Genomic DNA, 71567 nt, shown 5'->3' with positions numbered 1-71567 from the left:
ACAACAATGGTCTCCTCCTGAAGCTACTGATCCTGTCTCTTTTGTTACCTCCCTGAGCTGTGATCTGCTGTGACGTTTATCAGAATCATTCATTTTCACAAAATCAGTCATACTGTTCAATTTATTGTCATTTTTAATCTTACTTTTCAAATAATATTGGTTTCTGGCAACATGGAAGTCATTAACTTCCAATATCAAAGAGGAATATGTTTGATAGTAAATTAAATGAACATAGAAACATGAACATAGAAAATAGGTGCAGGAGTAGGCCATTCAGCCCTTCGAGCCTGCACCGCCATTCAATAAGATCATGGCTGATCATTCCCTCAGTACCCCTTTCCTGCTTTCTCTCCATACCCCTTGATCCCTTTAGCCGTAAGGGCCATATCTAACTTCCTCTTGAATATATCCAATGAACTGGTCTCAATGAGTCTCTGCGGCAGGGAATCCCACAGGTTAACAACTCTCTGAGTGAAGAAGTTCCTCCTCATCTCAGTCCTAAATGGCCTACCCCTTATCCTAAGACGGTGTCCCCTGGTTCTGGACTTCCCCAACATCGGAAACATTCTTCCTGCATCTAACCTGTCCAGTCCTGTCAGAATTTTATATGTTTCTATGAGATCCCCTCTCATCCTTCTAAACTCCAATGTATAAAGGCCCAGTTGATCCAGTCTCTCCTCATTTGTCAGTCCTGCCATCCCAGGAATCAGTCTGGTGAACTTTCGCTGCACTGCCTCAATAGCAAGAACATCCTTCCTCAGATTAGGAGACCAAAACTGAACACAATATTCCAGGTGAGGCCTCACCAAGGCCCTGTACAACTGCAGTAAGACCTCCCTGCTCCTATACTCAAATCCCCTAGCTATGAAGGCCAACATACCATTTGCCTTCTTCACCGCCTGCTGTACCTGTATGCCAATTTTCAATGACTGATGAACCATGACACCCAGGTCTCATTGCACCTCCCCTTTTCCTAGTCTGTCACCATTCAGATAATATTCTGTCTTCGCGTTTTTGCCCCCAAAGTGGATAACCTCACATTTATCCACATTATACTGCATCTGCCATGCATTTGCCCACTCACCTGACCTGTCCAAGTCACCCTGCAGCCTCTTAGCGTCCTCCTCACAGCTCACACCGCCACCCAGCTTAGTGTCATGTGCAAACTTGGAGATATTACACTCAATTCCTTCATCCAAATCATTGATGTATATTGGAAAGAGCTGGGGTCCCAGCACTGAGCCCTGCGGCACTCCACTAGTCACTGTCTGCCATTCTGAAAAGGACCCGTTTATCCCGACTCTCTGCTTCCTACCTGCCAATCAGTTCTCTATCCACGTTAGTACATTACCCACAATACCATGTGCTTTAATTTTGCACACCAATCTCTTGTGTGGGACCTTGTCAAAAGCCTTTTGAAAGTCCAAATACACCACATCCACTGGTTCTCCCTTGTCCACTCTACTAGTTATATCCTCTAAAAATTCCAGAAGATTTGTCAAGCATGATTTCCCTTTCATAAATCCATGCTGACTTGGGCGGATCCGGTCACTGCTTTCCAAATGCGTTGCTATTTCATCCTTAATAATTGATTCCAACATTTTCCCCACTACTGATGTCAGGCTAACCGGTCTATAATTACCCGCTTTCTCTCTCCCTCCCTTTTTAAAAAGTGGTGTTACATTAGTTACCCTCCAGTCCATAGGAACTGATCCAGAGTCGATAGACTGTTGGAAAATGATCTCCAATGTATCCACTATTTCTAGGGCCACTTCCTTAAGTACTCTGGGATGCAGACTATCAGGCCCTGGGGATTTATCGGCCTTCAATCCCATCAATTTCCCTAACACAATTTCCCGCCTAATAAGGATTTCCTTCAGTTCCTCCTTCTCACTAGACCCTCGGTCCCCTAGTATTTCCGGAAGGTTATTTGTGTCTTCCTTAGTGAAGACAGAACCGATTTGTTGACTTGGTCTGCCATTTCTTTGTTCTCCATTATAAATTCACCTGATTATGACTGCAAGGGACCTACATTTGTCTTCACTAATCTTTTTCTCTTCACATATCTACAGAAGCTTTTGCAGTCAGTTTTTATGTTCTCGGCAAGCTTCTTCTCACATTCTATTTTCCCCCTCCTAATTAAATCCTTTGTTCTCCTCTGCTGAATTCTAAATTTCTCCCAGTCCTCAGGTTTGTTGCTTTTCCTGGCCAATTTATATACCTCTTCCTTGGATTTAACATTATCATTAATTTCTCTTGTTAGCCACAGTTGAGCAACCGTCCTCTTTTTATTTTTACTCCAGACAGGGATGTACAATTGCTGGAGTTCATCCATGTGATCTTTAAATGTTTGCCACTGACTATCCACCATATCATTTGCCAGTCTATTCTAGCCAATTCACGCCTCAAACCATCGAAGTTACCTTTCCTTAAGTTCAGGACCTTAGTTTCTGAATTAACTTTGTCACTCTCCATCTTAGTAAAGAATTCTACCATATTATGGTCACTTTTCCCCAAGGGGCCTCGCACAACAAGATTGCTAATTAGTCCTTTCTCATTACACATCACCCAGTCTGGGATGGCCATCTCCCTCGTTGGTTCCTCGAGATATTGGTCTAGAGAACCATCCCTAATACACTCCAGGAAATCCTCCTCCACCGCATTGCTACCAGTTTGGTTAGCTCAATCAATATGTAGATTAAAGTCGCCCATGATAACTGCTGTACCTTTATTGCATACATCCCTAATTTCTTGTTTGATGCTGTCCCCAACCTCACTACTACTGTTTGGTGGTCTGCACACAACTCCCACTAGCATTTTCTGACCTTTGGTATTCCGTAGCTCCACCCATACCGATTCCACATCATCCAGGCTAATGTCCTTCCTTACAATTGCATTAATTTCCTCTTTAACCAGCATTGCCACCCCGCCTCCTTTTCCTTTCTGTCTATCCTTCCTAAATGTTGCATACCCCTGGATGTTGAGTTCCCAGCCTTGGTCACCCTGGAGCCATGTCTCCGTGATGCCAATGACATCATTACCGTTAACTACTATCTGCGCAGTTAATTCGTCCACCTTATTCCGAATACTCCTCGCATTGAGGCACAGAGCCTTCAGGCTTGTCTTTTTAACACACTTTGCCCCTTTAGAATTTTGGTGTAATGTGGCCCTTTTTGCTTTTTGCCTTAGGTTTCCCTGCCCTCCACTTTTACAATTCTCCTTTCTATCTTTTGCTTCTGCCCCCATTCTAGTTCCCTCTGTCTCCCTACATAGGTTCCCATCCCCCTGCCATATTAGTTTAACTCCTCCCCAACAGCACTAGCAAACACTCCCCCTGGGACATTGGTTCCGGTCTTGCCCAGGTGCAGACAGTCCGGTTTGTACTGGTCCCACCTCCCCCAGAACTGGTTCCAATGTCCCAGGAATTTGAATCCCTCCCTTGTGCACCACTCCTCAAGCCACGTATTCATCTGAGCTATCCTGCGATTCCTACTCTGACAAGCACGTGATTAGTTATCCTGAGATTACTACTTTTGAGGTCCTACTTTCTAATTTAGCTCCGAGCTCCCTAAATTCGTCTCGTAGGATCTCATCCCGTTTTTTACCTATATTCTTGGTACCTATATGCACCATGACAATAATTTGAATTCTAGAATATTGGACTCAATGTGAGCAATCTCCTTTGATTTTCCGTTTTAATTTTATTCACTGATAATCAGGTACGGCTCTCAGAGATCTCTCTGACATTCCAGGCTGGAGCTCACACACACACACAGAGGTTGGGGTGAATAGTATAGATTAAATTTAGGGGAGGCTAGATAAGTACACGAGGGAGAAAGGAATAGAAGGAGGTGTCGATTGGGTGGGAGGTGGCTCGTGTGGAGCATAAACCCCGACATGGACCAGCTGGGCCGAATGGCCTGTTTCTCTCTGTGAATTCTATGTAAACATCCTGAACAATACAGGTTACCTCACATCCTTCATGTAAGTTCAAACCTTCCACTAGTTACCACATTGCTGTGCCTCTCACCCCAACAGTTCCCATTCTACAATTCCTCGCACACAGCCCTGAAACACTCCTTCCTCGAACACTACCCCAACTGAGCTCTCCCAAACAGAAACTTTCCTTTTGAATGGACTGAGATTTGACCGTGAGTAAATCAGGTGAACCAAACCTACCACAGAGGAAGTGTTTACAGAGCGACAAATTCATTTCTCTGCCCCAACACTCCTGCAGCTCTCTGGCGCCACCAGGCCACAGCAACAGGAATAACAGCAACGTTAAAATGATCAAACTCATTGCCAAACAAGCATTTGTATTTTGAGTTCATCTTAATTTTTACAGGTCGTGCTTTAACTGTTCAACTATTGGTTCCTGATAACTTTCAAGTTACTAATTTCCAAGAGGAATACTTGTGACAGTAAATGAAAAATAGTCAAAGATTGGGCCCCTAGTTTGAGCATTGTCCAATCATTGTCCAGCTATGGCCCTCCGAGATCTCCCTGATTCCTTCCTCAGAGCCTGGTGGAAAGTGGCAGCAGGGAAGTTAGTGCTGTTTGAATCAGGAAAAACATTCAAAGCTGTAAGAATTTAGCGAATTTGGAACAATTGCTTTCTTTAAATGTGCCAATCAATGATTCTTTAAATTCAGTACAATGTACAATATTTAAATAACATTTAAAAATACAGTTTGTGACATAATATCTGTTCAAAGAACATCAGTTTATCCGTGTCAAGTGACAGCTCGGCACTAATTCCTGATTTACTGGAAAGCTTAAAGAAATTCTTACTCTGTTCATCCTCTTCAAGCAGGAAATGAGTCCGACAGCAATGCCCAGTTTAACCAACAAGTAGCCCGAAACTGTGACCATCCAAATGGTCGGAAGTGGTCTCACTCTCACTGTGAAGGACAAAGTTAGAGTTTCAGTTTCACTCTCCATCTCGTTGAATATTTAAATACTCCTGTCAGTCATTCTATAAAAGATGTGGAAAGTGAAAACATTCAGCTTTAAACACTGGGAGCCAGAGGGCCAAATATTTCCACCAAGACCAAGTCCACGTCTTCTTTTTGTCCCATTTTATGTGTCTGGATTTGACTATTTTCATCAGATTATTGTGGGTGCAATAGCTTTAAATTAAAGTGAGCAGCTCTGAGGGAAAAGGGAGCGAATTAACGGGCATCAACTGGATGTAGACGTTAACCATCAAGGTGTCAGACAGACCCAGATCTGGAACTGGCATCACTAAAAAACACCCACGGTAACAAGGTGCAATTTTGTTGGAACTGTTCATATCTACCAGTCCGATCATGCGTGTTTTTAAAGTTCCGTGTGTTCTTGCAATGTTTATCTATGGAAGTAAAGTTCCCTCGACACTGTCCCATCAAACACTCCCAGGGCAAGTACAACACGGGTTAGATACAGAGTAAAGCTCCCTCTACACTGTCCCATCAAACACTCCAAGGGCAAGTACAACACGGGTTAGATACAGAGTAAAGCTCCCTCTACACTGTCCCAGCAAACACTCCCAGGGCAGGTACAGCACGGGTTAGATACAGAGTAAAGCTCCCTCTACACTGTCCCATCAAACACTCCAAGGGCAAGTACAACACGGGTTAGATACAGAGTAAAGCTCCTTCTACACTGTCATAAGAACATAAGAACATAAGAATTAGGAACAGGAGTAGGCCATCTAGCCCCTCGAGCCTGCTCCACCATTCAACAAGATCATGGCTGATCTGGCCGTGGACTCAGCTCCACTTACCCGCCCGCTCCCCGTAACCCTTAATTCCCTTATTGGTTAAAAATCTATCTATCTGTGACTTGAATACATTCAATGAGCTAGGCTCAACTGCTCCTTGGGCAGAGAATTCCACAGATTCACAACCCTCTGGGAGAAGAAATTCCTTCTCAACTCGGTTTTAAATTGGCTCCCCCGTATTTTGAGGCTGTGCCCCCTAGTTCTAGTCTCCCCGACCAGTGGAAACAACCTCTCTGCCTCAATCTTGTCGATCCCTTTCATTATTTTAAATGTTTCTGAAAGATCACCCCTCATCCTTCTGAACTCCAACAAGTAAAGACCCAGTCTACTCAATCTATCATCATAAGGTAACCCCCTCATCTCTGGAATCAGCCTCGTGAATCGTCTCTGTACCCCCTCCAAAGCTAGTATATCCTTCCTTAAGTAAGGTGACCAAAACTGCTCGCAGTACTCCAGGTGCGGCCTCACCAATACCCTGTACAGTTGCAGCAGAACCTCCCTGCTTTTGTACTCCATCCCTCTCGCAATGAAGGCCAACATTCCATTCGCCTTCCTGATTACCTGCTGCACCTGCAAACTAACTTTTTGGGATTCATGCACAAGGATCCCCAGGTCCCTCTGCATCGCAGCATGTTGTAATTTCTCCCCATTCAAATAATATTCCCTTTTCCTGTTTTTTTTGCCAAGGTGGATGACCTCACATTTTCCGACATTGTATTCCATCTGCCAAACCTTAGCCCATTCGCTTAACCTATCTAAATCTCTTTGCAGCCTCTCTGTGTCCTCTACACAACCCGCTTTCCCACTAATCTTTGTGTCATCTGCAAATTTTGTCACACTACACTCTGTCCCCTCTTCCAGGTCATCTATGTATATTGTAAACAGTTGTGGTCCCAGCACCGATCCCTGTGGCACACCACTAACCACCGATTTCCAACCTGAAAAGGACCCATTTATCCCGACTCTCTGCTTTCTGTCAGCCAGCCAATTCTCTATCCATGCTAATACATTTCCTCTGACTCTGCGTACTTTTATCTTCTGCAGTAACCTTTTGTGTGGCACCTTATCGAATGCCTTTTGGAAATCTAAATACACCACATCCATCAGTACACCTCTATCCACCATGCTCGTTATATCCTCAAAGAATTCCAGTAAATTAGTTGAACATGATTTCCCCTTTGCATGTTGTATCTGCTTGATTGCACTATTCCTATCTAGATGTCCCGCTATTTCTTCCTTAATGATAGCTTCAAGCATTTTCCCCACTACAGATGTTAAACTAACCGGCCTATAGTTACCTGCCTTTTGTCTGCCCCCTTTTTTAAACAGAGGCGTTACATTCGCTGCTTTCCATTTTCCAAGAGTAAAGCGATAAATACCAATGCATCGGCCCGCATCCAGAGATGGGCGCTCGCGTTGTCCGCATACAACTACGCCATCCGCCACAGGCCAGGCACAGAAAACTGCGCCGAGCAGCAGTCGGTGAGAGGCGGGAGCAGCGTGGTGAGGCCTATAAAGGCCCAGCGGGTGTTCCACAGGCAGTCGGTGAGAGGCGGGAGTCGAGGTGAGGCCTATAAAGGCCCAGCGGGTGTTCCACAGGCAGTCGGTGGGAGTCGAGGTGAGGCCTATAAAGGCCCAGCGGGTGTTCCACAGGCAGTCGGTGAGAGGCGGGAGTCGAGGTGAGGCCTATAAAGGCCCAGCGGGTGTTCCACAGGCAGTCGGTGAGAGGCGGGAGCTCGAGGTGAGGCCTATAAAGGCCCAGCGGGTGTTCCACAGGCAGTCGGTGAGAGGTGGGAGTCGAGGTGAGGCCTATAAAGGCCCAGCGGGTGTTCCACAGGCAGTCGGTGAGAGGCGGGAGTCGAGGTGAGGCCTATAAAGGCCCAGCGGGTGTTCCACAGGCAGTCGGTGAGAGGCGGGAGTCGAGGTGAGGCCTATAAAGGCCCAGCGGGTGTTCCACAGGCAGTCGGTGGGAGTCGAGGTGAGGCCTATAAAGGCGGGGTTTGTGCACCTCCAGCCGGGAGAAAAAGCAGAAAAGAAGTAGAAAGGAATCAAAAGGTGACGTCACAGCCAAAGGGGTAAGTGATTGGCTGGTGATTGGTGAGTAGTTTTTCTTTTTCTTTTTTATTTCAGGAAGTAACCTGTAACAGTGTTGTCACCAATTTAAGTGTATCTAAGGGTTAATTCATGGCAGGAGAGCTCGGTCACGTGATATGCTCCTCCTGTACCATGTGGGAACTCAGGGATATTTCCAGTGTCCCTGACGACTACATCTGCGGGAAGTGTATCCGCCTCCAGCTCCTGACAGACCGCGTTGCGGAATTGGAGCTGAGGGTGGATTCACTCTGGAGCATCCACGATGCTGAGAATGACGTGAGTAGCACGTGCAGCGAGTTGGTCTTACCGCAGGAGAAGGGTCCACAGCCAGATAGGGAATGGAAGACCAGCAGGAAGAGTAGTGCAAGGAAGGTAGTGCAGGGGTCCCCTGCGGTCGTCCCCCTGCAAAACAGATACACTGCTTTGAGTACTGTTGAGGGGGATGACTCATCAGGGGAGGGCAGCAGCAGCCAAGTTCATGGCACCGTGGCTGGCTCTGCTGCACAGGAGGGCAGGAAAAAGAGTGGGAGAGCAATAGTGATAGGGGATTCAATTGTAAGGGGAATAGATAGGTGTTTCTGCGGCCGCAACCGAGACTCCAGGATGGTATGTTGCCTTCCTGGTGCAAGGGTCAAGGATGTCTCGGAGCGGGTGCAGGACATTCTAAAAAGGGAGGGAGAACAGCCAGTTGTCGTGGTGCACATTGGTACCAACGACATAGGAAAAAAAAGGGATGAGGTCCTACGAAACGAATTTAAGGAGCTAGGAGCTAAATTAAAAAGTAGAACCTCAAAAGTAGTAATCTCAGGATTGCTACCAGTGCCACGTGCTAGCCAGAGTAGGAATCGCAGGATAGCACAGATGAATACGTGGCTTGAGCAGTGGTACAGCAGGGAGGGATTCAAATTCCTGGGGCATTGGAACCGGTTCTGGGGGAGGTGGGACCAGTACAAACCGGACGGTCTACACCTGGGCAGGACCGGAACCAATGTCCTAGGGGGAGTGTTTGCTAGTGCTGTTGGGGAGGAGTTAAACTAATATGGCAAGGGGATGGGAACCAATGCAGGGAGACAGAGGGAAACAAAAAGGAGACAAAAGCAAAAGACAGAAAGGAGATGAGGAAAAGTGGAGGGCAGAGAAACCCAAGGCAAAAAGGGCCACTGTACAGCAAAATTCTAAAAGGACAAAGGGTGTTAAAAAAACAAGCCTGAAGGCTTTGTGTCTTAATGCAAGGAGTATCCATAATAAGGTGGATGAATTAACTGTGCAAATAGATGTTAACAAATATGATGTGATTGGGATTACAGAGACGTGGCTCCAGGATGTTCAGGGCTGGGAACTCAACATCCAGGGGTATTCAACATTCAGGAAGATAGAATAAAAGGAAAAGGAGGTGGAGTAGCATTGCTGGTTAAAGAGGAGATTAATGCAATAGTTAGGAAGGACATTAGCTTGGATGATGTGGAATCTATATGGGTAGAGCTGCAGAACACCAAAGGGCAAAAGACGTTAGTGGGAGTTGTGTACAGACCTCCAAACAGTAGTAGTGATGTTGGGGAGGGCATCAAACAGGAAATTAGGGGTGCATGCAATAAAGGTGCAGCAGTTATAATGGGTGACTTTAATATGCACATAGATTGGGCTAACCAAACTGGAAGCAATACGGTGGAGGAGGATTTCCTGGAGTGCATAAGGGATGGTTTTCTAGACCAATATGTCGAGAAACCAACTAGGGGGGAGGCCATCTTAGACTGGGTGTTGTGTCATGAGAGAGGATTAATTAGCAATCGCATTGTGCGAGGCCCTTTGGGGAAGAGTGACCATAATATGGTGGAATTCTGCATTAGGATGGAGAATGAAACAGTTAATTCAGAGACTATGGTCCAGAACTTAAAGAAGGCTAACTTTGAAGGTATGAGGCATGAATTGGCTAGGATAGATTGGCGAATGATACTTAAGGGGTTGACTGTGGATGGGCAATGGCAGACATTTAGAGACTGCATGGATGAACTACAACAATTTTACATTCCTGTCTGGCGTAAAAATAAAAAAGGGAAGGTGGCTCAACCGTGGCTATCAAGGGAAATCAGGGATAGTATTAAAGCCAAGGAAGTGGCATACAAATTGGGCAGAAATAGCAACGATCCCGGGGACTGGGAGAAATTTAGAACTCAGCAGAGGAGGACAAAGGGTTTGATTAGGGCAGGGAAAATGGAGTACGAGAAGAAGCTTGCAGGAAACATTAAAACGATTGCAAAAGTTTCTATAGATATGTAAAAAGAAAAAGGTTAGTAAAGACAAACGTAGGTCCCCTGCAGTCAGAATCAGGGGAAGTCATAACGGGGAACAAAGAAATGGCAGACCAATTGAACAAGTACTTTGGTTCGGTATTCACTAAGGAGGACACAAACAACCTTCCGGATATAAAAGGGGTCAGAGGGTCTAGTAAGGAGGAGGAACTGAGGGAAATCCTTATTAGTCGGGAAATTGTGTTGGGGAAATTGATGGGATTGAAGGCCGATAAATCCCCAGGGCCTGATGGACTGCATCCCAGAGTACTTAAGGAGGTGGCCTTGGAAATAGTGGATGCATTGACAGTCATTTTCCAACATTCCATTGACTCTGGATCAGTTCCTGTAGAGTGGAGGGTAGCCAATGTAACCCCACTTTTTAAAAAAGGAGGGAGAGAGAAAGCAGGGAATTATAGACCGGTCAGCCTGACCTCAGTCATGGGTAAAATGACGGAATCAATTATTAAGGATGTCATAGCAGCACATTTGGAAAGAGGTGACATGATAGGTCCAAGTCAGCATGGATTTGTGAAAGGGAAATCATGCTTGACAAATCTTCTGGAATTTTTTGAGGATGTTTCCAGTAGAGTGGACAAGGGAGAACCAGTTGATGTGGTATATTTGGACTTTCAGAAGGCTTTCGACAAGGTCCCACACAAGAGATTAATGTGCAAAGTTAAAGCACATGGGATTGGGGGTAGTGTGCTGACATGGATTGAGAACTGGTTGTCAGACAGGAAGCAAAGAGTAGGAGTAAATGGGTACTTTTCAGAATGGCAGGCAGTGACTAGTGGGGTGCCGCAAGGTTCTGTGCTGGGGCCCCAGCTGTTTACACTGTACATTAATGATTTAGATGAGGGGATTAAATGTAGTATCTCCAAATTTGCGGATGACACTAAGTTGGGTGGCAGTGTGAGCTGCGAGGAGGATGCTGTGAGGCTGCAGAGCGACTTGGATAGGTTAGGTGAGTGGGCAAATGCATGGCAGATGAAGTATAATGTGGATAAATGTGAGGTTATCCACTTTGATAGTAAAAACAGAGAGACAGACTATTATCTGAATGGTGACAGATTAGGAAAAGGGGAGGTGCAACTAGACCTGGGTGTCATGGTACATCAGTCATTGAAGGTTGGCATGCAGGTACAGCAGGCGGTTAAGAAAGCAAATGGCATGTTGGCCTTCATAGCGAGGGGCTTTGAGTACAGGGGCAGGGAGGTGTTGCTACAGTTGTACAGGGCCTTGGTGAGGCCACACCTGGAGTATTGTGTACAGTTTTGGTCTCCTAACTAGAGGAAGGACATTCTTGCTGTTGAGGGAGTGCAGCGAAGGTTCACCAGACTGATTCCCGGGATGGCGGGACTGACCTATCAAGAAAGACTGGATCAACTGGGCTTATATTCACTGGAGTTCAGAAGAATGAGAGGGGACCTCATAGAAACGTTTAAAATTCTGATGGGTTTAGACAGGTTAGATGCAGGAAGAATGTTCCCAATGTTGGGGAAGTCCAGAACCAGGGGACACAGTCTAAGGATAAGGGGTAAGCCATTTAGGACTGAGATGAGGAGAAACTTCTTCACGCAGAGAGTGGAGAACCTATGGAATTCTCTACCACAGAAAGTTGTTGAGGCCAATTCACTAAATATATTCAAAAAGGAGTTAGATGAAATCCTTACTACTCGGGGGATCAAGGGGTATGGCGAGAAAGCAGGAATGGGGTACTGAAGTTGCATGTTCAGCCATGAACTCATTGAATGGCGGTGCAGGCTAGAAGGGCCGAATGGCCTACTCCTGCACCTATTTTCTATGTTTCTATGTTTCTCAGTAGGCTGCCATTGCCCACCACGGGGGTGGAAATGGTGCAGCCCACAGATCTAGCCATGGTTATGGAAACATTTGAGAGTGAGCAATCACCTGTCACTGCCTGACAGATCAAAACCTGTTCAAACCAGGACCCGTTATTATCTCTAGTCAAAAGCTGTGCGCTTTACGGGAGCTGGTCCAGTGTCCCAGTGGAAATGCAGGAAGAGATAAAGCCATTCCAGCAGCGCAAAGATGAAATGTCTACACAGGCAGACTGCCTTCTGTGGGGCAATCGAGTTGTGGTCCCCAAGAAGGGCAGAGACACTTTCATCAATGACCTCCACAGTACCCACCCAGGCATCAGAATGATGAAAGCGATAGCCAGATCCCATGTGTGGTGGCCCGGTATCAATATGGACTTAGAGTCCTGCGTTCACAGATGTAATACATGCTCGCAGTTAAGCAATGTACCCAGAGAGGCGCAGCTCAGTTTATACTCTTGGCCCTCCAAACCGTGGTCGAGGCTACACGTCGACTATGCAGGCCCGTTCTTGGGTAAAATGTTTCTTGTGGTTGTTGACGCGTACTCCAAGTGGATTGAATGTGAGATAATGTTGACTAGCACGTCCGCTGCCACTACTGAAACCCTGTGGGCCATGTTTGCCACTCACGGCTTACCTGATGTCCTGGTGAGTGGCAACGGGCCATGTTTTACCAGTGCTGAGTTCAAAGAATTCATGACCTGTAACGGGATCAAACATGTCACATCTGTCCCGTTTAAACCAGCGTCCAATGGTCAGGCAGAGAGAGCATTGCAAACCATCAAGCAAGGCTTGAAGAGGGTAACTGAAGGCTCACTGCAGACTCGCCTATCCCGAGTCCTGCTTAGCTACCGCACGAGACCCCACTCACTCACTGGGATCCCACCTGCTGAAATGCTCATGAAAAGAGCACCTAAGACAAGGCTCTCGTTAGTTCACCCTGATCTACATGAACAGGTGGAGAGCAGGCGGCTTCAACAAAGTGCACACCATGATAGTGCAAATGTGTCAGGCGAGATTGAAATCAATGATGCTGTATTTGTATTAAATTATGGACAAAGTCCCAAGTGGCTTCCTGGCACTGTCGTGGCCAAAGAGGGGATCAGGGTGTTTCGGGTCAAACTTTCAAATGGACTCATTCACCGGAAACACTTGGACCAAATCAAACTCAGATTCGCAGACTATCCTGAGCAACCCACCTTGGACCCTACCTTTTTTGATCCTCCAACATACACACCAGTGGCAACCGGCACCACGGTTGACCACGAAGCAGAACCCATCATCCACAGCAGCCCAGCAAGGCCAGCTGCACAGCAGCCCAGCAGGGTCCAACACACCAGGCAGCCCAGCAAGGCCAGCTGCACAGCAGCCCAGCGAGGGCCCAACACACCAGGCAGACCAGCAAGGCCAGCTGTACAGCAGCCCAGCAGGGTCCAACACACCAGGCAGCCCAGCAAGGCCAGCTGTACAGCAGCCCAGCGAGGGCCCAACAAATGATTCAGCAACACCAGCTTTCACACCGAGATGATCAACCAGGGCAAGAAAGGCCCCAGATCGACTCACATTGTAAATAGTTACACTATTGACTTTGCGGGGGGGGTGTTGTTCTATATGTGGACTTGTAATTAAGCTGTACAGCCACCAGAGGGCTCATCCTCTGGAGTCCTAAGTGATCCCACAATCCCTTGGGAGCACAGGTATTTAAGGAGGCTTCACAGGTTGGAGAGGCACTCTGGAAACCTGCAATAAAAGACTAAGGTCACACTTTACTTTGAGCTCACAGTGTTCAGTCTGACTCTTTCTCCATACACAATATCCTCAACACATGGGCAGTGACCCCGTGCATGATGTCACCGAGACGCAGCATGTAGATTAGGAAAAGGAAGGAACATTATATTTGGAAACAACCAGCTGCCTTTTTCAACCTCATCTATGTTTTTGCTTTTCCACAGGTATCTAGTCTGTCTATGTACCAGGGCAGAGAAAAACTCCAGAACTTTAGGTGGGCTTTCTTACCCTCCAGAGGGTGGGCAGCACATTCTGGACCTTTTCATGGCATCGCCCTGTGACCAAATATCCCCAACACTCCAGGTTCATGCTGGACCCCTGCAAACTCTCCTCCTCCACCACATACTGTACTACCTCTTCAGACCTCCCTTCCCACAGCATCCACTGTTGGCCATGATAACCACTGCTGAAACCCTCATCCTTGCCTTTGTTACCTCGACACTTCACTATTCCAAAGCACTCTTGGCTGGCCTCTCACATTCTACCCTACGTAAACTAGAGATGATCCTAAACTCGACTGCCCGTGTCCTAACTCGCACCAAGTCCCACTCACCCATCACCCTCTGTGCTCGCTGACCTACATTGGCTCCCGGTTAAGCAACATCTCGGTTTCAAAATTGTCATCCTTGTTTTCAAATCCCTCCATGGCCTCGCCCCTCCCTATCTCTGTAATCTCCTCCAGCCCCTCACCCCCCGCCCCCCCATCCCCCGAGATGTCTGCGCTCCTCTATTTCTGCCCTCTTGAACAGCCCTGATTAGAATCGCTCCACCATTGGTGGCCATGCCTTCTGTTGTCTAGACCCCAAGCTCTGGAACTCCCTGCCTAAACCTCCCCGCCTCTCGAGCTCTCTTTCCTCCTTCAAAACACTTCTTAAAACATACCTCTGACCAAGCTTCTGGTCACCTGCCGTGATTTCTACTTATGCAGCTCGGTGTCAAATATTTGTCTCATAATATTCCTACGAAGCACCTTGGGATGTTTCACTACGTTAAAGGCGCTCTATAAATACAAGTTGTTGTGTTATTGTTGTTGTGCAATGAGTTAATGGAACGTTTTGACCAAAAGCTAGGCAGCCTGTGGCTCCTCTGCTCCCTCCTCTCCCCCATCTTACACACTGCTTCGTGATCCGAGGAGGAAGACATTCACTAATCGCCCAAGGGTTGCTATGGGAACTGTGCTTACACTTTGCATCCTTTTACAATTTGACCTTCCAACACAGGCAGTCAGCACTTCACTGCAAGTTTAATGGGGCATCAAGGTGGGAAAATGTACAGCTCTCTGACAACTGTTCACCCACTTTGCAAATACACAGAAACACTGGACACCCGAGCACACTGCCAACACAAGATATCTGCACACTGCGTGTTCACAGACTCACAAACGGTGGATGTTAGGCTCGGTCTAGGGTGGCACTGTCTCTGCTCACAATACCAGAAAATGTCTCTTCTCTATCTGCTTACAGAAGGCTGCACAGGTGAAGAGATTTGTACCTGAGGGGGACCTCCCAACCAGTGCTCACTGACTGAGAGTAAACTCAGCAATTCCACACTCCCAGTGTAAATGTTTCTGATAGTGAAATGCAGAAGAAGTTGTTTAATTTTCAGACCAACGTTAATCCCCGGGAATGTCCCTGCCCACAATCTGCCTGTGGAGTTCCCAAATTAGCTCATTTACATACATTATAAGGAGGGCCAGTGGATTTGCAGCCTTGAGTTTCCTGCTTTTGATCTCACAATGCACAAGCCCGAGCAGACTGTCGAACTCGTCTGGCAGAACGTCTCATCGCCAGAGCTTTCACACAAGCACCAAGATGTGGCTTGGTTGGTGGTGAGAAGGGCCCTACCCGTCAGATCCTTCATACTCAGCCGGGGTTTCAGAGACACGGCCCTCTGCCCCAGAGTTGGCTGTGGTGCGGACGAGACTGTCATCCATCTCCTTCGGGATTGCCCCTTTGCAAGGCAGGTCTGGATGCAGATGCAGTGGTTGCTGTCGAGGTTCATCTAAGCAGCTCCGTAACACAGGACTCTGTGCTCTACGGGCTGTTCCCAGGGACACACACCGAGACTGACATCATCAGCTGCTGGAGAGCCATCAACTCGGTGAAAGACGCACTTTGGTCTTCCCGAAACTTGCTGGTCTTCCAGAGCAAGGAGATGTCCACGTCTGCGTGTTGCAGACTGGCACAATCCAAGATCCAGGAGTACGTGCTGAGGGTCACACTAACAATTGGTGCAGTCGCCGCAAAGGCACGGTGGGGAAGGGCCACAGTTTAAAGTCCTTCCACCACGGTAAACCCAGGGGCTGGAATCAGTATAAAACTCCCCTCGGGCTGTACTTGTAAACTTGTTGTATACATAGAGCACCATGATCTGAAAACACCTGTGTTGTGCCATGTATAATGCAAGTTCTGTTTAGTAATGTATGTTGCAAAGAAATGTAACTGTACCCTCACCCATTCCGTGTACCGTATAGTGTCACGAGTAAAGTAATTTGATGACTGTATTACAATGTATCCTGGATTGTACTGAAATGTACCTCGAAATGTAAAGCAAGCAAATGTATTGAACTGAACTGCCGTCAGCATCCAAATGTATTGTATGGAATTACTGACCACATCCAAATGTACTGAACTGCCTCTAATGTATTGTGCCACTTTTTATATCAATAAAGTACATTTTGAAATTTAAAAAAAAGGAGGGATCATCATCATAGGCAGTCCCTTTTGGGAGCTGAGTGCTTTGAAGTGTTGCTGCTCAGTGGCACTCTCTGTGGATTGGCCATTCATGTGCTAATTGACTAATTGCAGAAACTCATCTTTCCAGTTTGGCTGGGTCTGGTCTTTTTGCTCGGGACAAGCACCAATTGTAGAAATCTGCACGTCGAACGACCAACGGTCAGCCAAGGTGCCGGACTGGCACCACGAAAGATTGAAGGCTTCGGCCAAAACACAAGCTGAAAGGAGGAATCTGCAAATGGATGGTGGCCAACCGAGCGGTGAACCAGGGCGTCCGAAACACCATCCGAGTGAGGGTGAAGAAAGTGGAAGGACAGACAACGATGCACCGGGACCTCTTCGTGAAGAAAGTCCTGCTTGGAACCTGTGGCATGAAAGTCGCGGATATCTTCACCTTGCAGGACATCCCGAAGAGAGGTTACTTTGATGTGTCCTTCAGAAACGTCACCCAATGCCTGAAGTTCCTGAGGGGATTGAAGGAGGTGAGTGAACCACTGCGGTCAATGCTGACTTGGGAACCACTGTTCATCCTCCCGTCGCAGAGAAGACGCACTATCACAGTGCAGATGTACAATCCCCACATCCCGGTCATTGATGTGCTGACATTCCTCGCCAGGTATGTCGATGGGGCAGGAAGCAGCATCGACCTGAAAGACCTCCACGGGATATAGACCAGCAAGCGCCAGATCCAGGTCACCATGAAAGTGGACGCCAGCGGAACCATCCTGCACCCTCCCTCCAGCTTCACCATCGGAGGAAGTCGGGGCTACATGGTGTACGCCGGACAACCCAACGTGTGCCGGACCTGCGGGAAGGCAGGCCACGTGGTGGCAAGCTGCACAACTGTCATCTGCTGCAACTGCAAGAAGCAAGGCCACCAGACAAAGGACTGTAAGGAGACCAAGTGCTGCAACCTTTGTGGTCAGGCTGGAGATCTGTGCAAGGCCTGCCCCAAGCACAATGTCAGCTCTGCGCAGGCGGCAAAGAACATGGTGACATGTGAGGAGAAAGCTGAGGAACACAACGCCCCAGAGGAGACCGACACCGCCCTCCCTCCCAACACACCGTGCGAACAAACCACTGCCCTAGTCGACACTGACCGAGAGGAGGAAGGGCAGTCTGCCACAGCAAGCCGCCAGACACTAACACCCAGCAGTGAAACTCCCCCCGAGACACCGAGTCCATGGAAGAGGAGGGAGCAGGAGCAGAAGGAAAACAGGAATGGCAGCTCGTCAAGATGAAGAAGAAGGCGGCCCACAAGTCAAGGGAAAAGATGCCTCCTGCAGAAACGAGAGGCAAAAGACAGCTACTGTCCACGACGGACAGCAGTGGCTGCAGCTCACCCGATGACGAAGGGCGAGGCAAAAGCCCCCACTACCACCAGCAGAAGGGGCAAAACACCAATGTGACCAGCGCAGTCCAGCTCCGGGACCCTGGGAGCAGTGATGTCACCAATGCCCCCCGCTCCGGATCTCTGGGAGCAGTGATGTCACCAATGCCCCCCGCTCCGGATCTCTGGGAGCGATGAAGTGACAGATGCACCCCCGCTCCGGATCTCTGGGAGCGATGAAGTGACAGATGCCCCCCGCTCCGGATCTCTGGGAGCGACGAAGTGACAGATGCCCCCCCGCTCCGGATCTCTGGGAGCGACGAAGTGACAGATACACCCCCGCTCCGGATCTCTGGGAGCAGTGATGTCACCAATACCCCCCGCTCCGGATCTCTGGGAGCGATGAAGTGACACATGCCCCCCCGCTCCGGATCTCTGGGAGCGATGAAGTGACAGATACACCCCCGCTCCGGATCTCTGGGAGCGATGAAGTGACAGATGCCCCCCCGCTCCGGATCTCTGGGAGCGATGAAGTGACAGATGCCCCCCGCTCCGGATCTCTGGGAGCGATGAAGTGACAGATGCCCCCCGCTCCGGATCTCTGGGAGCGATGAAGTGACAGATGCCCCCCCGCTCCGGATCTCTGGGAGCGACGAAGTGACAGATGCCCCCCGCTCCGGATCTCTGGGAGTGATGAAGTGACAGATGCACCCCGCTCCGGATCTCTGGGAGCGATGAAGTGACAGATGCACCCCGCTCCGGATCTCTGGGAGCGACGAAGTGACAGATACCCCCCCGCTCCGGATCTCTGGGAGCGATGAAGTGACACATGCCCCCCCGCTCCGGATCTCTGGGAGCGATGAAGTGACAGATACCCCCCCGCTCCGGATCTCTGGGAGCGATGAAGTGACAGATGCCCCCCCGCTCCGGATCTCTGGGAGCGATGAAGAGACAGATACACCCCCGCTCCGGATCTCTGGGAGCGACGAAGTGACAGATGCCCCCCCGCTCCGGATCTCTGGGAGCGACGACACCACAGGGGATGCACACAAGGAACAACCAACACCAGGCAAGGGCAGCCCAGTTAACATGGAGGTCCCCCGTCCATACTGCTGGTGTCCCCTGGTCAACCCATCCCCAAGGCAGAGGACAACCCATATCTCAGCCAAGGTGCAGTAGAAAAGTTTAAAGTTAACCTATGTATACGGGAACAGGCCACAGGGCCAAAGGACTGCGTGTTTGAAATGTAATGTTTGGATTGTAATCACCAATTTAAAAATGGGTTTAAAGATAGCATCCATTAACGTGCGTAGCATTAAGTCATCTACGCGATGTGTTTCCACCTTGGGGTACCTCGCCAAGGTCAAGGCAGACCTACTGTTCTTGCCGGAGTGTGGCCTGCCGCACTTCAGCAGTTACCGGCAGTGGTCGCAATGGACCATCCGTCTGGTCAGGAGGCAACGATTGCCGGGCCTCCGGCCTGGGCATTCTGCTGCGGGGAGGTCACTTCACCATCACCGAAGTTAAGGAGGTGGTGGGCGGCCGCCTCCTCGTAGCAGATGTATTGTATAAAAATGTTCCTCTAAGGCTAATTAACGTGTATGCCTCACCTCTCAGAAGCCAGCGACTGGCCCTCCTCCAGCAGCTCCCACTGCTGCTGGCGACATCCAGACCGGTCGTTCTGGGCGGTGATTCCAACTGTACCATCGATGTGGCTGGACGATCCAGCAGAGCCGACAGCAAACTGGACACCACGTCCAGACTCCTGATGGACGCGGTAAAAGATGCCAAGCTGTGCGACGTCTTCAGCAACTCTGCAGACGGAGCACCGCGCAGATACACCTGGTCGAGACCAGACGGGTCCGTCCATTCCAGAATAGACTTCCTGTTTGTGTCCCACACGCTCAAGGTCAGATCCACCGACGTCACGCCGGTGTTCTTCTCTGACCACTGCCTCCTACTGGCTGACTGTCTCCCACAGGAAGACCAGAAAGTTGACAGGGGGATATGGAAGCTCAACATGAAACTGTTGACCCCGGAAAACATTGAGGAACTCAAGAGGGATTACAAAAGTTGGAGAACTGTAAAACCCCTCTGCGATTCCCCGATGCACTGGTGGGAAACAATCAAGACAAACATCAAGAGGTTCTTCATCCTCAAAGATGTTCAGGAGGCGAGAGGGAGACAGAGGGAATTGTCCCAACTCCAGAAGAGTATGCAAAACCTGCTCCTATTGCAGACGATGGGGGTCGATGTCGCGGAGGAACTCCAAGAGGTGAAGGGCCAGCAAGCCTCGCTCTTTGCATCAGAGTCCTCCAAAATCATCTTCCGCTCCAGAGTCCGCTCCGTCGAGCAGGATGAGACGTGTTCGCGTTTCTTCTTCCAAAAGGTACACACGGGGAGCTCTGTGATCACCAGCCTGAAGGAAGAAGATGGTTCTGTGACGTCTTCGCAGCCCGACATGCTGAGGATCAGCAAATCCTTCTATGCCAGGCTGTACGACGTCAAGCCCACAGACCGTGTGGCCTACCGTCCTTCCTATCGTCTATCTCAGAGATCTTAGATGACAGCGAGCGGGAGAGTCTGGACCACCCGCTAACTCTGGACGATCTGACAAAGGCCGTCCGGTCCCTCGCGACGAGTAAAACTCCCGGAAGCGACGGCTTACCGGTCGAGTTGTATTGGGCTCTGTGGGACTGGATGGGCCCAGACCTGCTGGAAGTGTACGGGGGTATGCTTCTGGCCGGCAGCATGTCAGAATCAATGAGGAAAGGCATCATCACCCTCATCTACAAGCAGAAGGAGGAGAGGGAGGAAATCAAAAACTGGCGGCCCATCTCGCTGCTCAATGTGGACTACAAGATCCTGTCAAAGGTCATCGCAAACAGGGTCAAGTCTGCTCTGGAGCTGGTGATCCACCCGGACCAGACCTGCACTGTCCCCGGCAGGAAGATCTCTGATAGCCTCGCGCTACTCAGGGATACGATCGCCTACGTGCGGGACAGGAGGGTGGACACCTGTTTAATCAGCTTGGACCAGGAGAAGACCTTTGACAGGATATCGCACACGTACCTGATGGACATGCTCTCCAAGATGGGCTTTGGGGAGACTTCCAATTGCAATATTTGCAGCTGGGAATTATTTGCTCTGATTTTTCGGAGCATTCTGATTGATTCTGTGTCAGAAAACCAACAGAAATGACTTCTGTACTACTGGATTGTCAAACTTAAATGCTTGTCCTGTCTCAGTGAGTTTACCAAGAGCGTAGTTGAGGCACACAGACCAGGAAAGTTCCTCGCTCGATCCCAGGCTGTGCTGAGTTATCTCAGGGTAGATTTCCTGAGGCTCTGAACCACTGTACAGCTTCACACACAGGATATAAAGGAGGGGTTACTCCAGGCAACAAGAACAATAAGTGACAAGAATTTCCTGTGGAGATTATAAGATTAAAGAGCAAACCCTGAGTCACTTACCACTGGGCTCCAGATAGTACGGGACTAAAACCTGGGGCCGGTTTTGATAAAACACAGCACATATCCAGTTCCCTCTGCCTCTGTCAGCTTTCTGAATAATCAGTCGCAATGATTTCTCTTCCCCATTCCGTCCATTCAATGTTTTCTCTCCAACAGTTCTGCCGTCACTATTGATCCAAACCAGTCTCATTGGTTCAGTGACATCAGACACAGAGCAGGTCGGGGTAACGGTGTCTCCCTCAGTCTCTGCATCAGATGGTTCAGCTGTGACTGTGGAAACAGGAAAATCATTCAGCTTTTACACAATGACTTTATCATTGAAAACACCAGCAACATTCTGTGTCCTACCTTTAACTGTGATTAGTTTAATGGTCACAAATTTACGTGATCCCAGAGAACATGTGTAAACTCCTGCATCGTCAAACAGTACAGGGACAATCCTCACACTGAAGGTCCTGCCATTAAAATGTCCCACTGTGGGCACCAGTCGACTCCCAAAGTCGGTCCTGTTCACATCGATAGGCTGAGATTTTGAAGCAGTTGCTATTTTTTTCTCCTGATTTGGAAGATGATGTGAGCTCCAGGTCCATGCAGCAGCATTGTAAGTAGAGGCAACAGAACGGCAAATCAGGTCGAGTTCACTGCGATCTGTGCCTGACCGATAAAGTGTGTAACTCTCTTGATATAAATCTGTGATAGAGAGACAGAGAACAACGTGTTAGAATTTTACAGTTTCTAAGGTAGAGAGAAAAGCCAGAATAATTATTGGCAAAAATTATATAAAACTATTTTGTGTTTTGATTATCATAACTAGCCACGCCTCTCGCCAAGCTGTCCCAGTACAGCTACAACACTGGGATCTACCCGACAATGTGGAAAACTGCCCAGGTATGTCCTACAATCAAAAAGCAGGACAAATCCAATCCAGCCAATTACCGCCCCTTCAGTCTACTCTCAATCTTCAGCAAAGTGATGGAAGGTGTCGTCAACAGAGCTATCAAGCAGCCCTTACTCACCAATAACCTGCTCACGATACTCAGTTTGTATTCAGTGGAGTGGTTCATTCACAGTGAGCATCTGTCTCCTTCTGTATTGAACATTCTGCACAGACTTTATACCTGTGCCTTTTCTATTCTTTCTTTGTTACTTTCTTTCTTTCTCCTGATATTTCTTTCACTATTTCCACTAAAGCCTTCACATTTTCTCAGCAAGACTAACCCAGAGTCATTTTAATTGCTTTTGCAATACAACTTGGCAGTTGACAAGATTGAAAAATTGGAAAACCTTTCCTTATTGTCCAAGGGGCAATCACGATACTTTCTTTCAAAAACATGGGGGTAATTTGGCCTTGTGCGATAGTGTAAAAGAGGTGATAGTGAATGTGATATCTGCCTTACCACATCACAGACACACACATGCACAAGATGGCTCGACAGGAACTTGTTATGTGACCTTGTCACATGATGCTTGTATTGAATTTGCATGAGAAGTTGCATTACCACAGTAGTCCACTAAGTGGAGCTCTATTACACTTCTCCCTTCTTAATGAAGAAGTAATCATAACAATGCAGCTCCAACAACACTCAAGAAGCTCGACACCATCCAGGACAAAGCACCCACTTGATTGGCACCCCATACACCACGTTAAACATTCACTCCCTCCACCACTGGCGCACCGTGGCTGCAGTGTGTACCATCTACAAGATGCACTGCAGAAACTCGCCAAGGCTTCTCCAAAATCACCTCCCAAACCTGCGACCTCTACTTCCCAGAAGGATAAGGGCAGCAGGCGCATGGGAACACTACCACTTCCACGTTCCCCTCCCAGTCACACACCATCCCGACATGGGAATATATCGGCCATTCCTTCATCATTGCTGGGTCAAAATCCTGGAATTCCCTCCCCAACAGCACTGTGGGAACACCTTCACCACACGGACTGCAGCGGTTCAAGAAGGCAGCTCACCACCACCTTTGAGGGCAATTAGGAATGGCCAATAAATGCCGGCCTTGCCAGCGACGCCCACATCATTGGGAACAAATAAAAATAAACTGCCTTTAACCCCTACTTTTTTATTCACCTTCCTTTTAATCCAGTTTTCTATCCTCCTCCAAATTCCACGCCCCTTAATCTTCTCGAGTAATCTCTTGTGCAGTAATCTTATCGGATCAACTAGGCTTATATTCACTGGAATTTAAAAGAATGAGGGGGATCTCATAGAAACATATAAAATTTTGACAGGACTGGACAGGTTAGATGCAGGAAGAATGTTCCCAATGTTGGGGAAGTTTAGAATTAGGGGATATAGTTTAAGGATAAGGGGTAACCATTTAGGACCGAGATGAGGAGAAACTTCTTCACCCAGAGAGTGGTGAACCTGTGGAATTCTCTACCGCAGAGAGTTGTTGAGGCCAGTTCGTTAGATATATTCAAAAGGGAGTTAGGTGTGGCCCTTACGACTAAAGGGATCAAGGGGTATGGAGAGAAAGCAGGATGGGGTACTGAAGTTGTATGATCAGCCATGATCATATTGAATGGTGGTGCAGGCTCGAAGGGCCGAATGGCCTACTCCTGCACCTATTTTCTATGTTTCTAAACAATCACCATACATAATTTGCATGGTTCAACATAACAAATATTTTTCCATTTTTACAAATCAAACTTTACCTCTTGTTTTCTGTTTCGAAGAGGATACCTTCACTCTCGAACAGATCTTTCCAAACTTGGTGTCGAACTTAAACTCATTCTAGGCTGAGCCTGAGGAGAGTTTTTCTTCAAGGGCAACCCTTGATCTACATTTTGACTCTCTACAACTTCAGACTGTCTGTCTGCCTGACTCAGACTCAGACTTAAATTCTGACTTTCTCTTGTACTTGTTTCTAGTACATCTGATGTAGGATTTGCTACTGGTACTCTACTTGTAATAAGGCTATCTGTCTCATCAGAAATAATCGAATCATTCCAACTTTCAACTCCTTCCACATCTGTAGGTAAAATATGATCAATGTGAACAAACCTAACCTTTCCATGATCAAACATCTTGTCCAAATATGTTCGAGAGTCGCATATCCGCACTAGGCTTCCTGGTAACCATTTTAACCAATTATGGTGATGGTTCTTCACTCTCACCTTCTGATTTAATTTCACACTTCTCTCTCTTATTTTACCTCTATCATGATTCTCTTTCTGTCTTAGTTGTTTCCCTTCTACTAACTGTGCCAAGTTTGGCTTCAACACGAGAACCTGATTCGTGGTTGTCGTTTGAGAAACAATTCTGCTGGTGTTCCACTAGTAGTTGTATGAGGAGTATTACGATACATAATCAGAACATTTGCTAGTTTGTGATCCAATGACAACTGCCATTTCTTTGGATTTGGATCCAATATTTGCTTGTTGAGGGCAGGTTTTACAATTTGTACTGTGCACTCGGTGCACCATTTGAAGCAGGGTGGTAAGGTGGAACCTTGGTATGTTTCACACTGTTCCTGCTCATGAACTGTGAAAATTCTTCTCAACAAAATTGCGGCCCATTATCAGAAACAATTTCTTCTGGGAGACCATATGAAGAAAACAATATTTGCAAATTGTCTATTGTTTTATTTGTTGTTATTTTCTGCATCGGAAATACTTCTACCCATTTCGAATGATTATCAATCACAATGAACAATTGTTGTCCTTCTAGCTCAGCAAAATCTACATGTAACTTTTGCCACACCCTGGGAGGCCATTTCCATGGCTGTAATGGTACTGATGGTGATATCGTGCTTACCGATTGACATATTGTACACTGACTGATGATGCACTCTGTATCTTTACCTAGACCTGGCCACCATAAGTAACTGCGTGCAAAACTCTTGGTCAGGCACATTCCTAGGTGCTGGTCATGAAGATCTCCTAACACCTTGGACCTGAACTTATTTGGGATAACTACTCTTGCACCCACATGATAAATCTTTATCGACTGATAATTCATTCCTATGGACAAAGTATGGATGAATATCTTCCTCTGATATCTGGTTTGGCCAGCCATTTGCTGTACAATCATACACCTTTGTCATAACTGAGACATGCTTAGTTGCTCTACCAAGTTCTTCAGCTGTGACAGGCAAGTGATCAATGTATGAAAAATAGAACACTTCTTCCTCATTGGGTGTAACTTGTGATGGGGATGGCAACCTGGACATAGCATCAGCATTACCATCTGACTTAGGTACAACAACAATGGGTATAGCCCAATACTTAGGTCTACTTTAGAGATAATGTTCTCAGTTTCTAGTCTTTTGAGTACTTGATCAACTTTCTCTTTGAGTTCATATGGCATGGGATATGGCTTGCAGTAAACTGGTCTAGCATTCTCCTGTACCCTGACACTCACCTTGAAACCTAGGATTGCACTGCCTGTTTCACGGACACCTTTGGATACTGTTTGATGACATCATCCTTCGATGCAAATCTCGTTTCAACTCAAAAAATCTCACTCCAATCCAACTTCAATGATCCCCACCTATTTCTACCTATTAAGGCTTGTCTCCTGCCATGAATAAGAGAGGTAAGCTCTGAAACTGATCCTTGTATTTTACCGGTACGGTGATACATCCTACCACAGGAATTTGCTCTCCTGAGTAGCCTCGCAGTTCTATGTTTGACTTTTTCAGTGAAAAATCACTCAACTTGTCGAGATATAATAATTCCAGTACTACGCTCACGGATGCACCAGTGTTGATTTCCATGGGTATCCTGGTCCCTGCAACGTCTACTTGGATGACGATACTTCATGAATCGTTGTTAGGTACCGTTGTGCTCCTGATGACGTGTGTCTTCAGAACCTCCTCATCCTGTTGCTTCTGTTCAATGCTACATAGTCTCTGGTGATTTCTACTGATAGTTTACCCTTCAGTCGGCATGCCTTCGCAAGATATCCAGTTTTCTTGCAGAAGAAACACTCTGCCTTCACATACGTACAATCTTGAGCGATGTGTTGTCCCAATCACCGATAGCATGGCTTCAATGCACTGTTACCTTGGTCAGTTGCGGAGGCCTTGGGGCCCAACTGCTTTTTACTTCTAGCCTGAAGCCGATTCACCTTGGTTGTCTGAAGACTGGAAATGGCATGAAATTCTCAGGAATATTGGTCTGCCATACCCATCGACATAGCTGTCTTGCAAGCTAAATAAAAATTCAAGTTAGGGGTTGTCAACAACTTTCTTCTGATTGCTTTATTTTTCATCCCACAGACAATGTGGTCACGCAATGCTTGGTCCTGAAAGTTTACGAAATGACAGTGAATGGGAAGCTTTTTTAAAGCTACAATGTACTCACTGATACTCTCGTCAATGAATTGATTTCATATTCCAAAACATTAACTTTCAGCAACTTCCAGGGGCTCAGGACTGTCGTGCTAACAATCTCCGTCAGTGGCGGGCCCTTTGTCTTGTCAGGAACAAGCACATTTTTCAGGGTTTCATCCACCTCCAGGCCTGATTAAGTCAGGAAAATAGCCCGTTTTCTTTCTAACACCACCCAGTTACGGTTTTCATCATCAGGGACTTTGATGATACTATTTGCGGTGAAAAACATTTCTAGCCACTCCATGTATGCTCGAAAGTCTCTCAGTCAGGCTGGAACTCACCCAAGCACCCTATTATTCCCATAGGTGTGGCCATCTGGACTCTGGCAATGTCAACAGTGTGCTTGAAATTTACCTTGGATTTTTAGTTGTGTTGCAAAACAAAGAATCTCTCAAAGTCTCTCTGCTGGTTGGCTGGAACAGCCACCAAAAAAAAATCAGTTAGGGAATCCAGAAATCCCATCCTACATTGCCAATGTGATATCTTCCTTACAACATCACAAACACACACATACACAAGATGGCTGTACTGGAACTTGTCAGGTGACCTTGTCACATGATGCTTTTATTGTATATACGTGAGTAGTTACATTACCACAGTAGTCCACTAGGTGGATCAGTAGTCCACCAGGTTGAGCTCTATTATGTGATAGTGTAAAACAGCTGGTAGTGAATTGGAAACACATTTTACATCTCACAAAGATAACTTACTATTGCACAAAGTCAAAATGACCCATCCACATTCTCTCCCACACTAAAACCTCCTACTTTGTCTACACACACACTGAAAACCTATCTCTGACCAAGCTTTCAGTCACCTCTCTTTCTCACTAATACCGATGTCCACTTCATTCTTCCTCAGTGAAGCATCGTTTTATTTCTTTCTTCAAGGTGCTGTTACTGAAAGCATTTTCTGTTTTTGTTTTATCTCCGGTACCATTTATTAAAAAAACGCTGCAATTCAGATTTTCTACCTTCCAGTGTTGAACTGCTTCATTTACTTTAACAATTCTAGACAAGATAAACCAACATTGACTGCAGCCTTGTCACTCTCCTCCACTTGCCTCTCAACAGCTGGTGAAGTGGTTCCCCATTCAGTTACCTGTACAGAACCGGCCACATTATAACCACCCACCCTCCCTCCACTCCCAATCTATTGATATCAGATGCTAACGACCACACAGCACCATAACTGTTTGTACACTTCTGGTACGACCAATGATGTTCAACCAAAGTCACTCAGTATTGTCCCCTATGTGTGTGTATTGGGAGAGCACTGAGTAGTCAGTCAGGGCTGGACTGTAATTCTGTGCCTGTGCAGTGAGTAAAGTGAACCATATTTAGAAAATAATTGTCTCTGTGTTATGGTCATTGATGAGCTGTGTGAGAATGTTTCTGTTCACCTTTAACCCTTTAGCTATTTATTATCCAATCCATCAAGACCTGGTTGTTGATATTTGCCCAGTGTATTGCAATATTATATTTACACCAATGTTCCAAAGAGAAAATACAGCCCAGTCTGTAGTAAAAGCATCTGATGTCTCTGTGCTCCCTGGACATTGTGTGGAACAGTGTTATTTCAGTAACTCTTTAATATCTACTGTAAGGTAGTTCTGGGCTTACCCAGATCCACATCAATAGTTTTGATGCTATTTTAATAAGAGTATTTTTTCTACACTTCACACAAATACACATTCTTATCTTCTGTTCCAAAGCCCCACTCCCAGCTTTTCCTCTCTCCCTCCCCCAAAGCCCCACTCCCAGCCTTTGTCGTTTCCCCCTGCCCACCATCTCTCCTCTACATTCCCAACATTTCCATCCTTCCCTCTCCCGTTCATGGCCACTGATTCCCTGCCCTTCCCTCTTCCCTTAATCCTGCTCCTGGCTCAATGCTTATTTGAAGCTGAGAGTATGCAGCGCCTGGAATCACTTCCAATAGCAGCAGAACTGGGTTAGAAGTGACATTGAGGGGAGAGAGGCCAGTTTGTGTTCAATGCTGATATGTGCACCAGGCCCCCACATGCTGACTGTGGGCATGGTGCTGATGGTTGTAATGTATGGTTCCACTTTATATGTAACAGTTTTATATTAGTAACTCTTTAATATCCACTGTGAGGTAACTGCACTTACCGGGGTACACAGAGAAATGTGCTTTTCCTGTGAGAATACTGGATCCATTTTCCTGCACTTCACACGTGTACAACTCCTGATCCTCTATTGCAACGTGTCTGACTATCAGATAGACTGTGTTATTTAGTCGGATCTGATCAGTGTTCCTCCTGTCCTGCTGAGATGAGTTTCTGTGTTTCCATTGAAGACTGACTGTATCTGAGAGTTTGGAGATGGTACAGCTGAGTGTAACGTCACTGCCCACCACAGCTCTCTGTGGACTTCTCTCAACTGTGAAAAACAGATCAATAAGTTTTAGTGTACGTCGTGACATGTACAATCCAATGATTAGGTTCTAACTGACAGTAGAATGTGCCCATTATCAATACTTGTAACTTGCTGCATTAAAGAGTCAGGCCAGGTTACACACAGTGCATTTTAATCAGTAAAATATTGGGCCCGAAATCTCTCGGTCCTGCTCCACCAATGTAAGTGAGGCAGAGTGGGGTCGGTGAACTTTACCCCTGACCCTGCTGGAGTATCCGGGGTCCGGTCAAGGTTACACAGTATGGATGGTATTTGGGGATGGTGACACCACAATGGACAGGTGAAGAAACTCACCAGAGGAGGGTGTGCTGGAAATGTAGCACCATATTATCAGACATGGAGAGGGCTCCAGTCCTACTCAGTTCTCTATGGGCCGAGCACACTGCAGTAAGACCAGCCAACACATGCACTGGGAGCCTGTTCACAAAACCCACCTCAAAGGTCATTACAGTCCCAGACATTATTTAAATGAGTGTGCTCCCAGAATGCTCCTGAGCAGAGCTCCAATCATTGAGCCTCCACGAGGAATGGAACTTCAGAAGACACTTGTTCTAAAAATGTTCACCCTCACGTTCAGTCCCACCGACAACATAACAAGTAAAAATCAAATCTTCAACAGGGACTTTATTTCCAATGCCAGGCCAATACAATGGTGGCATCCATTAGGTGCTGGCACCCAACACACTGGTGCCCGACCCATGTGGCATTCCCCATGTACCACGCACGATGTACCATGAGTGCCACTAACACGTGTAAATGGGTGGACTTTCTATCATGGTCAACTCGTGCTGGTGCAGTTTGGGCCAACACCTCAGGAACAATTTTCTTTTCTCTTGTCTATTGAATAGAGTAGGCTGAGGGGTGACCTGATAATGGTCTTTAAAATGATGAAGGGTGTTGATCGAGTAGATACAGAGAGAGAGTTTCCACTTGTGGGGAAGAGCAGAACTAGCGGCCACCAATATAAGATAGTCACCCAAGAAATCCAATGGGGAATTCAGAAGAAACTTCTTTACCCAGAGAGTGGTGAGAATGTGGAACTCACTACCACAGGGAGGGGTTGAAGTGAATAGTATCGATGCATTTAAGGGGAGGCTGGATAAGCTTATGAGGGAGAAGGGAATGGAGGGTTATGCTGATAGATTTAGATGAGGTAAGACAGGAGGAGGATCCAGTGGAGCATAAACTGGACTGGTTGGGCCGAATGGCCTGTTTATGTTCTGTATATCCGATAGCTGAAGGCGTGGTCACCAATGGTGAGATGAAGGAGGGGATTTACAAGAGGCGAGAGTTAGAGGAATGCAGTTATGGGGCATGGAAGGGATGGGTTGCATGGTTAGGGGAGGTTACAGTGACCTAAGGGTGAAGCCATGAAAGGATTTAAACACAGGGATGATAATCTTCAATTAGATTAATTGTGGGATCCAGAACCAATGTAGGTCCTCAAGAACAAGGGTGATGGATGAGTGGAACTTGGTGTTGGATAGAATTTGGACATCAGAGTTTTGAACAAGCTGAAGTTTACAGAGGGTAGAGGGTGTGATGCCGGCCAGGAAAACATTGCAATAGTCAAGTCTGGAGGTGACAAATACATGAATGAGAGTTTTAGCGGCAGATAGGCTGGAGTATGGGAAGAGTCGGGCGGTGTTGCAGAAGTGGAAGGGATACTCTATCTGTAACTGATATATAGCCACCATACAACCACAGGCGGCAGATGGATGTTTGATATTAACAATCAATTTAGTGGTTGGAGATCAATGGCTCATTCTATGTTTCCGAAACCCCTTAGTGACCCCTCGGGGCCATAAAAGGAGCAGTGAGCGATGGCCATGGGCAGCGTGGAGACCCCGACCTGCGAGGGAACATCAGCGGCAGGTCGGGCCATAAAAGTAGCAGTGAGCGATGGCCATGGACAGTGTGGAGACCCCGACCTGCGAGGGAACATCAGCGGCAGGTCGGGCCATAAAAGGAGCAGTGAGCGATGGCCATGGGCAGCGTGGCTGCATACCACGGCAAGGTACTGCGCGAGCTGATGCAGGAGGGCGACGGCAACCAAGAGTGAAGTCATCAAGGTCCAGGTCAGTGATTGGAGCGTGGGCAGATACAGCAGGAGCAGCGAGGTCGGGGTGAAGGAGCTGTGAGAGACTGTGGAGGGAGGTGATCGGGGCCCAGGGGAGGCATGAGTTCAGGGCCAGGGGCCCAGGGGCAGCATGGTCCAGCCCACACTGCGATATGTGTGCGCACTAGGCCCGTGCAGCAGAGCAGGTCTCCAGTTGTCTTGGGTAATCCTTGCCACTGGACCAAGACCTAGCTCTGTCAAGTCCGTGTGGTGGCTGGTGTGCAACGGTCCCCCCACGTTAAAAAATCCACGCAGAGACATCTTCCACCCTTCAACATGGAGTTCGGGATCGGGAATATTAGGTCCTTCATTGAAACACTTGTGAACTCGTCCTTTTTTTGGCGTTTCGAGGACCGCCTCTGATGATGATATCCGATGTATTCCTATGTAATGGTCCAGGGACAGTACCGTCACGATCATATTTTGTCCATGATGATATTTCAGGATAGGATGATATTTTGTGTCAAGTTCATTTGACGGTGACCTTCGCCTCATTTAGATGTTCCACCCATCAATCAACCAGGATGTGAAGCTGTTCAGCAACATCTTTTGTTGGCACCATTTAAAGATTTTGATTTATTTACACTAAAGATTTTAAATATGATTGAATTGACACAATATACCTATTTTTCTCTGTCATGTTCCTTCCCGCTTTCCTGAAGGCGTTAACTCTTTGGCAGAGCACAAGTTCCACAGACACCCCACATCCTCTGGGACCTGAACCAAGTGCCACATCTAACAGGTTCAGTGGGCACCAATCAGGAGCAGTGATACTGGCCCATCGTATACCTGTCCCACAGTGCTGAGGCCTATTACTACAGTGACCTATTGGTTGGCGGACAGGAAGCAGAGAGTCAGGATAAACAGGTCTTTTTCAGAATGGCAGGCAGTGACTAGTGGAGTGCCGCAGGGCTCAGTGCTGGGACCCCAGCTCTTTACAATATACATCAATGAATTGGATGAAAGAATTGAGTGTAATATCTCCAAGTTTGCAGATGACACTAAGCTGGGTAGCTGGGAGGACGCTACGAGGCTGCAGGGTGACTTGGACAGGTTAGGTGAGTGGAATTCCCTGCCGCAGAGAGTTGTTGATACCAGTTCATTGGATATATTCAAGAGGGAGTTAGATATGACGCTTACGGCTAAAGGGATCAAGGCATATGGAGAGAAATCAGGAAAGGGGTACTGAGGTGAATGATCAGCCATGATCTTGAATAGTGGTGCAGGCTCGAAGGGTCAAATGGCCTATTCCTGCACCTATTTTCCATGTTTCTATGTTTCTATCTTACAGAGAGTGCGTCAGTGTACAGACCATAATACTCTCTGTGGGCTAGATTCCTCGGTTTGCTATTTCTGGTGAAATTATCAACACATTTTTACTCATGTTGACTATTTCAAGAGAAACAACGAACAAAATCTTTCCCCTGTTTAATGAGAGCTGCTCTCTGCACTGGGCGATATCAATCTCACGTGGTCCTGGCAATCTCTCATCATTACATGTGAAATTATTTACCGAGAATCGTTTTGTTGACCCTTTTCTGCTCTTTGTCTCACTCACCTTTGATCCCAAATAGTTCGTACAGTTTCAGGGTTTTATTACTCGGCTGTGTTTGAGTTAAGATGAATGATCCCGCAAGTTTAAATGTGGGATTGTAAATTATCAGATTGATGGTACCAGAATCCTGCCGTACTTTCCTGTACAAGTCCTGATCTCCAGTCTGATCATTCCATTGTGCGTCCCACCGGCCCGAACTCCTCTTGTGAAAAGTTAGCAGCTGCTGCATTACTTGCCCTGAGTGTGCTTTCCATTCCCAGACAACAGGGCCATCCCCAGGATTGTCTGGTCCTTTTAATCGAATGTCAGCTCTCTCATCTAAAAAATAAATATGATTGGTGTTTCCTGTTGGAAAGAGAAACAATGTCAGCACTTTGATATCAAATCACAATTCCTTAATCCAATGTTAGTAATTATTTATTAGTTCATTTATTTACAGTCATATTTGTATATTTAACTGATCATGTTACCTTCACTGCAGTCACTATTACAGAGAAAAACAGAACAATTCCATTATACATTCAGTGTATCCATTACTAGAGTGATAAAACATACAGCATTACGACAATTATCAACATAAAAAGAGAGGAAATAGTTCATTCCAGGTTACAGGATATAAAGGCTCCAAATATCTTTAAAAAAATGTATTCATGGGATGTGATCGTCACTGCCAAGCCCGACATTTATTGTCCATCACTAACTGCCCCTTGAGAAGGTGGTGGTGAGCCGCCTTCTTGAACCGCTGCAGTCCGTGTGGTGAAGGTGCTCCCACAGTGCTGTTCGGGAGGGAGTTCCAGGATTGTGATCCAGCGACGATGAATGAACGGCCGATATATTTCAAGTCAGGATGGTGTGTGACTCGGAGGGGAACGTGGAGGTGGTGGTGTTCCCATGTGCCTCCTGCACTTGTCTATCGAGGTGGTAGAGGTCGCGGGTTTGCGAGTTGCTGCCGAAGAAGCCTTGAGAGTAGTCTGATCGGGCTGTAATTGGCCAGATTGGATTTGTCCTCCATTTGTGGACAGGACTTACCTGGGCAGTTTCCCACATTGTCAGGTCGATGCCAGTGTGGTAGCTGTACTGGAACAGCTTGGCTACAGACGCGGCTAGTTCTGGAGCACAAGTCTTCAGCACAACAGTCAGGATGCTGTCGGGACCTATAGCCTTTGCTGTATCCAGTGCGCACAGCCCTTTCTTGGTATCACGTGGAGTGAATCGACTTGGCTGAAGTCTGGCTTCTGTAATTGTTGGGACCTCAGGTGGAGGCCAATATGGATCATCCACTCGGCACTTCTGGCTGAAGATGGTTGTAAACGCTTCAGCCTTGTCTTTTCCACTCACGTGCTGGGTTCCGCCATCGTTGAGGATGGGGATATTCATGGAGACTCCTCCTCCAGTTGTTACATTCATGACTGGATGTGGCAGAACTGCAGAGCTTTGATCTGATCCGTTGATTGTGGGATCACTTAGCTCTGTCTATAGCATGCTGTTTCTGCTGTGTAGCATGTATGTAGTCTTGTGTTGCAGATTCTCCAGGTTGGCACCTCATTTTCAAGTACGCCTGGTGCTGCTCCTGGCATGCTGTTTCTCCACTCCTCATTGAACCAGGGTTGGTCTCCTGGCTCGATGGTAATGGTAAAGTGAGGGATATGTCGGGCCATGAGGTTACAGATTGTGGTGGAATACAATTCTGCTGCTGCTGATGGCCCACAGCCCCTCAGGGATGACCAGATTTGATCTTCTAGATCTGTTCTGAATCTATCCCGTTGAGTACGGTGGTAGTTCCACACAACACGATGGAGGGTGTCCTCAGTGTGAAGATGGGACTTTGTCTCCACAATGACTGTGTGGTGGTTACTGCTACCAATGCTGTCATGGACAGATGCATCTGTGACAGGTAGATTGGTGAGGATGAGGTCAAGTAGGTTGCTCTCTCGTGTTGGTTCTCTCACCACCTGCCGCAGGCCCAGTCTGGGAGCTATGTCCTTCAGGACTCGGCCAGTTCGGTCAGTAGTGGTGCTACCGAGCCGCTCCTGGTGATGGACATTGAAGTCCCCCACCCAGAGTACATTCTGTGCCCTTGCTACCCTCAGTGCTTCTACCAAGTGGTGTTGAACATGGAGGAGAACTGATTCATCAGCTGAGGGAGGGCGGTAGGTGGGAATCAGCAGGAGGTTTCTGTGTCCATGTTTGACCTGAAGCCATGAGACCTCATGGGGTCCGGAGTCAATGTTGAGGACTCCCAGGGCCACTCCCTCCGCACTGTATACCACTGAGCCAGCACCTCGGGTGGGTCTGTCCTGCCGCTGGGATGGTGATGGAGGAGTCTGGGACATTGGTTGAAAGGTATGATTGTGTGAGGCTGTTGCTTGACTGGTCAGTGGGACAGCTCTCACAATTTTACCACAAGTCCCCAGACATTGGTGAGGAGGACTTTGCCGGGTGGGCTGGGCTGGGTGGGCCGTTATCGTGCCCGAAGCCAGTGTCAAGGTCGATGTCGGATGGTCCGTCCGGTTTTATTCTTATTATTGTTTTTCGTAGCGGTTTGTTACAACTGAGTGGCTTGCTATGTGATTGCAGAGGGCAGTTAAGGGTCAACCACATCTGAGGCCTTGCAGAGAGCAAGGGGAGAGGCGTTGAAGTGTGTCAGCACTGTGTGGAGCATCCACATAGAGCTTCTTCAGTTCCCCAATAGTGCTCCGGGTCCCACCCCCAAAGGAAGTGCAGCGCGTGAGATTGTGTTCCACTTCCTGAGTGGGGCAATTCCGGGCGCTCAAAGTCCCGGCCCCAGAAACTTACTGCCTCCCTCATGTTCACTAACAGTGTGTCACCTACCTGTGACATTGCCTCCCTCATGTTCACTAACAGTGTGTCACCTACCTGCAACATTGCCTCCCTCATGTTCACTAACAGTGTGTCAACTACCTGCAACATTCCCTCCCTCATGTTCACTAACAGTGTGTCACCTACCTGTGACATTGCCTCCCTCATGTTCACTAACAGTGTGTCACCTACCTGCAACATTGCCTCCCTCATGTTCACTAACAGTGTGTCAACTACCTGCAACATTCCCTCCCTCATGTTCACTAACAGTGTGTCACCTACCTGTGACATTGCCTCCCTCATGTTCACTAACAGTGTGTCACCTACCTGTGACATTCCCTCCCTCATGTTCACTAATAGTGTGTCACCTACCTGTGACATTCCCTCCCTCATGTTCACTAACAGTGTGTCACCTACCTGTGACATTCCCTCCCTCATGTTCACTAACAGTGTGTCACCTACCTGTGACATTCCTCCCTCATGTTCACTAACAGTGTGTCACCTACCTGTGACATTCCCTCCCTCATGTTCACTAAGAGTGTGTCACCTACCTGTGACATTCCCTCCCTCATGTTCACTAACAGTGTGTCAACTACCTGTGATATTCCCTCCCTCATGTTCACCGACAATGTATCAGCCACCTGCGAAACTCCCTCGCTCATGTTCCCGCAGTGTTTCCATTTCCACTGAGAGTGTTGTTACTTCTCCCGACAGTCCTGATACCTCATCACCCACCCCACTATTGGTGTCCAGGAGTGATCGTGTAAGGTCAATGCTCTCCGCACTCATTGCCATCATCTGAACCACATCTGTTAGATCCTGCACCTGAGGAGAGCGCTGTCGAGCTCTCCTTCCCCTCCTCACCCTGGGTGTGGCTCACTACATCCCACTGGGACCCACAGCCTCGGACAGTGGGGCCCTGGGTGTGGCTCACTACATCCCACTGGGACCCACAGCCTCGGACAGTGGGGCCCTGGGTGTGGCTCACTACATCCCACTGGGACCCGCAGCCTCGGACAGTGGGGCCCTGGGTGTGGCTCACTACATCCCACTGGGACCCGCAGCCTCGGACAGTGGGGCCCTGGGTGTGGCTCACTACATCCCACTGGGACCCACAGCCTCGGACAGTGGGGCCCTGGGTGTGGCTCACTACATCCCACTGGGACCCACAGCCTCGGACAGTGGGGCCCTGGGTGTGGCTCACTGCATCCCACTGGGACCCGCAGCCTCGGACAGTGGGGCCCTGGGTGTGGCTCACTACATCCCACTGGGACCCACAGCCTCGGACAGTGGGGCCCTGGGTGTGGCTAACTGCATCCCACTGGGACCCGCAGCCTCGGACTGTGGGAACCCATGGAATGTCCCAGCAACACTCGTACCACTCAGGAAAAGGGTTGGCACCTCAATGGGGGACACCTGCACCTCCTCCAGAGTGAGTACAACCCCTCCCCCTCACCCTCATGCTCTTGGTCTGGAAGGTGGGATTGTCTCGTCTGCGTCTCAATCTTCTGCATCGTCAGGGTTGGCCTCAAGTTCTGCAAAATATAACAGAACACACAAATGGTTAGCAGCAGAGGAGGGGCCAGGGTGGGTGGTAGGAGTAGGCTCACACAGTGCAGGCAGCAGGCTGATTTGAAGGACCACGATGAATGATAGCACATTGCATTAACTGAAGTGTAGCTGATGGAGACATCCCCATGAACCGAAGTGTGGCTAGCCCGCGCGGTACTTAACATTTAGCAAAGGCAGACTGTGGAATTTGCAGGACTTACCCTCTCCCTCGAGTGTGGGCTCAGCTTGTGTCGTGGTGATTGCTTTTCTCCAGGCAGGACCCATCAAAGCAGTGAGCCTCTCTTCCAAGGGTGTCAGTGGGTGCAGGTTTACCAGGCTCCTCCTGTTCGAGTTCTTTCCCTTTTGTTGTGTGCCAGCTTCCTCTGCAAAGATGAAAACATAACTTTTGAGGGAGGGTGTCTTTCTGCTGGGTGGGACATGCAGCTGGTCACATTTACAAGTGAAATTCCATTGAATAAATGAAAATATTCCTTACACTGACTACTTGACCAAGGTCCTGCCACTTCTCTCTGCACCGACCTCCAGACCTCGGGGTGGTCAGCATTGCACCGTAATCTTCTGCAAGTTGGTTCCAGCGTTTCTTCATTTCTTTTGGTGAAACTTATATGTGACCTCTGCTGGTGTCCAGCTCGTGCCATCTGGCCTCAATCACAGTAACTAGTGCGTCCACTTCACCCTGTAAGGAATTCTAGGTCCTTGTGCCGCGTTGCATCTTGTATTGCAGCTCGGATTTTTCCAATGAGAATTAAAGTTCTCACACCCAACTGGTCCTTTACAAATGGCCGAAAGCAGACCGAGAGCTGTCCTGTACATGCGCGCCCATAGCAATCACGTCAAAAACGTTCATTTTTTTCACGCATGCGCAGAAGGGGGGCATTGTTTTTTCGGTGCAGACATTAGGCTCCACCCCCTGAAGATACAGGGCAGGCTGCGTGGCCCCAATTTCAAACAATAGAACGGGGAAACTTGCTGCTTATTTTTTTGGAGTTGAGGCGTAACTCTGGCAATACGCTAAAAAACGGCATTGGGGAAATTTGAGGCGAAAGACCTTACGTACTTCCTGAATACCCGCTGAATGAATTCATTAAACAGTGATACAGTAAAACTGTGATTGGTGGAAATAAGACACTTACTGTGTGTGAGAACAGACGGAAGGAGAAACACACAGAAACTGAACATCAAACCAGCTGACATTTTGCTGCAGACAAATCGTTGACTCATTTCACAGATTCACTCTCTTTCCCTGTAAGAAATACACACATAGATACAGATATATATTGTACCAGAAAACCACCAGACGTAAAACTGAGGCACATTTCTTCAATATGTTTAACACTTCGGACTGTGAAGAAAAATAAAACAGATAAAACAGCTTACCAAATGATTTCCTCACGCATGGGAACACCATCGCCTCCAAGTTCCCCTCCAAGTCACATGTCACCCTGTCGATATTCTTGAACTCCCTCCCTAAGGGCATTGTAGGAATATCTTTGCCACACGGACTGCAGCGGTTCAAGAAGGCGGCCCATCACCAGCTTCTCAAGGGCAACTAGAGATGGGCAAAAATGCCAGCCTTACCAGCGACGCCCATATCCCGAGAAGAATTATTAATGAAATATATTTGAAAGACCTTTACCAGGCCGTTATGCACCCCGGCAAAAAGGTATTACAGGATACCATCTCACAAACTGATGTAAAAACATAAACTACTGGTCGAGATTGGGGTTAAAAGAACTAGTTAGCAAAAGGAAAGTCTTGGTGTGACTATCACTAACACTGAGCCAAATCAGAGTTAACTTAGTTCCATCACACCTGACCACCGCTCCATTTTGCACCTCAGTTGTGTGATCTATTTGACAGCCTTCCCTCAGATTGGTGCTCTCTGCAGTGACCAATGAAACTCTTTGTAAATGAGATTGTATCAAATCAGCAGCCTGGAGTTGCAAGCTATCTTGAGGCTGAGACTCATAGGCCAAGAAACTCAATGGGGCAGCGCCCATTTTTTGGGCACAAGCTGGATCCCTAATCTTCCAATATGGTGGGCAGCGATGTCATAGGGTTGAGATGATTGGCTTGAAATTGTCACAACCATCGTCGTCGCTCATTCCCACTGATACCAGTTTTACAGGGGCTCCTTACTGCCTCACTTGGTTAAATGCTGTCTTGATTTCAAGCACAGTATATAAGTACCAGTTCTTTCTCTCTAATGCGTGTGTGCATGCACATACACGTGTGTGCGTGTGTGGAACTGGGTTGGAGTGAAGCTGAAGAGACACCATTCCTTGTACAAGATCTCCCACTTTGTGCTTATTCTCTCAGCAGCATTTCTTGTTCTCTACATCTCAGGCAGAATCTATACAAGTAACTGATTCGCTCCAGGATTCGGTTCTCTCTGATGGATACAAAGATAATTGCTCACTATATTCTTCAATGGTGTCACTCCTTTCTATAGAGACATTGAAGATTACATCAGAGGAAGTTGTCCCGTTGTGTCTGTGCCAGCACTTTGCTCGAACAATCCAAAAACTAATCCCACTGCCCCACTCACTCTCACAGCCCTAAATCTTACCCCGCTTCAAATATTTATCCAATTTTCCCTTAAAGATGCACAAACGTATCTGTGAGAGTGTTCCACTGAGCCACGGCTGACACCTTATATACAGAGTCTTGTGTCTGAAAGTTAGGTGAAACTAATCATTTTTATATTTAGTGTTACAAATAAAACGTAGAATACCAACTCCGAAACACGAGCTAAAATGTTTTCTTATGAATCTTTGAAATGTCGGACAATAATGAAATGGTGGTGGGCTTGTTTAATTGGTCCTGACTTTGGTCATGTGAGAGACCCAAAGCAGTAGATAGTTATCTTAGTGTCACTGTTTCGCATTAACCACATTTACATCCTTCACTGAACTGTCAAGGCCCAGGTAACTGTAAATGGGAAGTAATCCTTCCGTTTAAATATTTCCAAACAGAATTCTTGAAAGGCAGTAGGGGTTAAATTGAATAACCCCTGAGAACGTGATAGAGCGTTCTCATCTCTATCAATCAGGACTCAACCCAAACATTCATGTGTTTCACCTCACCCTCACACACTTAGCACTTTTGCAAGCCTCCAACCTACATCTCACAGCTTGCACACACAGGCAGCTATTCAACCATGTCAGTCACATCACCCAGACAGATTGCACAATACTCACTGACACACTTCCATCTTTCTCGGTGGAGAAGGTAATGCAGAACCGGATGAAGCAGGGACTAACCGGAGAGAGTGAGGCGTGCCTGCATGTTGGAACCTCTATGGAGATACGATGCTGGCCATTTTGGGAAGGGCCATTGTTGAGGCCGTGGCCACCAGCGGGGCTGAGACCATTGAAGATAAGGGCATCCACATTCCTAATCCTCCTTCTCTCATCCCACCTCTGTCCCATCCCACAATCTCTTCTGACTGATGAGCTGCAGATGGTGTAAACAAGCACTTCTTACTTTCTCTTCGCCCCTCACCACAACCCTTCACGTGTCACTTTTCATTTGAAATAGCCAGGAACTACAAGCTGCCCAGACAGTGGAGGCAGAGCAGGAAGACACACCGTCACTGGGTTTCACAGTCGCAGCCACCAGCTCACATACTGACATTGTGTGTAATTGCGAGAGGAAAGAGGTGGGATCTGCACACGGTGAGACACTGGGCACAAGTGCGCTGCAGCCAGGGCAGGGGGAAATGACAGCTCAGGTAGCAGCTCGCCGCAGGTTGAGGTCACGCACTAGTTCTGATACAGAGGACTCAGCTAATGACTTCGATGGGCCAGGCTACACCAGAGGCTGCTGGGTGGACACACCGGAAAGCCTGCCAGAAGCCTATCTTCAATGTTAAGGAGCATGGACAACTCAGGCACTAACTTGGCACAGGGCTTTGTGCAGAGCTTGGAGCCCATCATTTCCAACATGGAACGGGTGGCTACCTCCAGCAGCACACCTGTGGAACCAACCAGGACGCAGCGTCTGATGGCCAATGTCCCAGCATCCATTGCAACACAAGCAGCACCCACCCAAAGTCTGAGTGTTGCAGAGGAAGCTCAGACTGTTGTCAGGCAATCTCAGCTTGTGGTCATTGGATCCTCAGACTGTTGTCAGGCAATCTCAGCTTGTGGTCATTGGATCCTCAGACTGTTGTCAGGCAATCTCAGCTTGTGGTCATTGGATCCTCAGACTGTTGTCAGGCAATCTCAGCTTGTGGTCATTGGATCCTCAGACTGTTGTCAGGTAATCTCAGCTTGTGGTCATTGGATCCTCAGACTGTTGTCAGGCAATCTCAGCTTGTGGTCATTGGATCCTCAGACTGTTGTCAGGTAATCTCAGCTTGTGGTCATTGGCAGCTCAGACTGTTGTCAGGTAATCTCAGCCTGTGGTCATTGGATCCTCAGACTGTTGTCAGGTAATCTCAGCTTGTGGTCATTGGATCCTCAGACTGTTGTCAGGCAATCTCAGCTTGTGGTCATTGGATCCTCAGACTGTTGTCAGGCAATCTCAGCTTGTGGTCATTGGATCCTCAGACTGTTGTCAGGTAATCTCAGCGTGTGGTCATTGGATCCTCAGACTGTTGTCAGGTAATCTCAGCTTGTGGTCATTGGATCCTCAGACTGTTGTCAGGTAATCTCAGCTTGTGGTCATTGGATCCTCAGACTGTTGTCAGGCAATCTCAGCTTGTGGTCATTGGCAGGTCAGACTGTTGTCAGACAATCTCAGCGTGTGGTCATTGGATCCTCAGACTGTTGTCAGGTAATCTCAGCGTGTGGTCATTGGATCCTCAGACTGTTGTCAAGCAATCTCAGCTTCTGGTCATTGGCAGCTCAGACTGTTGTCAGGCAATCTCAGCTTGTGGTCATTGGCAGCTCAGACTGTTGTCAGGCAATCTCAGCTTGTGGTCATTGGATCCTCAGACTGTTGTCAGGTAATCTCAGCGTGTGGTCATTGGATCCTCAGACTGTTGTCAGGCAATCTCAGCTTGTGGTCATTGGATCCTCAGACTGTTGTCAGGTAATCTCAGCTTGTGGTCATTGGATCCTCAGACTGTTGTCAGGTAATCTCAGCTTGTGGTCATTGGATCCTCAGACTGTTGTCAGTCAATCTCAGCTTGTGGTCATTGGATCCTCAGACTGTTGTCAGGTAATCTCAGCTTGTGGTCATTGGATCCTCAGACTGTTGTCAGGCAATCTCAGCGTGTGATCATTGGATCCTCAGACTGTTGTCAGGTAATCTCAGCGTGTGGTCATTGGCAGCTCAGACTGTTGTCAGGTAATCTCAGCGTGTGGTCATTGGATCCTCATACTGTTGTCAGGCAATCTCAGCTTGTGGTCATTGGATCCTCAGACTGTTGTCAGGCAATCTCAGCTTGTTGTCATTGGATCCTCAGACTGTTGTCAGGTAATCTCACTTTGTGGTCATTGGATCCTCAGACTGTTGTCAGGCAATCTCAGCTTGTGGTCATTTGATCCTCAGACTGTTGTCAGGTAATCTCAGCTTGTGGTCATTGGATCCTCAGACTGTTGTCAGGCAATCTCAGCTTGCGGTCATTGGAGGCTCAGACTGTTGTCAGGTAATCTCAGCTTGTGGTCATTGGATCCTCAGACTGTTGTCAGGCAATCTCAGCCTGTGGTCATTGGATCCTCAGACTGTTGTCAGGCAATCTCAGCTTGTGGTCATTGGAGGCTCAGACTGTTGTCAGGTAATCTCAGCTTGTGGTCATTGGATCCTCAGCCTGTTGTCAGGTAATCTCAGCTTGTGGTCATTGGATCCTCAGACTGTTGTCAGGTAATCTCAGCTTGTGGTCATTGGATCCTCAGACTATTGTCAGGCAATCTCAGCGTGTGATCATTGGATCCTCAGACTGTTGTCAGGTAATCTCAGCGTGTGGTCATTGGCAGCTCAGACTGTTGTCAGGTAATCTCAGCGTGTGGTCATTGGATCCTCAGACTGTTGTCAGGCAATCTCAGCTTGTGGTCATTGGATCCTCAGACTGTTGTCAGGTAATCTCAGCTTGTGGTCATTGGATCCTCAGACTGTTGTCAGGCAATCTCAGCTTGTGGTCATTGGAGGCTGACTGTTGTCAGGTAATCTAAGCTTGTGGTCATTGGATCCTCAGACTGTTGTCAGGCAATCTCAGCTTGTGGTCATTGGATCCTCAGACTGTTGTCAGGCAATCTCAGCTTGTGGTCATTGGAGGCTCAGACTGTTGTCAGGTAATCTCAGCTTGTGGTCATTGGATCCTCAGACTGTTGTCAGGTAATCTCAGCTTGTGGTCATTGGATCCTCAGACTGTTGTCTGTCAATCTCAGCTTGTGGTCATTGGATCCTCAGACTGTTGTCAGGTAATCTCAGCTTGTGGTCATTGGATCCTCAGACTATTGTCAGGCAATCTCAGCGTGTGATCATTGGATCCTCAGACTGTTGTCAGGTAATCTCAGCGTGTGGTCATTGGCAGCTCAGACTGTTGTCAGGTAATCTCAGCGTGTGGTCATTGGATCCTCAGACTGTTGTCAGGCAATCTCAGCTTGTGGTCATTGGATCCTCAGACTGTTGTCAGGTAATCTCAGCGTGTGGTCATTGGATCCTCAGACTGTTGTCAGGCAATCTCAGCTTGTGGTCATTGGATCCTCAGACTGTTGTCAGGTAATCTCAGCGTGTGGTCATTGGATCCTCAGACTGTTGTCAGGCAATCTCAGCTTGTGGTCATTGGATCCTCAGACTGTTGTCAGGCAATCTCAGCTGGTGGTCAGTGGATCCTCAGACTGTTGTCAGGTAATCTCAGCGTGTGGTCATTGGATCCTCAGACTGTTGTCAGGTAATCTCAGCTTGTGGTCATTGGATCCTCAGACTGTTGTCAGGTAATCTCAGCTTGTGGTCATTGGATCCTCAGACTGTTGTCAGGCAATCTCAGCTTGTGGTCATTGGCAGGTCAGACTGTTGTCAGACAATCTCAGCGTGTGGTCATTGGATCCTCAGACTGTTGTCAGGTAATCTCAGCTTGTGGTCATTGGATCCTCAGACTGTTGTCAGTCAATCTCAGCTTGTGGTCATTGGATCCTCAGACTGTTGTCAGGTAATCTCAGCTTGTGGTCATTGGATCCTCAGACTGTTGTCAAGCAATCTCAGCTTCTGGTCATTGGCAGCTCAGACTGTTGTCAGGCAATCTCAGCTTGTGGTCATTGGCAGCTCAGACTGTTGTCAGGCAATCTCAGCTTGTGGTCATTGGATCCTCAGACTGTTGTCAGGTAATCTCAGCGTGTGGTCATTGGATCCTCAGACTGTTGTCAGGCAATCTCAGCTTGTGGTCATTGGATCCTCAGACTGTTGTCAGGTAATCTCAGCGTGTGGTCATTGGATCCTCAGACTGTTGTCAGGTAATCTCAGCTTGTGGTCATTGGATCCTCAGACTGTTGTCAGGTAATCTCAGCTTGTGGTCATTGGATCCTCAGACTGTTGTCAGTCAATCTCAGCTTGTGGTCATTGGATCCTCAGACTGTTGTCAGGTAATCTCAGCTTGTGGTCATTGGATCCTCAGACTGTTGTCAGGCAATCTCAGCGTGTGATCATTGGATCCTCAGACTGTTGTCAGGTAATCTCAGCGTGTGGTCATTGGCAGCTCAGACTGTTGTCAGGTAATCTCAGCGTGTGGTCATTGGATCCTCATACTGTTGTCAGGCAATCTCAGCTTGTGGTCATTGGATCCTCAGACTGTTGTCAGGCAATCTCAGCTTGTTGTCATTGGATCCTCAGACTGTTGTCAGGTAATCTCAGCTTGTGGTCATTGGATCCTCAGACTGTTGTCAGGCAATCTCAGCTTGTGGTCATTGGATCCTCAGACTGTTGTCAGGTAATCTCAGCTTGTGGTCATTGGATCCTCAGACTGTTGTCAGGCAATCTCAGCTTGTGGTCATTGGAGGCTCAGACTGTTGTCAGGTAATCTCAGCTTGTGGTCATTGGATCCTCAGACTGTTGTCAGGCAATCTCAGCGTGTGATCATTGGATCCTCAGACTGTTGTCAGGTAATCTCAGCGTGTGGTCATTGGCAGCTCAGACTGTTGTCAGGCAATCTCAGCTTGTGGTCATTGGATCCTCAGACTGTTGTCAGGAAATCTCAGCTTGTGGTCATTGGATCCTCAGACTGTTGTCAGGCAATCTCAGCTTGTGGTCATTGGAGGCTCAGACTGTTGTCAGGTAATCTCAGCTTGTGGTCATTGGATCCTCAGACTGTTGTCAGGCAATCTCAGCTTGTGGTCATTGGATCCTCAGACTGTTGTCAGGCAATCTCAGCTTGTGGTCATTGGAGGCTCAGACTGTTGTCAGGTAATCTCAGCTTGTGGTCATTGGATCCTCAGACTGTTGTCAGGTAATCTCAGCTTGTGGTCATTGGATCCTCAGACTGTTGTCAGTCAATCTCAGCTTGTGGTCATTGGATCCTCAGACTGTTGTCAGGTAATCTCAGCTTGTGGTCATTGGATCCTCAGACTATTGTCAGGCAAGCTCAGCGTGTGATCATTGGATCCTCAGACTGTTGTCAGGTAATCTCAGCGTGTGGTCATTGGCAGCTCAGACTGTTGTCAGGTAATCTCAGCGTGTGGTCATTGGATCCTCAGACTGTTGTCAGGCAATCTCAGCTTGTGGTCATTGGATCCTCAGACTGTTGTCAGGTAATCTCAGCGTGTGGTCATTGGATCCTCAGACTGTTGTCAGGCAATCTCAGCTTGTGGTCATTGGATCCTCAGACTGTTGTCAGGTAATCTCAGCTTGTGGTCATTGGATCCTCAGACTGTTGTCAGGTAATCTCAGCGTGTGGTCATTGGATCCTCAGACTGTTGTCAGGTAATCTCAGCTTGTGGTCATTGGATCCTCAGACTGTTGTCAGGTAATCTCAGCTTGTGGTCATTGGATCCTCAGACTGTTGTCAGGCAATCTCAGCTTGTGGTCATTGGCAGGTCAGACTGTTGTCAGACAATCTCAGCGTGTGGTCATTGGATCCTCAGACTGTTGTCAGGTAATCTCAGCTTGTGGTCATTGGATCCTCAGACTGTTGTCAGTCAATCTCAGCTTGTGGTCATTGGATCCTCAGACTGTTGTCAGGTAATCTCAGCTTGTGGTCATTGGATCCTCAGACTGTTGTCAGGCAATCTCAGCGTGTGATCATTGGATCCTCAGACTGTTGTCAGGTAATCTCAGCTTGTGGTCATTGGCAGCTCAGACTGTTGTCAGGTAATCTCAGCCTGTGGTCATTGGATCCTCAGACTGTTGTCAGGTAATCTCAGCTTGTGGTCATTGGATCCTCAGACTGTTGTCAGGCAATCTCAGCTTGTGGTCATTGGCAGCTCAGACTGTTGTCAGGCAATCTCAGCTTGTGGTCATTGGATCCTCAGACTGTTGTCAGGTAATCTCAGCGTGTGGTCATTGGATCCTCAGACTGTTGTCAGGCAATCTCAGCTTGTGGTCATTGGATCCTCAGACTGTTGTCAGGTAATCTCAGCTTGTGGTCATTGGATCCTCAGACTGTTGTCAGGTAATCTCAGCTTGTGGTCATTGGATCCTCAGACTGTTGTCAGTCAATCTCAGCTTGTGGTCATTGGATCCTCAGACTGTTGTCAGGTAATCTCAGCTTGTGGTCATTGGATCCTCAGACTGTTGTCAGGCAATCTCAGCGTGTGATCATTGGATCCTCAGACTGTTGTCAGGTAATCTCAGCGTGTGGTCATTGGCAGCTCAGACTGTTGTCAGGTAATCTCAGCGTGTGGTCATTGGATCCTCATACTGTTGTCAGGCAATCTCAGCTTGTGGTCATTGGATCCTCAGACTGTTGTCAGGCAATCTCAGCTTGTTGTCATTGGATCCTCAGACTGTTGTCAGGTAATCTCACTTTGTGGTCATTGGATCCTCAGACTGTTGTCAGGCAATCTCAGCTTGTGGTCATTTGATCCTCAGACTGTTGTCAGGTAATCTCAGCTTGTGGTCATTGGATCCTCAGACTGTTGTCAGGCAATCTCATCTTGCGGTCATTGGAGGCTCAGACTGTTGTCAGGTAATCTCAGCTTGTGGTCATTGGATCCTCAGACTGTTGTCAGGCAATCTCAGCCTGTGGTCATTGGATCCTCAGACTGTTGTGAGGCAATCTCAGCTTGTGGTCATTGGAGGCTCAGACTGTTGTCAGGTAATCTCAGCTTGTGGTCATTGGATCCTCAGCGTGTTGTCAGGTAATCTCAGCTTGTGGTCATTGGATCCTCAGACTGTTGTCAGGTAATCTCAGCTTGTGGTCATTGGATCCTCAGACTATTGTCAGGCAATCTCAGCGTGTGATCATTGGATCCTCAGACTGTTGTCAGGTAATCTCAGCGTGTGGTCATTGGCAGCTCAGACTGTTGTCAGGTAATCTCAGCGTGTGGTCATTGGATCCTCAGACTGTTGTCAGGCAATCTCAGCTTGTGGTCATTGGATCCTCAGACTGTTGTCAGGTAATCTCAGCTTGTGGTCATTGGATCCTCAGACTGTTGTCAGGCAATCTCAGCTTATGGTCATTGGAGGCTGACTGTTGTCAGGTAATCTAAGCTTGTGGTCATTGGATCCTCAGACTGTTGTCAGGCAATCTCAGCTTGTGGTCATTGGATCCTCAGACTGTTGTCAGGCAATCTCAGCTTGTGGTCATTGGAGGCTCAGACTTTTGTCAGGTAATCTCAGCTTGTGGTCATTGGATCCTCAGACTGTTGTCAGGTAATCTCAGCTTGTGGTCATTGGATCCTCAGACTGTTGTCTGTCAATCTCAGCTTGTGGTCATTGGATCCTCAGACTGTTGTCAGGTAATCTCAGCTTGTGGTCATTGGATCCTCAGACTATTGTCAGGCAATCTCAGCGTGTGATCATTGGATCCTCAGACTGTTGTCAGGTAATCTCAGCGTGTGGTCATTGGCAGCTCAGACTGTTGTCAGGTAATCTCAGCGTGTGGTCATTGGATCCTCAGACTGTTGTCAGGCAATCTCAGCTTGTGGTCATTGGATCCTCAGACTGTTGTCAGGTAATCTCAGCGTGTGGTCATTGGATCCTCAGACTGTTGTCAGGCAATCTCAGCTTGTGGTCATTGGATCCTCAGACTGTTGTCAGGTAATCTCAGCGTGTGGTCATTGGTTCCTCAGACTGTTGTCAGGCAATCTCAGCTTGTGGTCATTGGATCCTCAGACTGTTGTCAGGCAATCTCAGCTGGTGGTCATTGGATCCTCAGACTGTTGTCAGGTAATCTCAGCGTGTGGTCATTGGATCCTCAGACTGTTGTCAGGTAATCTCAGCTTGTGGTCATTGGATCCTCAGACTGTTGTCAGGTAATCTCAGCTTGTGGTCATTGGATCCTCAGACTGTTGTCAGGCAATCTCAGCTTGTGGTCATTGGCAGGTCAGACTGTTGTCAGACAATCTCAGCGTGTGGTCATTGGATCCTCAGACTGTTGTCAGGTAATCTCAGCTTGTGGTCATTGGATCCTCAGACTGTTGTCAGTCAATCTCAGCTTGTGGTCATTGGATCCTCAGACTGTTGTCAGGTAATCTCAGCTTGTGGTCATTGGATCCTCAGACTGTTGTCAGGCAATCTCAGCGTGTGATCATTGGATCCTCAGACTGTTGTCAGGCAATCTCAGCTTGTGGTCATTGGATCCTCAGACTGTTGTCAGGTAATCTCAGCATGTGGTCATTGGATCCTCAGACTGTTGTCAGGTAATCTCAGCTTGTGGTCATTGGATCCTCAGACTGTTGTCAGGTAATCTCAGCTTGTGGTCATTGGATCCTCAGACTGTTGTCAGGCAATCTCAGCTTGTGGTCATTGGCAGGTCAGACTGTTGTCAGACAATCTCAGCGTGTGGTCATTGGATCCTCAGACTGTTGTCAGGTAATCTCAGCGTGTGGTCATTGGATCCTCAGACTGTTGTCAAGCAATCTCAGCTTCTGGTCATTGGCAGCTCAGACTGTTGTCAGGCAATCTCAGCTTGTGGTCATTGGCAGCTCAGACTGTTGTCAGGCAATCTCAGCTTGTGGTCATTGGATCCTCAGGCTGTTGTCAGGTAATCTCAGCGTGTGGTCATTGGATCCTCAGACTGTTGTCAGGCAATCTCAGCTTGTGGTCATTGGATCCTCAGACTGTTGTCAGGTAATCTCAGCGTGTGGTCATTGGATCCTCAGACTGTTGTCAGGTAATCTCAGCTTGTGGTCATTGGATCCTCAGACTGTTGTCAGGTAATCTCATCTTGTGGTCATTGGATCCTCAGACTGTTGTCAGTCAATCTCAGCTTGTGGTCATTGGATCCTCAGACTGTTGTCAGGTAATCTCAGCTTGTGGTCATTGGATCCTCAGACTGTTGTCAGGCAATCTCAGCGTGTGATCATTGGATCCTCAGACTGTTGTCAGGTAATCTCAGCGTGTGGTCATTGGCAGCTCAGACTGTTGTCAGGTAATCTCAGCGTGTGGTCATTGGATCCTCATACTGTTGTCAGGCAATCTCAGCTTGTGGTCATTGGATCCTCAGACTGTTGTCAGGCAATCTCAGCTTGTTGTCATTGGATCCTCAGACTGTTGTCAGGTAATCTCAGCTTGTGGTCATTGGATCCTCAGACTGTTGTCAGGCAATCTCAGCTTGTGGTCATTGGATCCTCAGACTGTTGTCAGGTAATCTCAGCTTGTGGTCATTGGATCCTCAGACTGTTGTCAGGCAATCTCAGCTTGTGGTCATTGGAGGCTCAGACTGTTGTCAGGTAATCTCAGCTTGTGGTCATTGGATCCTCAGACTGTTGTCAGGCAATCTCAGCGTGTGATCATTGGATCCTCAGACTGTTGTCAGGTAATCTCAGCGTGTGGTCATTGGCAGCTCAGACTGTTGTCAGGCAATCTCAGCTTGTGGTCATTGGATCCTCAGACTGTTGTCAGGAAATCTCAGCTTGTGGTCATTGGATCCTCAGACTGTTGTCAGGCAATCTCAGCTTGTGGTCATTGGAGGCTCAGACTGTTGTCAGGTAATCTCAGCTTGTGGTCATTGGATCCTCAGACTGTTGTCAGGCAATCTCAGCTTGTGGTCATTGGATCCTCAGACTGTTGTCAGGCAATCTCAGCTTGTGGTCATTGGAGGCTCAGACTGTTGTCAGGTAATCTCAGCTTGTGGTCATTGGATCCTCAGACTGTTGTCAGGTAATCTCAGCTTGTGGTCATTGGATCCTCAGACTGTTGTCAGTCAATCTCAGCTTGTGGTCATTGGATCCTCAGACTGTTGTCAGGTAATCTCAGCTTGTGGTCATTGGATCCTCAGACTATTGTCAGGCAAGCTCAGCGTGTGATCATTGGATCCTCAGACTGTTGTCAGGTAATCTCAGCGTGTGGTCATTGGCAGCTCAGACTGTTGTCAGGTAATCTCAGCGTGTGGTCATTGGATCCTCAGACTGTTGTCAGGCAATCTCAGCTTGTGGTCATTGGATCCTCAGACTGTTGTCAGGTAATCTCAGCGTGTGGTCATTGGATCCTCAGACTGTTGTCAGGCAATCTCAGCTTGTGGTCATTGGATCCTCAGACTGTTGTCAGGTAATCTCAGCGTGTGGTCATTGGATCCTCAGACTGTTGTCAGGCAATCTCAGCTTGTGGTCATTGGATCCTCAGACTGTTGTCAGGCAATCTCAGCTTGTGGTCATTGGATCCTCAGACTGTTGTCAGGTAATCTCAGCGTGTGGTCATTGGATCCTCAGACTGTTGTCAGGTAATCTCAGCTTGTGGTCATTGGATCCTCAGACTGTTGTCAGGTAATCTCAGCTTGTGGTCATTGGATCCTCAGACTGTTGTCAGGCAATCTCAGCTTGTGGTCATTGGCAGGTCAGACTGTTGTCAGACAATCTCAGTGTGTGGTCATTGGATCCTCAGACTGTTGTCAGGTAATCTCAGCTTGTGGTCATTGGATCCTCAGACTGTTGTCAGTCAATCTCAGCTTGTGGTCATTGGATCCTCAGACTGTTGTCAGGTAATCTCAGCTTGTGGTCATTGGATCCTCAGACTGTTGTCAGGCAATCTCAGCGTGTGATCATTGGATCCTCAGACTGTTGTCAGGTAATCTCAGCGTGTGGTCATTGGCAGTTCAGACTGTTGTCAGGTAATCTCAGCGTGTGGTCATTGGATCCTCATACTGTTGTCAGGCAATCTCAGCTTGTGGTCATTGGATCCTCAGACTGTTGTCAGGTAATCTCAGCTTGTTGTCATTGGATCCTCAGACTGTTGTCAGGTAATCTCAGCTTGTGGTCATTGGATCCTCAGCCTGTTGTCAGCTAATCTCAGCTTGTGGTCATTGGATCCTCAGACTGTTGTCAGGTAATCTCAGCTTGTGGTCATTGGATCCTCAGACTATTGTCAGGCAATCTCAGCGTGTGATCATTGGATCCTCAGACTGTTGTCAGGTAATCTCAGCGTGTGGTCATTGGCAGCTCAGACTGTTGTCAGGTAATCTCAGCGTGTGGTCATTGGATCCTCAGACTGTTGTCAGGCAATCTCAGCTTGTGGTCATTGGATCCTCAGACTGTTGTCAGGTAATCTCAGCTTGTGGTCATTGGATCCTCAGACTGTTGTCAGGCAATCTCAGCTTGTGGTCATTGGAGGCTCAGACTGTTGTCAGGTAATCTAAGCTTGTGGTCATTGGATCCTCAGACTGTTGTCAGGCAATCTCAGCTTGTGGTCATTGGATCCTCAGACTGTTGTCAGGCAATCTCAGCTTGTGGTCATTGGAGGCTCAGACTGTTGTCAGGTAATCTCAGCTTGTGGTCATTGGATCCTCAGACTGTTGTCAGGTAATCTCAGCTTGTGGTCATTGGATCCTCAGACTGTTGTCAGTCAATCTCAGCTTGTGGTCATTGGATCCTCAGACTGTTGTCAGGTAATCTCAGCTTGTGGTCATTGGATCCTCAGACTATTGTCAGGCAATCTCAGCGTGTGATCATTGGATCCTCAGACTGTTGTCAGGTAATCTCAGCGTGTGGTCATTGGCAGCTCAGACTGTTGTCAGGTAATCTCAGCGTGTGGTCATTGGATCCTCAGACTGTTGTCAGGCAATCTCAGCTTGTGGTCATTGGATCCTCAGACTGTTGTCAGGTAATCTCAGCGTGTGGTCATTGGATCCTCAGACTGTTGTCAGGCAATCTCAGCTTGTGGTCATTGGATCCTCAGACTGTTGTCAGGTAATCTCAGCGTGTGGTCATTGGATCCTCAGACTGTTGTCAGGCAATCTCAGCTTGTGGTCATTGGATCCTCAGACTGTTGTCAGGCAATCTCAGCTGGTGGTCATTGGATCCTCAGACTGTTGTCAGGTAATCTCAGCGTGTGGTCATTGGATCCTCAGACTGTTGTCAGGTAATCTCAGCTTGTGGTCATTGGATCCTCAGACTGTTGTCAGGTAATCTCAGCTTGTGGTCATTGGATCCTCAGACTGTTGTCAGGCAATCTCAGCTTGTGGTCATTGGCAGGTCAGACTGTTGTCAGACAATCTCAGCGTGTGGTCATTGGATCCTCAGACTGTTGTCAGGTAATCTCAGCTTGTGGTCATTGGATCCTCAGACTGTTGTCAGTCAATCTCAGCTTGTGGTCATTGGATCCTCAGACTGTTGTCAGGTAATCTCAGCTTGTGGTCATTGGATCCTCAGACTGTTGTCAGGCAATCTCAGCGTGTGATCATTGGATCCTCAGACTGTTGTCAGGCAATCTCAGCTTGTGGTCATTGGATCCTCAGACTGTTGTCAGGTAATCTCAGCGTGTGGTCATTGGATCCTCAGACTGTTGTCAGGTAATCTCAGCTTGTGGTCATTGGATCCTCAGACTGTTGTCAGGTAATCTCAGCGTGTGGTCATTGGATCCTCAGACTGTTGTCAGGCAATCTCAGCTTGTGGTCATTGGCAGGTCAGACTGTTGTCAGACAATCTCAGCGTGTGGTCATTGGATCCTCAGACTGTTGTCAGGTAATCTCAGCGTGTGGTCATTGGATCCTCAGACTGTTGTCAAGCAATCTCAGCTTCTGGTCATTGGCAGCTCAGACTGTTGTCAGGCAATCTCAGCTTGTGGTCATTGGCAGCTCAGACTGTTGTCAGGCAATCTCAGCTTGTGGTCATTGGATCCTCAGACTGTTGTCAGGTAATCTCAGCGTGTGGTCATTGGATCCTCAGACTGTTGTCAGGCAATCTCAGCTTGTGGTCATTGGATCCTCAGACTGTTGTCAGGCAATCTCAGCGTGTGATCATTGGATCCTCAGACTGTTGTCAGGTAATCTCAGCGTGTGGTCATTGGCAGCTCAGACTGTTGTCAGGTAATCTCAGCGTGTGGTCATTGGATCCTCATACTGTTGTCAGGCAATCTCAGCTTGTGGTCATTGGATCCTCAGACTGTTGTCAGGCAATCTCAGCTTGTTGTCATTGGATCCTCAGACTGTTGTCAGGTAATCTCAGCTTGTGGTCATTGGATCCTCAGACTGTTGTCAGGCAATCTCAGCGTGTGATCATTGGATCCTCAGACTGTTGTCAGGTAATCTCAGCGTGTGGTCATTGGCAGCTCAGACTGTTGTCAGGCAATCTCAGCTTGTGGTCATTGGAGGCTCAGACTGTTGTCAGGTAATCTCAGCTTGTGGTCATTGGATCCTCAGACTGTTGTCAGGCAATCTCAGCTTGTGGTCATTGGATCCTCAGACTGTTGTCAGGCAATCTCAGCTTGTGGTCATTGGAGGCTCAGACTGTTGTCAGGTAATCTCAGCTTGTGGTCATTGGATCCTCAGACTGTTGTCAGGTAATCTCAGCTTGTGGTCATTGGATCCTCAGACTGTTGTCAGTCAATCTCAGCTTGTGGTCATTGGATCCTCAGACTGTTGTCAGGTAATCTCAGCTTGTGGTCATTGGATCCTCAGACTATTGTCAGGCAATCTCAGCGTGTGATCATTGGATCCTCAGACTGTTGTCAGGTAATCTCAGCGTGTGGTCATTGGCAGCTCAGACTGTTGTCAGGTAATCTCAGCGTGTGGTCATTGGATCCTCAGACTGTTGTCAGGCAATCTCAGCTTGTGGTCATTGGATCCTCAGACTGTTGTCAGGTAATCTCAGCTTGTGGTCATTGGATCCTCAGACTGTTGTCAGGCAATCTCAGCTTGTGGTCATTGGAGGCTCAGACTGTTGTCAGGTAATCTCAGCTTGTGGTCATTGGATCCTCAGATTGTTGTCAGGCAATCTCAGCTTTTGGTCATTGGATCCTCAGACTGTTGTCAGGCAATCTCAGCTTGTGGTCATTGGAGGCTCAGACTGTTGTCAGGTAATCTCAGCTTGTGGTCATTGGATCCTCAGACTGTTGTCAGGTAATCTCAGCTTGTGGTCATTGGATCCTTCGACTGTTGTCAGTCAATCTCAGCTTGTGGTCATTGGATCCTCAGACTGTTGTCAGGTAATCTCAGCTTGTGGTCATTGGATCCTCAGACTATTGTCAGGCAATCTCAGCGTGTGATCATTGGATCCTCAGACTGTTGTCAGGTAATCTCAGCGTGTGGTCATTGGCAGCTCAGACTGTTGTCAGGTAATCTCAGCTTGTGGTCATTGGATCCTCAGACTGTTGTCAGGCAATCTCAGCTTGTGGTCATTGGATCCTCAAACTGTTGTCAGGTAATCTCAGCGTGTGGTCATTGGATCCTCAGACTGTTGTCAGGCAATCTCAGCTTGTGGTCATTGGATCCTCAGACTGTTGTCAGGTAATCTCAGCGTGTGGTCATTGGATCCTCAGACTGTTGTCAGGCAATCTCAGCTTGTGGTCATTGGATCCTCAGACTGTGGTCAGGTAATCTCAGCTTGTGGTCATTGGATCCTCAGACTGTTGTCAGGTAATCTCAGCTTGTGGTCATTGGATCCTCAGACTGTTGTCAGGCAATCTCAGCTTGTGGTCATTGGCAGCTCAGACTGTTGTCAGACAATCTCAGCTTGTGGTCATTGGATCCTCAGACTGTTGTCAGGTAATCTCAGCTTGTGGTCATTGGATCCTCAGACTGTTGTCAGTCAATCTCAGCTTGTGGTCATTGGATCCTCAGACTGTTGTCAGGTAATTTCAGCTTGTGGTCATTGGATCCTCAGACTGTTGTCAGGCAATCTCAGCGTGTGATCATTGGATCCTCAGACTGTTGTCAGGTAATCTCAGCGTGTGGTCATTGGCAGCTCAGACTGTTGTCAGGTAATCTCAGCGTGTGGTCATTGGATCCTCATACTGTTGTCAGGCAATCTCAGCTTGTGGTCATTGGATCCTCAGACTGTTGTCAGGCAATCTCAGCTTGTTGTCATTGGATCCTCAGACTGTTGTCAGGTAATCTCAGCTTGTGGTCATTGGATCCTCAGACTGTTGTCAGGCAATCTCAGCTTGTGGTCATTGGATCCTCAGACTGTTGTCAGGTAATCTCAGCTTGTGGTCATTGGATCCTCAGACTGTTGTCAGGCAATCTCAGCTTGTGGTCATTGGAGGCTCAGACTGTTGTCAGGTAATCTCAGCTTGTGGTCATTGGATCCTCAGACTGTTGTCAGGCAATCTCAGCTTGTGGTCATTGGATCCTCAGACTGTTGTCAGGCAATCTCAGCTTGTGGTCATTGGAGGCTCAGACTGTTGTCAGGTAATCTCAGCTTGTGGTCATTGGATCCTCAGACTGTTGTCAGGTAATCTCAGCTTGTGGTCATTGGATCCTCAGACTGTTGTCAGTCAATCTCAGCTTGTGGTCATTGGATCCTCAGACTGTTGTCAGGTAATCTCAGCTTGTGGTCATTGGATCCTCAGACTATTGTCAGGCAATCTCAGCGTGTGATCATTGGATCCTCAGACTGTTGTCAGGTAATCTCAGCGTGTGGTCATTGGCAGCTCAGACTGTTGTCAGGTAATCTCAGCGTGTGGTCATTGGATCCTCAGACTGTTGTCAGGCAATCTCAGCTTGTGGTCATTGGATCCTCAGACTGTTGTCAGGTAATCTCAGCTTGTGGTCATTGGATCCTCAGACTGTTGTCAGGCCATCTCAGCTTGTGGTCATTGGAGGCTCAGACTGTTGTCAGGTAATCTCAGCTTGTCGTCATTGGATCCTCAGACTGTTGTCAGGCAATCTCAGCTTGTGGTCATTGGATCCTCAGACTGTTGTCAGGCAATCTCAGCTTGTGGTCATTGGAGGCTCAGACTGTTGTCAGGTAATCTCAGTTTGTGGTCATTGGATCCTCAGACTGTTGTCAGGTAATCTCAGCTTGTGGTCATTGGATCCTCAGACTGTTGTCAGTCAATCTCAGCTTGTGGCCATTGGATCCTCAGACTGTTGTCAGGTAATCTCAGCTTGTGGTCATTGGATCCTCAGACTATTGTCAGGCAATCTCAGCGTGTGATCATTGGATCCTCAGACTGTTGTCAGGTAATCTCAGCGTGTGGTCATTGGCAGCTCAGACTGTTGTCAGGTAATCTCAGCGTGTGGTCATTGGATCCTCAGACTGTTGTCAGGCAATCTCAGCTTGTGGTCATTGGATCCTCAGACTGTTGTCAGGTAATCTCAGCGTGTGGTCATTGGATCCTCAGACTGTTGTCAGGCAATCTCAGCTTGTGGTCATTGGATCCTCAGACTGTTGTCAGGTAATCTCAGCGTGTGGTCATTGGATCCTCAGACTGTTGTCAGGCAATCTCAGCTTGTGGTCATTGGATCCTCAGACTGTGGTCAGGTAATCTCAGCTTGTGGTCATTGGATCCTCAGACTGTTGTCAGGTAATCTCAGCTTGTGGTCATTGGATCCTCAGACTGTTGTCAGTCAATCTCAGCTTGTGGTCATTGGATCCTCAGACTGTTGTCAGGTAATCTCAGCTTGTGGTCATTGGATCCTCAGACTGTTGTCAGGTAATCTCAGCGTGTGGTCATTGGATCCTCAGACTGTTGTCAGGTAATCTCAGCTTGTGGTCATTGGATCCTCAGACTGTTGTCAGGTAATCTCAGCTTGTGGTCATTGGATCCTCAGACTGTTGTCAGGCAATCTCAGCTTGTGGTCATTGGCAGGTCAGACTGTTGTCAGACAATCTCAGCGTGTGGTCATTGGATGCTCAGACTGTTGTCAGGTAATCTCAGCGTGTGGTCATTGGATCCTCAGACTGTTGTCAAGCAATCTCAGCTTGTGGTCATTGGCAGCTCAGACTGTTGTCAGGCAATCTCAGCTTGTGGTCATTGGCAGCTCAGACTGTTGTCAGGCAATCTCAGCTTGTGGTCATTGGATCCTCAGACTGTTGTCAGGTAATCTCAGCGTGTGGTCATTGGATCCTCAGACTGTTGTCAGGTAATCTCAGCTTGTGGTCATTGAATCCTCAGACTGTTGTCAGTCAATCTCAGCTTGTGGTCATTGGATCCTCAGACTGTTGTCAGGTAATCTCAGCTTGTGGTCATTGGATCCTCAGACTGTTGTCAGGCAATCTCAGCGTGTGATCATTGGATCATCAGACTGTTGTCAGGTAATCTCAGCTTGTGGTCATTGGATCCTCAGACTGTTGTCAGGTAATCTCAGCGTGTGGTCATTGGATCCTCAGACTGTTGTCAGGCAATCTCAGCTTGTGGTCATTGGATCCTCAGACTGTTGTCAGGCAATCTCAGCTTGTTGTCATTGGATCCTCAGACTGTTGTCAGGTAATCTCAGCTTGTGGTCATTGGATCCTCAGACTGTTGTCAGGCAATCTCAGCTTGTGGTCATTGGATCCTCAGACTGTTGTCAGGTAATCTCAGCTTGTGGTCATTGGATCCTCAGACTGTTGTCAGGCAATCTCAGCTTGTGGTCATTGGAGGCTCAGACTGTTGTCAGGTAATCTCACCTTGTGGTCATTGGATCCTCAGACTGTTGTCAGGCAATCTCAGCTTGTGGTCATTGGATCCTCAGACTGTTGTCAGGCAATCTCAGCTTGTGGTCATTGGAGGCTCAGACTGTTGTCAGGTAATCTCAGCTTGTGGTCATTGGATCCTCAGACTGTTGTCAGGCAATCTCAGCTTGTGGTCATTGGCAGCTCCGACTGTTGTCACTCAATCTCAGCTTGTGGTCATTGGATCCTCAGACTGTTGTCAGGTAATCTCAGCTTGTGGTCATTGGATCCTCAGACTATTGTCAGGCAATCTCAGCGTGTGATCAATGGATCCTCAGACTGTTGTCAGGTAATCTCAGCGTGTGGTCATTGGCAGCTCAGACTGTTGTCAGGTAATCTCAGCGTGTGGTCATTGGATCCTCAGACTGTTGTCAGGCAATCTCAGCTTGTGGTCATTGGATGCTCAGACTGTTGTCAGGTAATCTCAGCGTGTGGTCATTGGATCCTCAGACTGTTGTCAGGCAATCTCAGCTTGTGGTCATTGGATCCTCAGACTGTTGTCAGGCAATCTCAGCTTGTGGTCATTGGATCCTCAGACTGTTGTCAGGCAATCTCAGCTTGTGGTCATTGGATCCTCAGACTGTTGTCAGGCAATCTCAGCTTGTGGTCATTGGAGGCTCAGACTGTTGTCAGGTAATCTCAGCTTGTGGTCATTGGCAGCTCAGACTGTTGTCAGGCAATCTCAGCGTGTGTTCATTGGATCCTCAGACTGTTGTCAGGCAATCTCAGCTTGTGGACATTGGAGGCTGAGACTGTTGTCAGGCAATCTCAGCGTGTGGTCATTGGATCCTCAGACTGTTGTCAGGCAATCTCAGCTTGTGATCATTGGCAGCTCAGACTGTTGTCAGGCAATCTCAGCGTGTGGTCATTGGATCCTCAGACTGTTGTCAGGTAATCTCAGCTTGTGGTCATTGGAGGCTCAGACTGTTGTCAGGTAATCTCAGCTTGTGGTCATTGGCAGCTCAGACTGTTGTCAGGCAATCTCAGCGTGTGGTCATTGGATCCTCAGACTGTTGTCAGGCAATCTCAGCTTGTGGTCATTGGCAGCTCAGACTGTTGTCAGGCAATCTCAGCTTGTGGTCATTGGATCCTCAGACTGTTGTCAGGTAATCTCAGCTTGTGGTCATTGGATCCTCAGACTGTTGTCAGGCAATCTCAGCTTGTGGTCATTGGATCCTCAGACTGTTGTCAGGTAATGTCAGCTTGTGTTCATTGGATCCTCAGACTGTTGTCAGGCAATCTCAGCTTGTGGTCATTGGAGGCTCAGACTGTTGTCAGGTAATCTCAGCTTGTGGTCATTGGATCCTCAGACTGTTGTCAGGCAATCTCAGCTTGGGGTCATTGGATCCTCAGACTGTTGTCAGGCAATCTCAGCTTGTGGTCATTGGAGGCTCAGACTGTTGTCAGGCAATCTCAGCGTGTGGTCATTGGCAGCTCAGACTGTTGTCAGGCAATCTCAGCTTGTGGTCATTGGATCCTCAGCCTGTTGTCAGGTAATCTCAGCGTGTGGTCATTGGATCCTCAGACTGTTGTCAGGCAATCTCAGCTTGTGGTCATTGGATCCTCAGACTGTTGTCAGGCAATCTCAGCTTGTGGTCATTGGATCCTCAGACTGTTGTCAGGCAATCTCAGCTTGTGGTCATTGGATCCTCAGACTGTTGTCAGGTAATCTCAGCGTGTGGTCATTGCATCCTCAGACTGTTGTCAGGCAATCTCAGCTTGTGGTCATTGGAGGCTCAGACTGTTGTCAGGCAATCTCAGCGTGTGGTCATTGGATCCTCAGACTGTTGTCAGGCTATCTCAGCTTGTGGTCATTGGATCCTCAGACTGTTGTCAGGTAATCTCAGCGTGTGGTCATTGGATCCTCAGACTGTTGTCAGGCAATCTCAGCTTGTGGTCATTGGATCCTCAGACTGTTGTCAGGCAATCTCAGCTTGTGGTCATTGGATCCTCAGACTGTTGTCAGGCAATCTCAGCTTGTGGTCATTGGATCCTCAGACTGTTGTCAGGTAATCTCAGCGTGTGGTCATTGGATCCTCAGACTGTTGTCAGGCAATCTCAGCTTGTGGTCATTGGATCCTCAGACTGTTGTCAGGTAATCTCAGCGTGTGGTCATTGGATCCTCAGACTGTTGTCAGGCAATCTCAGCTTTTGGTCATTGGCAGCTCAGACTGTTGTCAGGCGATCTCAGCTTGTGGTCATTGGATCCTCAGACTGTTGTCAGGTAATCTCAGCTTGTGGTCATTGGAGGCTCAGACTGTTGTCAGGCAATCTCAGCGTGTGGTCATTGGATCCTCAGACTGTTGTCAGACTATCTCAGCTTGTGGTCATTGGATCCTCAGACTGTTGTCAGGTAATCTCAGCGTGTGGTCATTGGATCCTCAGACTGTTGTCAGGCAATCTCAACTTGTGGTCATTGGCAGGTCAGACTGTTGTCAGACAATCTCAGCGTGTGGTCATTGGATCCTCAGACTGTTGTCAGGCAATCTCAGCTTGTGATCATTGGCAGCTCAGACTGTTGTCAGGCAATCTCAGCGTGTGGTCATTGGATCCTCAGACTGTTGTCAGGTAATCTCAGCTTGTGGTCATTGGAGGCTCAGACTGTTGTCAGGTAATCTCAGCTTGTGGTCATTGGCAGCTCAGACTGTTGTCAGGCAATCTCAGCGTGTGGTCATTGGATCCTCAGACTGTTGTCAGGCAATCTCAGCTTGTGGTCATTGGCAGCTCAGACTGTTGTCAGGCAATCTCAGCTTGTGGTCATTGGATCCTCAGACTGTTGTCAGGTAATCTCAGCTTGTGGTCATTGGATCCTCAGACTGTTGTCAGGCAATCTCAGCTTGTGGTCATTGGATCCTCAGACTGTTGTCAGGTAATGTCAGCTTGTGTTCATTGGATCCTCAGACTGTTGTCAGGCAATCTCAGCTTGTGGTCATTGGAGGCTCAGACTGTTGTCAGGTAATCTCAGCTTGTGGTCATTGGATCCTCAGACTGTTGTCAGGCAATCTCAGCTTGGGGTCATTGGATCCTCAGACTGTTGTCAGGCAATCTCAGCTTGTGGTCATTGGAGGCTCAGACTGTTGTCAGGCAATCTCAGCGTGTGGTCATTGGCAGCTCAGACTGTTGTCAGGCAATCTCAGCTTGTGGTCATTGGATCCTCAGCCTGTTGTCAGGTAATCTCAGCGTGTGGTCATTGGATCCTCAGACTGTTGTCAGGCAATCTCAGCTTGTGGTCATTGGATCCTCAGACTGTTGTCAGGCAATCTCAGCTTGTGGTCATTGGATCCTCAGACTGTTGTCAGGCAATCTCAGCTTGTGGTCATTGGATCCTCAGACTGTTGTCAGGTAATCTCAGCGTGTGGTCATTGCATCCTCAGACTGTTGTCAGGCAATCTCAGCTTGTGGTCATTGGAGGCTCAGACTGTTGTCAGGCAATCTCAGCGTGTGGTCATTGGATCCTCAGACTGTTGTCAGGCTATCTCAGCTTGTGGTCATTGGATCCTCAGACTGTTGTCAGGTAATCTCAGCGTGTGGTCATTGGATCCTCAGACTGTTGTCAGGCAATCTCAGCTTGTGGTCATTGGATCCTCAGACTGTTGTCAGGCAATCTCAGCTTGTGGTCATTGGATCCTCAGACTGTTGTCAGGCAATCTCAGCTTGTGGTCATTGGATCCTCAGACTGTTGTCAGGTAATCTCAGCGTGTGGTCATTGGATCCTCAGACTGTTGTCAGGCAATCTCAGCTTGTGGTCATTGGATCCTCAGACTGTTGTCAGGTAATCTCAGCGTGTGGTCATTGGATCCTCAGACTGTTGTCAGGCAATCTCAGCTTTTGGTCATTGGCAGCTCAGACTGTTGTCAGGCGATCTCAGCTTGTGGTCATTGGATCCTCAGACTGTTGTCAGGTAATCTCAGCTTGTGGTCATTGGAGGCTCAGACTGTTGTCAGGCAATCTCAGCGTGTGGTCATTGGATCCTCAGACTGTTGTCAGACTATCTCAGCTTGTGGTCATTGGATCCTCAGACTGTTGTCAGGTAATCTCAGCGTGTGGTCATTGGATCCTCAGACTGTTGTCAGGCAATCTCAACTTGTGGTCATTGGCAGGTCAGACTGTTGTCAGACAATCTCAGCGTGTGGTCATTGGATCCTCAGACTGTTGTCAGGCAATCTCAGCTTGTGATCATTGGCAGCTCAGACTGTTGTCAGGCAATCTCAGCGTGTGGTCATTGGATCCTCAGACTGTTGTCAGGTAATCTCAGCTTGTGGTCATTGGAGGCTCAGACTGTTGTCAGGTAATCTCAGCTTGTGGTCATTGGCAGCTCAGACTGTTGTCAGGCAATCTCAGCGTGTGGTCATTGGATCCTCAGACTGTTGTCAGGCAATCTCAGCTTGTGGTCATTGGCAGCTCAGACTGTTGTCAGGCAATCTCAGCTTGTGGTCATTGGATCCTCAGACTGTTGTCAGGTAATCTCAGCTTGTGGTCATTGGATCCTCAGACTGTTGTCAGGCAATCTCAGCTTGTGGTCATTGGATCCTCAGACTGTTGTCAGGTAATGTCAGCTTGTGTTCATTGGATCCTCAGACTGTTGTCAGGCAATCTCAGCTTGTGGTCATTGGAGGCTCAGACTGTTGTCAGGTAATCTCAGCTTGTGGTCATTGGATCCTCAGACTGTTGTCAGGCAATCTCAGCTTGGGGTCATTGGATCCTCAGACTGTTGTCAGGCAATCTCAGCTTGTGGTCATTGGAGGCTCAGACTGTTGTCAGGCAATCTCAGCGTGTGGTCATTGGCAGCTCAGACTGTTGTCAGGCAATCTCAGCTTGTGGTCATTGGATCCTCAGCCTGTTGTCAGGTAATCTCAGCGTGTGGTCATTGGATCCTCAGACTGTTGTCAGGCAATCTCAGCTTGTGGTCATTGGATCCTCAGACTGTTGTCAGGCAATCTCAGCTTGTGGTCATTGGATCCTCAGACTGTTGTCAGGCAATCTCAGCTTGTGATCATTGGATCCTCAGACTGTTGTCAGGTAATCTCAGCGTGTGGTCATTGCATCCTCAGACTGTTGTCAGGCAATCTCAGCTTGTGGTCATTGGAGGCTCAGACTGTTGTCAGGCAATCTCAGCGTGTGGTCATTGGATCCTCAGACTGTTGTCAGGCTATCTCAGCTTGTGGTCATTGGATCCTCAGACTGTTGTCAGGTAATCTCAGCGTGTGGTCATTGGATCCTCAGACTGTTGTCAGGCAATCTCAGCTTGTGGTCATTGGATCCTCAGACTGTTGTCAGGCAATCTCAGCTTGTGGTCATTGGATCCTCAGACTGTTGTCAGGCAATCTCAGCTTGTGGTCATTGGATCCTCAGACTGTTGTCAGGTAATCTCAGCGTGTGGTCATTGGATCCTCAGACTGTTGTCAGGCAATCTCAGCTTGTGGTCATTGGATCCTCAGACTGTTGTCAGGTAATCTCAGCGTGTGGTCATTGGATCCTCAGACTGTTGTCAGGCAATCTCAGCTTTTGGTCATTGGCAGCTCAGACTGTTGTCAGGCGATCTCAGCTTGTGGTCATTGGATCCTCAGACTGTTGTCAGGTAATCTCAGCTTGTGGTCATTGGAGGCTCAGACTGTTGTCAGGCAATCTCAGCGTGTGGTCATTGGATCCTCAGACTGTTGTCAGACTATCTCAGCTTGTGGTCATTGGATCCTCAGACTGTTGTCAGGTAATCTCAGCGTGTGGTCATTGGATCCTCAGACTGTTGTCAGGCAATCTCAACTTGTGGTCATTGGCAGGTCAGACTGTTGTCAGACAATCTCAGCGTGTGGTCATTGGATCCTCAGACTGTTGTCAGGCAATCTCAGCTTGTGGTCATTGGCAGGTCAGACTGTTGTCAGACAATCTCAGCGTGTGGTCATTGGCAGCTCAGACTGTTGTCAGGCAATCTCAGCTTGTGGTCATTGGATCCTCAGACTGTTGTCAGGTAATCTCAGCTTGTGGTCATTGGATCCTCAGACTGTTGTCAGGTAATCTCAGCTTGTGGTCATTGGATCCTCAGACTGTTGTCAGGCAATCTCAGCTTGTGGTCATTGGATCCTCAGACTGTTGTCAGGTAATCTCAGCTTGTGGTCATTGGATCCTCAGACTGTTGTCAGGCAATCTCAGCTTGTGGTCATTGGATCCTCAGACTGTTGTCAGGCAATCTCAGCTTGTGGTCATTGGCAGCTCAGACTGTTGTCAGGTAATCTCAGCTTGTGGTCATTGGCAGCTCAGACTGTTGTCAGGTAATCTCAGCTTGTGGTCATTGGCAGCTCAGACTGTTGTCAGGTAATCTCAGCTTGTGGTCATTGGATCCTCAGACTGTTGTCAGGCAATCTCAGCGTGTGGTCATTGGATCCTCAGACTGTTGTCAGGCAATCTCAGCGTGTGGTCATTGGATCCTCAGGCTGTTGTCAGGCAATCTCAGCGAGTGGTCATTGGATCCTCAGACTGTTGTCAGGCAATCTCAGCTTGTGGTCATTGGCAGCTCAGACTGTTGTCAGGTAATCTCAGCTTGTGGTCATTGGATCCTCAGACTGTTGTCAGGTAATCTCAGCTTGTGGTCATTGGATCCTCAGACTGTTGTCAGGCAATCTCAGCTTGTGGTCATTGGATCCTCAGACTGTTGTCAGGCAATCTCAGCTTGTGGTCATTGGATCCTCAGACTGTTGTCAGACAATCTCAGCGTGTGGTCATTGGATCCTCAGACTGTTGTCAGGCAATCTCAGCGTGTGGTCATTGGATCCTCAGACTGTTGTCAGGCAATCTCAGCTTGTGGTCATTGGATCCTCAGACTGTTGTCAGGTAATCTCAGCGTGTAGTCATTGGATCCTCAGACTGTTGTCAGGCAATCTCAGCTTGTGGTCATTGGCAGCTCAGACTGTTGTCAGGCGATCTCAGCTTGTGGTCATTGGATCCTCAGACTGTTGTCAGGTAATCTCAGCTTGTGGTCATTGGAGGCTTAGACTGCTGTCAGGCAATCTCAGCGTGTGGTCATTGGATCCTCAGACTGTTGTCAGGCTATCTCAGCTTGTGGTCATTGGATCCTCAGACTGTTGTCAGGTAATCTCAGCGTGTGGTCATTGGATCCTCAGACTGTTGTCAGGCAATCTCAGCTTGTGGTCATTGGATCCTCAGACTGTTGTCAGGCAATCTCAGCTTGTGGTCATTGGATCCTCAGACTGTTGTCAGGCAATCTCAGCTTGTGGTCATTGGATCCTCAGACTGTTGTCAGGTAATCTCAGCGTGTGGTCATTGGATCCTCAGACTGTTGTCAGGCAATCTCAGCTTGTGGTCATTGGATCCTCAGACTGTTGTCAGGTAATCTCAGCGTGTGGTCATTGGATCCTCAGACTGTTGTCAGGCAATCTCAGCTTTTGGTCATTGGCAGCTCAGACTGTTGTCAGGCGATCTCAGCTTGTGGTCATTGGATCCTCAGACTGTTGTCAGGTAATCTCAGCTTGTGGTCATTGGAGGCTCAGACTGTTGTCAGGCAATCTCAGCGTGTGGTCATTGGATCCTCAGACTGTTGTCAGACTATCTCAGCTTGTGGTCATTGGATCCTCAGACTGTTGTCAGGTAATCTCAGCGTGTGGTCATTGGATCCTCAGACTGTTGTCAGGCAATCTCAACTTGTGGTCATTGGCAGGTCAGACTGTTGTCAGACAATCTCAGCGTGTGGTCATTGGATCCTCAGACTGTTGTCAGGCAATCTCAGCTTGTGGTCATTGGCAGGTCAGACTGTTGTCAGACAATCTCAGCGTGTGGTCATTGGCAGCTCAGACTGTTGTCAGGCAATCTCAGCTTGTGGTCATTGGATCCTCAGACTGTTGTCAGGTAATCTCAGCTTGTGGTCATTGGATCCTCAGACTGTTGTCAGGTAATCTCAGCTTGTGGTCATTGGATCCTCAGACTGTTGTCAGGCAATCTCAGCTTGTGGTCATTGGATCCTCAGACTGTTGTCAGGTAATCTCAGCTTGTGGTCATTGGATCCTCAGACTGTTGTCAGGCAATCTCAGCTTGTGGTCATTGGATCCTCAGACTGTTGTCAGGCAATCTCAGCTTGTGGTCATTGGCAGCTCAGACTGTTGTCAGGTAATCTCAGCTTGTGGTCATTGGCAGCTCAGACTGTTGTCAGGTAATCTCAGCTTGTGGTCATTGGCAGCTCAGACTGTTGTCAGGTAATCTCAGCTTGTGGTCATTGGATCCTCAGACTGTTGTCAGGCAATCTCAGCGTGTGGTCATTGGATCCTCAGACTGTTGTCAGGCAATCTCAGCGTGTGGTCATTGGATCCTCAGGCTGTTGTCAGGCAATCTCAGCGAGTGGTCATTGGATCCTCAGACTGTTGTCAGGCAATCTCAGCTTGTGGTCATTGGCAGCTCAGACTGTTGTCAGGTAATCTCAGCTTGTGGTCATTGGATCCTCAGACTGTTGTCAGGTAATCTCAGCTTGTGGTCATTGGATCCTCAGACTGTTGTCAGGCAATCTCAGCTTGTGGTCATTGGATCCTCAGACTGTTGTCAGGCAATCTCAGCTTGTGGTCATTGGATCCTCAGACTGTTGTCAGACAATCTCAGCGTGTGGTCATTGGATCCTCAGACTGTTGTCAGGCAATCTCAGCGTGTGGTCATTGGATCCTCAGACTGCTGCCATCGTGGCCGTAGTTACAAATGTTCAAAGGACTTTCCAGGGCATCACAACACTCCAGGAGTTTGTTCATCAACAGACCTGCTCCCTGAAGGCTCTCTGTGGATATGGCCTCCTGCTGAGCACACTTACCCCCCTCCTCCTCCCTCCTCCTCCCTCTTCCAGCAGATGTACTGCTCTGCGTGGCCTCTGCTCACTCTCCCAGTCACGCTCAAAGCCAAGAGGAAACCCTACTAGGCCACTTATGCCTGGAAGCAACTGGTTTGTGCACAAGCCTTTACGTTACCAAAAAGTAATTCAGCACCAGACAGACTGCTCCATGTGGAATATTGAAACTTTTAACCAGTATGGAAAACATCCAAACCATAGAATTTCAGCAACTTACAGAAGAAATAATCCACCAACTAACCCGCAAGTATTTTATGATACATTTAAATAGCGCTGGTGGTGGTGTCCCTCATACAGTTGAACGTGCTAACACTGAGTCCATCTATTTCTACCTCCGTAACATCGCCCAACTCCACCCCTACCTCAGCTCATCTACTGCTGAAGCCCTCATCCATGCCTTTGTTACCTCTAGACTTGACTATTTCAACACACTCCTGGCTGGCCTCCCACGTCATGTGCTTCATAAATTCATCCAAAAGTCTGCTGCCGTGTCCTAACTCGCAACAATCTCGCTCACCTATCAGCCACTGTGCTGACCCGTGTCCTAACTCGCATCGAATCCGCTCACCTTTCACCCCCTGTGCTCGCTGACCCCTGTCCTAACTCGCACCAAGTCCCAATCACGCATCACCCACTGTGCTCGCTGACCCATGTCCTACCTCGCACCAAGTCCCGCTCACCCATCACCCCCTGTGCTCGCTGCCTGTGACCTAACTCACACTAAGTCCCGATCACCCATCACCCCGTGCTGACCTGTGTCCTAACTCGCACCAAGTCCCACTCACCCATCACCCCTGTGCTGACCCGTGTCCTAACACACACCAAGACCCATTCACCCATCACCCCCTGTGCTCACTGACCTGTGTCCTAACTCGCACCAAGTCCCACTCACCCATCACCCCCTGTGCTCACTGACCTGTGTCCTAACTCGCACCAAGTCCCGCTCACCCATCACACACTGTGCTGACCCGTGTCCTAACTCGCACCAAGTCCCGATCACCCATCACCCACTGTGCTCACTGCCCCGTGTCCTAACTCACACCCAGTCCCGATCACCCATTACCCCCTGTGCTCACTGCCCCGTGTCCTAACTCACACCCAGTCCCGATCACCCATCACCCACTGTGCCCTGTGTCCTAACTCGCACCGAATCCGTTCACCTTTCACCCCCTGTTCTCGCTGACCCGTGTCCTAACTCACACCAAGTCCCGCTCACCTATCACACACTGTGCTGACGCGTGTCAGCATTGTAACCAATGTAACCCCACTTTTTCAAAAAAGGAGGGAGAGAGAAAACAGGGAATTATAGACCGGTCAGCTTGACATCGGTAGTGGGTAAAATGATGGAATCAATTATTAAGGATGTCACAGCAGCGCATTTGGAAAGAGGTGACATGATAGGTCCAAGTCAGCATGGATTTGTGAAAGGGAAATCATGCTTGACAAATCTTCTGGAATTTTTTGGCGATGTTTCCAGTAGAGTGGACAAGGGAGAACCAGTTGATGTGGTGTTTTTGGACTTTCAGAATGCTTTCGACAAGGTCCCACACAAGAAATTAATGTGCAAAGTTAAAGCACATGGGATTGGGGGTAGTGTGCTGACATGTATTGCGAACTGGTTGGCAGACAGGAAGCAAAGAGTAGGAGTAAATGGGTACTTTTCAGAATGGCAGGCAGTGACTAGTGGGGTACCGCAAGGTTCTGTGCTGGGGCCCCAGCTGTTTACATTGTACATTAATGATTTAGACGAGGGGATTAAATGTAGTATCTCCAAATTTGCGGATGACACTAAGTTGGGTGGCAGTGTGAGCTGCGAGGAGGATGCTATGAGGCTGCAGAGTGACTTGGATAGGTTAGGTGAGTGGGCAAATGCATGGCAGATGAAGTATAATGTGGATAAATGTGAGGTTATCCACTTTGGTGGTAAAAACAGAGAGACAGACTATTATCTGAATAGTGACAGATTAGGAAAAGGGGAGGTGCAACGAGACCTGGGTGTCATGGTACATCAGTCATTGAAGGTTGGCATGCAGGTACAGCAGGCGGTTAAGAAAGCAAATGGCATGTTGGCCTTCATAGCGAGGGGATTTGAATACAGGGGCAGGGAGGTGTTGCTACAGTTGTACAGGGCCTTGGTGAGGCCACACCTGGAGTATTGTGTACAGTTTTGGTCTCCTAACTTGAGGAAGGACATTCTTGCTATTGAGGGAGTGCAGCGAAGGTTCACCAGACTGATTCCCGGGATGGCGGGACTGACATATCAAGAAAGACTGGATCAACTGGGCTTGTATTCACTGGAGTTCAGAAGAATGAGAGGGAATCTCATCGAAACGTTTAAAATTCTGACAGGTTTAGACAGGTTAGATGCAGGAAGAATGTTCCCAATGTTGGGGAAGTCCAGAACCAGGGGTCACAGTCTAAGGATAAGAACCGAGATGAGGAGAAACATCTTCACCCAGAGAGTGGTGAACTTGTGGAATTCTATACCACAGAAAGTTGTTCAGGCCAATTCACTAAATATATTCAAAAAGGAGTTAGATGTAGTCCTTACTACTAGGGGGATCAAGAGGTATGGTGAGAAAGCAGGAATGGGGTACTGAAGTTGCATGTTCATCCATGAACTCATTGAATGGCGGTGCAGGCTAGAAGGGCCGAATGGCCTACTCCTGCACCTATTTTCTATGTTTCTATGTTTAAGTCCCGTTCCCCCATCACCCCCTGTGCTCACTGACCATGTCCTAACTCGCACCAAGTCCCGTTCCCCCATCACCCCCTGTGCTCACTGACCATGTCCTAACTCGCACCAAGTCCTGTTCACCCATCACCCCCTGTGCTCACTGGCCGGGTCCTAACTTGCACCAAGTCCTGTTCACCCATCACCCCCTGTGCTCACTGGCCGGGTCCTAACTCGCACCAAGTCCTGTTCACCCATCACCCCCTGTGCTCACTGGCCGGGTCCTAACTCGCACCAAGTCCTGTTCACCCATCACCCCCTGTGCTCGCTGACCTACATTGGCTCTCGGTTGAGCAATGCCTAAAATTGTTATTTTTTTTCCTTGGTCCACTTTTACTGAATTCTAAAATCCTCCCAACCCTCAGGCTTACTTCTCCTTTTAGCAACATTATAAGCCTCTTCCTTTAATCTAATACTATCTTTAACTTCCCTTGTTAGCCACGGTTGGACTACGTTTCCCGTTGGGATTTTTTTCCTTAAGCGAATTTATATTCGTTGTGAATTATTTCTTTAAATGTTTGCCATTGCTTAACTACCGTCAAATCTTTTAAAGTCGTTTCCCAATCTACCTCAGCCCACTCGCCCCTCATACCTACGTAATTTGCTTTGGTCAGATTTAAGACCCTAATTTTAGACAAAAGTTGGCCGTCAGTTAGTTGTAAGAAACCTCCTTCTTGGAGCTTTATGAAAAATGAGATAAACCAAATAAATAAGCACTTGATGCCCGTGTTTAGTCTAAAGAGGAACAGGGTGCAACAGAGGAAGTGACCTGAAAGAGTGAAAGATCAACAAGGGACAAGGTCTTTGAGCAATGCCCAAATGGGATCAGTTATTGAAAGCACATTTACATCAATCCTTTGAAAAGAAGTATGATTGCAGTAAGATTGCCTACCTTGTGGGAAGAGACCAGTGAAGGAGTCTAGAGACGGAGCAGCAAAGCTCCCAGCGATACACAACACTCTGAGGTCTCAGTCATTACTCTGCACAAAGTAACTGACGTAGTCTCTTGTGAAAGCACAGGACAGGCAAGCTTCCTCTTCCCTTTCAGCTCAGGGGTCAGACATCATTGGTGCTGTGCCTGTTCGAGCTGAGATAGAATATTGGCTCAATAAATAAAACACAGGGCAGCTCAAAATGGGAACTTATCAAGCTCAAAAACATTTACGGGTGGGAGGCAAAGGGGTTAGTCTTGGTCATTTAAATGTTACTGGAGGATCTCAAATGGCAGAGCTCATGGTAAATGGGAGAAGCTGCTGTTTGATAATGAAAGGAGTGTTTACCATGAAGTGCCAGGGTTGAAATTCAGGGGTTCCAGCCCCACGACAGAACAGGGACAGAGCAGATCTCCCGGCCATCTCTACCCGCAAACACTGACGCTGCCCCAAATCCCAGGGATGGGTTCATTCGCACGTTTGGGTGATTCCATCAGACCTGTCAGGTTAATCTGTGATTCCCCCTCGATCCACTCCTGGTGATAAGGATCGGGAGATAGCTCCAGATAGCAGAAAATGAGAGAGGGCAAATCAGGAACATTATAACCAGATTCAGAAGGACTGAAATCTTACAGCCACAAATCTATCAGACAATGGGTAGAACCCTTTCTGCACTGCTGTGTACATCTTTGGTCACCCAATAACAGGAAGGATATTATTACCAATAGAGGATTACAGAGATGAGCAAGAAAGATGATTTGGAGATCAGGAGTGTAATTTATCAGGAAAGGTTAAGGAAGTCACACCTGGAGATTGTCAGACGGAAATGTTCAAGATCCTTAGAGAGCAGACAGAATTGATCCGTACAAGTTGCTCCGTATGATGAGGGGCGACATACCGGGTGAGACAAATTAAGTTCTGCATAGGGAGCGAGGGCAGGGAGAATGTTTTCACTGAAAGGATATTAGTGATGGGATCAGATAACAGGGA

At 48.0% G+C, this 71567-nt stretch overlaps 1 protein-coding gene across 3 annotated transcripts; it reads right to left on the bottom strand.

Annotated features, from left to right (window-relative positions):
* Positions 1–21288: 21288 nt before the first annotated feature.
* LOC139273630 (mast/stem cell growth factor receptor kita-like) lies at positions 21289–70652 on the bottom strand. 3 transcript variants are annotated; one of them, XM_070890718.1, is made up of 6 exons: positions 70538–70652; positions 38297–38406; positions 32775–33116; positions 28792–29061; positions 21662–22003; positions 21289–21577 (listed from the first exon to the last, which is right to left on the bottom strand). In XM_070890718.1, exons 2-6 carry the CDS (start codon positions 38382–38384, stop codon positions 21306–21308), a joined length of 1314 nt encoding a protein of 437 aa, XP_070746819.1. In that variant the 5' UTR covers positions 38385–38406; positions 70538–70652; the 3' UTR covers positions 21289–21305. The 3 variants fall into 3 exon arrangements, with proteins under 3 accessions (XP_070746819.1, XP_070746751.1, XP_070746877.1); XM_070890650.1 differs by having other exon boundaries at positions 21289–21583; positions 70538–70648; XM_070890776.1 differs by lacking the exon at positions 38297–38406 and having other exon boundaries at positions 21289–21583; positions 70538–70644.
* Positions 70653–71567: the final 915 nt, after the last annotated feature.

The sequence above is a fragment of the Pristiophorus japonicus genome, chromosome 1, assembly GCF_044704955.1.
Source record: "Pristiophorus japonicus isolate sPriJap1 chromosome 1, sPriJap1.hap1, whole genome shotgun sequence".
Lineage (NCBI taxonomy): Eukaryota > Metazoa > Chordata > Chondrichthyes > Pristiophoridae > Pristiophorus > Pristiophorus japonicus.
The sequence above is the reverse complement of the archived record's forward strand: the minus strand, read 5'-3'. Positions and strand labels throughout refer to the sequence as shown.

Bases quoted from the DNA above. Each gene is read 5' to 3' on its own strand.
- LOC139273630 (XM_070890650.1), bottom strand. From the start codon at position 38,384: ATGAGTCAACGATTTGTCTGCAGCAAAATGTCAGCTGGTTTGATGTTC. The intron at 33,117-38,296 runs GTAAGTGTCTTA...TCTTTCCAACAG, and splicing joins TCCGTCTGTTCTCACACACA to GAAACACCAATCATATTTAT. The intron at 29,062-32,774 runs GTGAGTGAGACA...TGTTTTTCACAG, and splicing joins CGAACTATTTGGGATCAAAG to TTGAGAGAAGTCCACAGAGA.